The sequence below is a fragment of the Salminus brasiliensis genome, chromosome 14 (genome assembly GCF_030463535.1).
Source record: "Salminus brasiliensis chromosome 14, fSalBra1.hap2, whole genome shotgun sequence".
Taxonomy (NCBI): domain Eukaryota; kingdom Metazoa; phylum Chordata; class Actinopteri; order Characiformes; family Bryconidae; genus Salminus; species Salminus brasiliensis.
The window spans coordinates 21,693,922-21,766,010 of record NC_132891.1 but is presented as its reverse complement, the minus strand read 5'-3'; positions in this window follow the sequence as shown (position 1 = coordinate 21,766,010).

The window sequence follows — 72,089 nt, the reverse complement described above, 5'->3', positions numbered from 1 at the left end:
TAGTGAGCATGTTCATGTCAGGTCCGCGTCGCCGCACCCATCCCGAGGGCGGTCCCGAGCCGCAGACCACAGGCTTCATGTTCAAGGACTTTTACGTTGACACCCGATTCCTGTTATCATGTTCTGATTTAGGTCACCTGAGAGCTGGGGTACAAAAGGGGAGCAAACGCTAAGGTCTGGGCCGAGAATTACTCTTGCGACGCCAAGCATTATGTTGGCCTCACGTTCATGAGACTTCTAGGAGAGTCTACGGGTTTCGGTAGTGTATGCTCTATCGGAGCTGTTTCACGTTCAGAGGGAGTTCGCTGTCTGGTTCACTGGTTGGTCGCCAGTGAGATTCGGCGTCCGGTTCCTTTGCACTCTAGTCACGTAAGTTTATCAGCGCCTGACGAGCGCGGTTTGGGTTCCTGTATTTGGCTTCCTCCCTCCGTTAGGGTGGCCCAGCCTCGCTTTGCTCCCTGGCTGCCTACCAGCCTCAGGTGGCCTTCAGGTTTTGCCCGCATTAGTTTGTCACGTTTGTCTTGTTTATCCCTCTGTTATTGTTGCACTCTTGTGTTTTCCCCTTGTTAATTTGAATAAAACGTTATCATGCATCGCACCGTCCCTGCGAGTGTTCACCCGTCCATGTCTAGCTTATCCAGCATGACAGTTCAATAAAAGAACCCCATTGTTTCTGCACGTTTTCCATTTGATCAGTTCCACTGACCATATAGGTCTTGTTGTACAGTTACATACTGTAATCCATCTTTTTCCCTGTGTACTTTGCCAGCACACCTTTACCTTTTTCTTTAGTATTCAGGACCTCCACAAGACTATCATTTCCAGATGTTGTAGTGAAGAAACTAGCATGAGCAAGTCCGATTTGTAATGTAAGCCAAGAGTGATAGTTGGTCACAGGAGGCTGTTGACTGGATATTTGTGATTGGTGGACTATTCTCAGTGACACTGAGCTGTTTAAAAACTCCAGCAGCACTGCTGTGTGTCTGACTCACTCGCACTGGTGCAACACACACTAACACGCCACCACCCTGTCAGTGTTACTGCAGTGCTGAGAATAATCCGCCACCCAGATAGTACCAGTTTATTGCACTGGTGTGACTGAATCAGACACAGAAGTGCTGTTGGAGTTTTCACTGTTCACTCTATAGACAAACCGAGCTTGTCATTCTGCTTTGGAGACGTTTGCTTGTAATTGTACACACCTACCAACTTGGTAGGAGTGTCTAATCGAGTAGACAGTGAGTGGACACAACGTTTAAAAACTCTAGCAGCACTGCTGTTTCTGATGTATGCTTCGATTACTTTTGTATTCGCTGACGTTATGACTTGGGATTCTGGTACGTTAATTTTGACATGAACCATTTTCGTGACTCTTCATTTAAACTCATTAAACTCAGACTTTCAAAGGAAAGAGGTCTATGTGCTTTTCATTTGTTTCAGACCATAGAAATGTGGAAATTCTGACCATGAAGACCATTAATAGAACTTAATGTTAATACTTATTATTTATTAAGTGATCATTTCTTATCTGATTCAGCAGTTTAGAATATTTGTTTGAATATGATTTGATGTTTTTTTTTTTAATTATTATTTGTTATTTCAGACTGTGAGCAATGCTGAATGTCAAGTTGTACTGTGAAGTACTACTGGATTACAATACAGTTTAATAAGAAGAAATTATGTTCCCTCGTCTTTAGTCCTGTGTCCTTACCGATGCACCATCCTGTTTACTGTGAAACCCAATACGAGCTAGCCCTACCTATATCCTCTGAAACACTTAGACATGAAGAAGAACGTTTTTGACAAGGTGATGCAGCTGGAGAGACTTATCGAGGAAGAGGCTCTACTGGTGGAAGAAATGAGACAACAGTGGAACCATCTTACAAGAACCTGCAGGGCTTTGAGGGACCAGGCTGGTGTACTAGCAGATGGCCTGGCCACATAGAGTGAGAACCTAAGTGAAATGAAAATACCCCCAAAAAAGCAGATCAGAATCATTTTCAGTTAGAATTAGTTTCAAACAAATGTAGGTGATTAAAATCATACAGTGATTATAAATCCAGCATGAAGATGAAATTCCAGACTCTTATGAAAGAACCATGAAACTACAGGGGCCGATTTCCTGCACAGGGATTAAGTTTAGTCTTGGACTATATTTGGGTGTTCATCTGTGGGACAAGTTGGAATGGGAAGTGAACATGGACAAGCTGTACAAGAAGGGCCAAAGCCAGCGCTACTTTTTGAAGGCTGAAGTTCTTTGGTGTGACAACCTAGCTGCTATGAACTTTCTACAAATCTGGTGCCAAGTATCATTTTTCTAATGGACACAGTGGAGATGGTGCTGGAGAGGGTAATGGGATGTTGGCAAAGGTGTCCGTGATCATGAAGAACCCAGTCCACAAAACACTACAGGGACAGAGAGCACACAATGGGCAGCAGACCTCGCTGCAGGAAAAACACTTTGACAGGTCATTTCTTTCTACAGCCATCAGATTGTACAAATCTACACTCCAATCCATCAAATTAATCTGTTACTCAGCATCATTGTACATCTGTATATCACCTGCACTGCATTCCCATCACTGCCTGTTCTGCTCTAGTCATCTTTTGCACAATACTGTGTGTTACAGCAGTTCTGCATTAAGTACTATGCAGTAATACTGCAACTGTAAACGACCTCATCCGTGGATTACTGTTACTATCACACAGTAACATTAACTGTGACAGTAACTGTGGCTAGGACAGTGGCAATAACTGTAACTTCAATACCTATATATGAGGGTTAGGGTCCTCTATAACAGAAATATGCTACAAAGCCATTCAGGGAAACTGAATATCTCTGTACCAGTCCTTGGTTTGGTAACATCAGACAAAGCTGTAGAACACTAGAATAACCAGCTGTACTGAGTACTCCTCCTCTTCCCTGCCCACTTCTCCAACTAAAGTATAAAACATAGCCAAAGTCAAAGCATATAGTTGTGCAGTTGTGAGGACAACCCACTTGGAGGCCAGTAGACTCGACTTTTTTACTCAAACTCAATCCCCTTACACCACTTCACACTAAACCTGCACAGTTCAACAACATTAGAGACTGAGTGCATGTGCGCATAATGGAGATATCTGTCAGGGAGTCCAGCAATGTGTGGGTATCTCATGTAAAATGCATTTTGCAGCATGTAATGTCTGGATAAATGAGTGTAATTAGTTCTATTAAAACATTAACAGCCCCCATCATCTAGCTCGCCTCTTCTGTTTTACATTTATTATAGTCCTATTTTATTCGATTTATTACAATGGTCAGTGGCTTGTCTAGGCTGAGGTCTAAGCTAGACATAGGTTTTAATTTAAACTAATAAGATTATTTTTAATCTCTTCTGTCACATACGTGTTATTTGTGTAAAGATGACTGACATGAGCACTACGAAGGACTTTCAATTCATGGATGCAAACGTATGGATGCAGTTACTGCACAGAACCTGGCCCCAGTTTGAACATAAGACAGCTCTCACTTGAACTAAATTTGTCCTCATTTCTGTGTAATAGAAGGGCAGGATGTCATGCTTTGTATGTTTTTTACAGACACTGATATGACCCCTACCGAGTGAAGCATTTCAGTGGTATTTATTTCATGGCATTATTTCCATTATTACATTCATGTCATGACATTTTCTATCTCTGTATTCTCTCCATCGTCTCGTGCCAGGTTTATTAGCATTACAATGGTTGTGAGCAGCCAGGCCTTCCATGTCTGCAGAAAAAGGCATATGCCTTGAGCTTAGGACCAGTCCCCCCCCTGCCCATTGTTATGGAGAGAATTGCAGAGAAGTGAAATTACACCTTATCCTCAAAATGGAGTTATGTAATAACTGAAAGTTTGGGAGAAGCACCATGCTCAAACTCTTCCCCTCCATTACTTCGCGCTATAAAACGCTCCTCTCCCTTTTCGTTCTTGTGACGAAACTTGCATCCCACCACCACCCCTGCTCCTCCTGATCCAATTTTACTCAACCTCTACCTGGCAAGGGGGGGTCTGGCTTTGAATTCCATCTGCTCGAAGCCCCCCAGAACTCCAGCCCAAATTTCTCCAGTTGCCTCCTTGCCTCAGCTAGCTTGGTCCGCACTCGCAAACTGATTTATACTTAAATCATCATAGCAGCCACATACATTAATGTATAAATGTCAACAGGTACAGCGGCTGAGATGAATGAACTGAAAGACTCATGAATGGATGAGTGGGAACACTGACTGACAGTTCAGTTGCCAGCAGGCCTGGCAAAAGCAGATGAACCAAAAAATATAATAGTACCAGCAGGAATGACCTCCTGTATCACTCCTTTACACGCCAGAGATGAAGATGTCTGTTTCATCTAAACGGATTCCTTCTCTCTATATAGGAGTGCACTTTTCTAGAGGCTGAATATTAAAGACATTGTATTAGACTCTTGAGTACAGAAAACGTGAACTCCATAGAGAGGGAGAGTGTCCTTTTTTTCACATTACTTTATGAATTGGTAGGTAAACAAAGTCCACTGAAATAAATTTCTAATTTCTATTGGATAGAAATGAGAAATAGGTGCTGGGCATTTCTCACCACCTATTGCAGGGCCTCCATCTGCCACACACCAACAGCATCAAGGGAATACTTACATAATTTAGTGTAATATTAGATACACACTGATGCACCTCCCCTTGACCCTGTTCACCTCTGAGAGCAGCACTGAATTTAAGAGTCTTCTGTAGGTCTGCTGGTGGAAATGAAAGTGGTGTGCTTACACTTTTGTTGAGCATCTCCTGAAGATCACCTAGGAGTCCTTTAGAGGAAAACTCCAAGCACTGTTTCAGCTGAAGCGGTGACAATGTACACCATCACAGGATGGATGGCATTAACCTCAAAATACACATAAGCTTCATTATGATGTTGCAAAAAAGTGTAGTGATGAAGGCAGTAGTGGAGAGTAAAGAACCTAGAACAGTCCTAAATATCTTATAATAGACTATAAAAGACACAACTATTCATATGAAGTTGGTTCATCACATCACATTTGATGGCTCTGCTGTTTATCCCCATTATATTATTCCACTTACCCCCAAGAATCTTCCAAGAGCTTTTTAATAGTCATTCCCTCAGCTAGTTCTCCATGCTGCCAATGCAAAGGCTTTCATAAGGTCCTTCACGATCAACAAATCAGGTTTTTCAGGCAACACCTTATTGTGGGCCTCAGACATAGTATCCTCTCCAACAACACATGATTCCCTCTTCAAAGACACAAAATATCAGTCCCAACGATAAAAAGAGAATTACTTAAATCTCTCCACCAATATTACACCAACTACACTTCTGTGATCAACCATAATAAAATCGTTCTTAAACAAACTTACATAACTGTTCTCCTCAACATCCCTCAGGAAAGAGCTCTTCACCATTAAAGCTTTGGTAACTTGGACATACTCTGCATTGGTGGGATAGCTGCACATCAAGAGCAACAAAATGAATCAAATGTATCCAGTAATTCTGTTCATCTAATGGGGGGCATTTCACAAAGCAGGATTCCTCCGATTAGCGAGAAAATTTAAGCCCAGAGTCAAGCCTATCCAATATGTAAAGAGCTAAGGCACATTTTGTAAGGAGGTTCAGTTCCTAATCAACATCTGGCTCTAGGAAGTGGCCACTGCATCATCTGAAAATGCCATCCACTGCCACGTACCATATTACGAATGGCACCTGCCAATGAAAGACAGATGCGCTACGTTAAAAAAGGCACTTTAGCAGAGTTGCTTACTTTTTTTTTAGTTTTTACTTTTGGGGTTCTATTGAGCTGTTCTCCAGAAAGAAGCTGGAGTCTTGCCTCAGCACTGTGAATGACACTTTGGGTCTGTTTACTCCTGCCATAAAGAGCTGTAAATCCCAGAAACATCAAACAAGTTACAGCAGCTTCAAGAAAAATGACATTCACTGGCCTGATGGTGGCGTTACAGGAAAGCATTAAGCGTTTTTATTCAATAGCATCTGGTCTGTAGCATCTGTGTCCTACACACAAAATTCTTTTTTTTTTGGTAATTTCTTGATCCTTCCTACTTCAAGAATTTTTTTGACCAATCCTCACATATCTGGTAGCAAAATACCTGCAATATTTATAATTAATAATAATTAGAATGAATAATGTCAACTTGTACCTTTTGAACACTTAAGCCCATTTTAATAAAATCTTTTCAGCACATTATTTTGAGGGGGTATGTCAAGTTTGGTGGACATTTGTCACAAGAAAGCGAGGTCAATAGTACATAACTCTTAGAAACCATTCATCCAGTCAACCTACAATTTTACATGCTGCATCTTTAGCCTATTCTATAATAGTCTGACCAGAGGACTTGATATGTCAATTATTGTGGTTGGTATTAGCCAATCACATTCAAGCATACATTTGACATGCTAAACATTCACCAATCAGGGTGCAACTTATGGGGATTTATCAATGTAGGCATATTCTGTAAACCAGTGAAGTTGCCAGAAATGCCTTACAATAATGCTGTCATATGCTGTTTCCTATATGTTACATTTACAGATACACCAACCTTTTTCAGTTCCGATACCAATACATAAATGTATTGATCGATACACAGTACCGATCCGATACCATTGTTAAATAAATAAACCGTATACCTCACCATGTGGGAGAGATTTAAAGCATCAGGATTGATGTAAACATTATCTCACTAACTTAATAACTAAAATAGTTATAAATGTATTAAATTGCTATTTATTTGTCACTAAAATAAGAAACAATTGTGCAGGACCTAGGCACAGCATTCACCTTACAATGTGTTCATTTATTTATAAGTATTTATAGGAGACAGTCACACATGTCAGATTTAGTTCTTTTCAAAGGATACAAAAGTCTTCATATGAGATATGACTATTAACAGAATGTTTTTTTTAGTTAATAATTACAATAATTTTGATGATTGGTTATGTGTATTGATTTGTAACTATCATTATCATTGGGCCTGTTGTGCTGGTTCTTTAGGTCTCATTGGGCCTGTCGTGGTTGGAACTTTAAGCCACTTGCCTATTGTCTATTTTATATATTGGCATAAAGAAAATCCTAAAACTTAGGCCTACTTGAAGCCATAGCTGACACTCCTGTGACTCCAGTGTTGTGACTGTTTTTTTTCATGGTAATTCCTACTCCATCCACTATGTGGCAGTATATTGGAAGTAGACCAGGTTACAAGCCAAAAGGGAGGGAACTATGAAGCAGCAAGGTGGTTTAGATGTGGCTCACTTCAGGCCTCACTGTAATGAAGATCCTCCTGGTGGAACTACAGGTTCTAACACTCACTGTAAGTTTGCTATCATTTAATCCTTTCTATATTAAGTCAAGCTTTTTGTATGTTTTATTCATGAGGTTTTGTGCTGTTCTGCTTTTGCAGAAAGCTTCACTTTTGTCTTGTTTTCTATTTGTTTGTTTCTCTATTTGCAGTTCTTAAAACTAACTTGCTCTTCTTATGGACATTGGGATAAACTTTACACACAGAAGACAAATGTATCACTCCTGAATTGACTCTCAGCAACTCAAACCAGGGATTTCCATGGTTCAGATTTTCTTTTCACAAGGAAACATCCAGGATTATAAACTGTTATCAGAGAGAAAGATGTCTGAAATGCAAACCAATTTGGGAGAGCCTGGCACAGCATTCACCTTACAATTTATTCATTTATTTATAAGTATTTATAGGAGACAGTCACACATGCCAGATTTAGTTCTTTTCAAATTATACAAAAGTCTTCATATGAGATATGACTGTCAACAGAATGTTTTTTTTTTAGTTGAAAATGCAATAATTTTGATGATTGGTTATGTGTATTGATTTGTAACTATCATTATCATTGGGCCTGTTGTGCTGGTTCTTTAGGTCTCATTGGGCCTGTTGTGGTTGGAACTTTAAGCCACTTGCCTATTGTCTATTTTCTATATTTGCATAAAAAATCCTAAAACTTAGGCCTACTTGAAGCCATAGCTGACACTCGTGTGACTCCAGTGTTGTGACTGTTTTTTTTTTCATGGTAATTCCTACTCCATCCACTATGTGGCAGTATATTGGAAGTATGCCAGGTTACAAGCCAAAAGGGAGGGAACTGAAGCAGCAAGGTGGTTTAGATGTGGCTCCCTTCAGGTCTCACTGTAATGAAGATCCTTACTGGTGGAACTATAGGTTCTAACACTCACTGCAAGTTTGCTATCATTTAATTCTTTCTATATTCAGTCAAGCTTTGTGTATGTTTTTATTCATGAGGTTTTGTGCTGTTCTGCTTTTGCAGAAAGCTTCACTTTTGTCTTCTTTTCTGTTTGTTTGTTTCTCTATTTGCAGTCCTTACAACTAACTTGCTCTTCTTATGGACATTGGGATAAACTTTACACACAGAAGACAAATGTATCACTCCTGAATTGACTCTCAGCAACTCAAACCAGGGATTTCCATGGTTCAGACATTCCTTTCACAAGGAAACATCCAGGATTATAAACTGTTATCAGAAAGAAGGATGTCTGAAATACAAACCACTTTGTGAGAGCTTTCCAACTCCTATGTTTTGGATTGGTTCTATGGACTTCAAGTAAGTACCGTTAATAAGATGGTGAGTACAGACAAAATTTCACCCACCTTCAAGCACTAGTGAGCAGTCCACAAGAAATCTGCAGGCTCTCTTAAGTACTTTTTTTGTAAATTGTGATCTGGCTATTCTAAGGGTAGTAGTATATTTCAGATGTGTCTCTACACTACAGCTGATTTTGGATTTATATGCTTTATGGATGTTTAACTGGAACAATATTACATTAAAAATGGTTAAAATAGGCATATTGTACGACAGTGTCACAGTAGTGATTTATTCATTATGAAAATGCACTACATGCATGTTTAGAAGTGTTAAAGTGATTTTCATTTCTTCTCTGTTCTTTAGTAGGTTTGTTTGTCTTTATAAGTAACACCAGCAGCTCTTTATCTCTGAGAGTTTTTGGTTTCTGCACATTTATTTTTGTCTTTTACCATCAACAGCACCTGTTGCAGGAATTCTGGCTATTCTGATTAAATATCCTTGTCAAAATGGAAAGACTGGAAATGTTGAGGAAATCTAGTGAGTGTAGTTTCTCTGTTCTCCATCGTGGTTTTTTGTTGTTTTTTTTAAGTCATGTTTGAAGTTTTAGGACATTGTTTGTGAGTGAGAGGAGGGGCAAAGTGAATATCTAATGATCCAATATCAAACTAAGTTGACTGAGCTTTCCAAACTCAAGGTTCTCAAACTCAAATGTGCTTGGATGTACAAACAAGTGACTGTGTGTTTTTTTTTTAGTTCATTAGTAAGACAGCCCGATTCATTTCTGTGAAGTTTAATTTACTAGTGTTTGCAAATGTAGCTTCTCTTAGTCTGAGAAATATGTGGAAATAGTACCACCAGTTAAAGTATTGAAATTGGGTATGACGTCCGGTCCTCTATCACAGAGAAAGGCTTCACCTCTGCTGCCTGGAATCTGTTGTGCTCTCCGGAAACATCAAGAAGGTGCTACACCAAGACCTTACCCAGTCACACCAGTCAGGTAAGTGATGATTTACTTTATTCAAATCTTTATACAGTCAAACAATTTTTAGTTGCTGGACCAGGAATAATGGAAAAATCAGCTGATCTAACATTAAGTCTAAATAAAAATAGTTTATTTCTAGTGTCTTTTGGACCTAAAAGGAGAACTTCTGTTTTGTTACTGTTAAGAAGAAAGAAGTTATGTGACATCCAGAGTTTTATATCCTTTACACAGTCCTCCATTTTCTTTAATCTAAAGTTATCAACATGTTGAGCTGATATATAGTGGGGAGAACAAGTATTTGATACACTGCTGATTTTTCAGGTTTTCCCACTTGCAAAGCATGTAGAAGACTGTAATTTTTATCATAGGTACTCTTCAACTGTGAGTGATGGAATCTAAAACAAAAATCCAGAAAAATACATTGTATGATTTTTAAATAATTAATTTCCATTTTATTGTGGGAAATAAGTATTTGATACACCAGAAAAAGAAACTTAATGTTTGGTACAGAAACCTTTGTTTGCAATTACAGAGATGAGACGTTTCCTGTAGTTCTTGACAAGGTTTGCACACACTGCAGCAGGGATTTTGGCCCACTCCTCCATACAGATCTCCTCCAGAGCCTTCAGGTTTCGTGGCTGTCGCTGGGCCACACGGACTTTAAGCTCCCTCCAAAGATTTTCTATTGGATTCAGGTCTGGAGACTGGCTAGGCCACTCCAGGACCTTAAGATGTTTCCTACGGAGCCACTCTTTAGTTGCCCTGGCTGTGTGTTTTGGGTCGTTATCATGCTGGAAGACCCAGCCACGACCCATCTTCAGTGCTCTTACTGAGGGAAGGAGGTTGTTGGCCAAAATCTCACGATACATGGCCCCATCCATCCTTCCCACAATACGGTGCAGTCGTCCTGTCCCCTTTGCAGAAAAGCATCCCCAAAGAATGATGTTTCCACCGCCATGCTTCACGGTTGGGATGGTGTTCTTGGGGTTGTACTCATCATTCTTCTTCCTCCAAACATGACGAGTGGAGTTTAAACCAAAAAGTTCTATTTTTGTCTCATCAGACCACATGACCTTCTCCCATTCCTCCTCTGGATCATTCAGATGGTCATTTGCAAACTTCAGACGGGCTTTGACATGCGTTGGCTTGAGGAAGGGCACCTTGCGTGCACTGCAGGATTTTAATCCTTGACGGCGTAGAGTGTTACTGATTGTTTTCTTTGAGACTGTGGTCCCAGCTCTATTCAGGTCATTGACCAGGTCCTGCCGTGTAATTCTGGGCTCATTCCTCACCTTCCTCAAGATCATTGATGCTCCACGAGGTGAGATCTTGCATGGCGCCCCAGACCGAGGGAGATTATCCGTTATTTTGCATTTCTTCCATTTTCTAATAATTGCACCAACAGTTGTTGCCTTCTCACCAAGCTGCTTGCCTATTGTCCTGTAGCCCATCCCAGCCTTGTGCAGGTCTACAATTTTATCCCTGATGTCCTTACAAAGCTCTCTGGTCTTGGGCATTGTGGAGATGCTGGAGTCTGACTGATTGAGTGTGTGGACAGGTGTCTTTTATACAGGTAACGAGTTCAAACAGGTGCAGTTAATACAGGTAATGAGTGGAGAACAGGAGGGCTTCTTAAAGAAGAAGTAACATGTCTGTGAGAGCCAAAATTCTTACTGGTTGATAGATGATCAAATACTTATTTCCCACAATAAAATGGAAATTAATTATTTAAAAATCATACAATGTATTTTTCTGGATTTTTGTTTTAGATTCCATCACTCACAGTTGAAGAGTACCTATGATAAAAATTACAGTCTTCTACATGCTTTGCAAGTGGGAAAACCTGAAAAATCAGCAGTGTATCAAATACTTGTTCTCCCCACTGTATAGAGCTGTGTGTCATCTGCAATGGCAATGGAAATTATAACTGCCCAGTGGTAACATGTATAATGTAAATAATAGCAGTCCTAAAATAGAGTATTGTGGAACTCCATATCTTACTTGTGTAATTTGATGATAAATCTTTTATCTTTATAAACTGATAGTGTTCAGTTAGATATGATTTGAACCACGGTGGGGCTGTTCCTGTGATTCCAACCATTTTCTCTAATCTTTCTAGTAGAATAGTGTGAACTATTGTATCAAAGGCTGCACTGCGGTCTAGTAGGGCTTTCTAATTATGCAATGTCTAATTTTTAAATATTTCCAGAAATCACCTTTTTCGCTCTAGCATTTACTGTTGAACAAGTTTACAAAATTACATAAATGTCCCCTCTTTATAGAGATCATTCACAGTGTGTATACCCTTGTCTACACCCTTTCCAAAAAACTTTCTGCTTCCCAATCTTCACCTCTGGGTTGAACCAGAATGATGCATAATGTTGTTTGTAGTGGGAAATCCTGTGCAATTTATGAACCTTTGCCCAGACCTCTTGAGAGTGCGTAGTGACTGGGTTTACTCCTTTGATGGCAGGATTCGCTCTTATGGCCACCGCTAGGGGTTCCAGCGCAATTATAAATAAGAGCAGTGGCATACAGCAACCCTAAAGCATCAGTTTTGACAAATATTATTTTTTTCCCTTTAGCAAAACCAGAACCAAAACCAAACCTCAACAGGTCCGAGTGTAAGGAGTCCCACTCGACCCTGTCGAAGGCCTTCTGAGCATCAAGCGATACAGTGGCCACTGGCATTTCGCATTGACTAGGAGGCATTTAACCACATTAGGTGCATGAGCCTTCTCAAATTATCAGTGGAAGACCTACCCTTTATAAAGCCTACTTGGTCTGAATGTATAATGTGTGGTAAGATTGTTTCCAATCTGAAGGTCAGTACCTTACTATATACAATGATGAGGCTGATTGGTCTAAAGTTAGCCGGATCCATATGATCTGTTCCTTTATTAAGTATCAGAGTGTTTTTTAAGAGATGTTGGAAGTGAAAATATTCTTTATAGTACTCCACCGGAAACCCATTCGTTCCTGATGATTTCCCTGTTTTCATGCCAGTTTTAACCTCTTCTTGGGTTTTTGGTGCATCAAGAATAGATGCTTGATCTAAACAGGTTCTCATAGAATTCTTTAAAGACATCATTATTACCTTTAGAAATGATGTGGACAGAGCATTGTTCTTTTAACTGTCTGGCCAAAAGTCTACCAGTTTTTTCTCCTGACTCATAAAATTTTGTCTGAACGTTTTTTTTTGTTTTTTTTTATTGAAAATGTCCTAAATTCGAAACTTACATTTACAAATGTTTTTAAATAAGCTTTCAGAGTAATGTCTGGCCAACTCTTTTTCCATGCTATTTAGTTCTGCTGTCAATGTTTTAATTCTCTAATTGAGCTATTTTTCCCTTTTCTGTGCAATCCTTTTACCCAAATGTACGCTTCAGATGCCTCCAAAACCATTGCTACGCTGTCTGTGCTACCCAAATTAAAACAATGATGGGTCCTCTGTAAGCTCTTTCGAAAATAACTCATCCTGTAGTAGAGATGTGTTCATTCTCCATCTACCTCTTCTAAGCCTGTCTGAATGTATATTCACACAAAGCTCAACAGGTGCATTCTAGGTGCATAATTCTAAATAGAACCAACATAGCCAAACAGGCCAACAAGAATCTTTTCTCCACAGCAGAGGAGAGAACATGAACAGAAAAATGTCTCCAGTAGCCAGTTGAGGATTCTCTTCTTGTTAAATTCATGTCCACAAAACTAACAACAAAGAGAAAAAAGGAAGAAAAAAAAGAAGAGAACTTCACTTAGGTCAGTGGAATGTCTGAGACGTCTACTAGGTTATAGCCTAAACAGCTCCACAAAGCTATCCAGATCAATCATACTTCTCAGTCTCCTTGTGCTAGTGGATGTTTTATAGTTTATTCTCCATCAGTAACTTGCTTCTCGATGAACTTGACAGCTTCTGTTGTGACGTCAAACTTTGTTTCTCCTCTTCCACGCAAACTGGAGCGCTGCAGGAAAGACTAAAGGAAACCTCACTTTTTTTATGTCATGCAGCAGCTGTTTCACCAATCAGAAAGTTTTCCTCCTCTCAAACAGCTTCTTTGACATGTAAGGAAACAAGGAAATGTTGCTTCCACTCCACACTACACCTCCTTTCTCTCTCGCAGCTTTTAAGACATTATCTCTCGCGGTTGAACGCAGAGAGGATCAATCTCTGAGGCTGTCTTCATGTGGACGAGATCAGGGAGAGCAGTGTGCTCTTTTAATTTCGAATTTGTTGTTAATGTGCATGTGCAGGCCCTCTGACAGTATCTTTTCAATGCATACAATCAAGTTCTCCCCTTCAATGCCCTCTTTTAAGCCCAACGATCTGACATTATTGTGGCGGCTCCTATTTTCCAGATCTTCCACACGGCTCTCCAGAGTATCTATGCGCTTGCCATGCAGCTCATGGCCATTCACCATTTGTTGAGTGGCGTCTTCCAAGCTGGAGATTGCCCTTCCTCCTCTGCTAGTCGCCCCTGCATGCCGTTTTTCAGTTCTTCTGTAGTCTCCTTAATCATTGACACATCATAAGCAACTGTTTGCAGCGTCAAGCTCATTCCATTCACTTCGGCAAGGATGTGTTCCAAATTAGCATTCTGTCCCGTTTCGGGCTAGCATCACCTGGTTTGGTAGCAGCTGCCCCTTCCCTCATGAAGGCTTAAAATATTTTGAAGATGAAGACATGTTCTTATGGATGAACGGTTTCGAACGGTAGAAAGTTTGATAATGAAATACGTAACAGACAAATAGCTGAAAAGGAGAAATATGCAGATTAGTTGGGATTTAAGTTAATGGGGCTTAGGACAACGTCTAACTCCCTCCTAGTCATTTCTTTTATATTCTTTAATATTAGCTTTGGCTTGTTTATCATAGTTTTAATCCTTGTGCTGTCTGCTATGTGTCTTACTTTACATTAATTTGCTTTAGTAACTAACTTCTGTGTTTACTTTTGAGGAATATGGTGGCCATGGAGAGGCACTGGGAGCATCAGCGTGACCAGGGCCAGCCCAAGACTTTATGGGGCCCTAAGCAGATTTTCATTTGGAGCCCCCATACCACTACCTTAGCACCAGATGCTTCATCATTCCGTATGCTGCACTGTGTGTGTATCGTACCCATTAGCATTATTTGTAATTAGCTTACATCGTACACAAAAATGTTCTAAATAATTTTCACTTTAAATACAGAGTGATGTATACATGTTCAGTAACATTAGCAGACAAGTCACTGCATTTACAGTAAACAAGTTAATGAGATTTTTCTTAATTTTTTCTTCAACAGATGTAGAAAAGTGTGAGAAAGGCACCTATTATTGACAGGTCCCCTAACTCTGACCATCTCTGCATATTGCGCAATTCCCTTTCTCCCTGGGCCAGAAAAAAGAAAAACAAAAAGAAAGTTGAAGGCCTAAGGTGGGAGCTGATGTTTATTTATTTTTTCCTTTGAGCGATTTGCTGAGAGAGATATTGTTCAATGCTGAAGCAACTGGGTCTTTATCAACTTTGTCTATGGCTCTGCATGCTCCAGCAGAGAGGGCAACTACTCCAGATGGTGTTTCTCATTGTTGGAGATTTTATTGTAAGACCCTATTAAATATCGGGCTCAAAGAGTAATGCTGTGGTACCTGTGGCCTGGAAGACCTCTAGTACACTAAATTCCAGACACCGTTTGGAAGAAAACAGACGCCAGGATCGAGGAAGCAAGTCATTCAGCTGACTCTTCGCGCTCCACTGCTGACTGCAGGTTTGACGTTCTGTCCTCTACCACCGAGAAAGGCTACACCTGTGCTGCCTGAGATCTGTCAGGTAAGTGATGATTTACTATATTCAAACCATTTGTTCTTCCCTTTCTCTGCTTGTATTAAAAAAGTAATATTAGTATCACTTGCTTACATTTCAAACAAACCTTGCAGTATCGAGCATATACTGAGAACAGAAAATTGGTTTTAACAATCTTAGGGAAAAAAAAGGAAACCTACGTATCAATTCTTACCAGTACTAGTAACTTCCACAAATAAATTTAAATTTAGACTGTTAAATATACAACCTAAGTCAGGTATGCCGGGCAGATTCTCAACCCCAGATCCCTACTACCTTAACCAGTAATATTTTTATAATAAAATTTTAATAATAAAATAAAAAAAACATTTGACAACAAATCCAACACTCCTTATTAAAGCAAACAATGCTGTCACCTGGTGTAGCTGATTTAGAACATGAGTTAAAATATTAGTTGTAGAACAAAGGCTGGAAGTCTTCTACTCACTTCCACAGCCAGAACTAACAAAAAACTATTTCCTCAGTAAATGTTACAACCTGTACACTCGACCCGATTCCCTTTCAAATACTGACAGAATTACTCCCAATTATAATCAGACCTCTTTTAACAATAGTAAATTCATCCCTTACCTAAGGCCATGTACCCAAATGTACCTTTATTTTGCAGTTATAAAACCTTTAATTAAGAAACTAAATGAATCATCATTAGCCCCCACCATTACTTACATGGTCTACGTGCTGCAGACACAGCTGGACCCCTTAACATCTCTTTTACGTTATGTTTGTTCAGTTCATGTACAGTTTCTCACATTCCTCACATTCCCACTCTCCTTTCCAAGTCTACCCCATGGGCCTCACTATATTCAGTTTCTATACATGTATTGACTTTCTTTTTTGTGTTACAGGATCTCAGGAACCCCATCAACCCAACAATTGTATTTTCATCGGCAACTGTGTGGCTCAATGTCTGAACTGTGTGTTCTGCAACTCTGTAACATGTAAGTGATCCTTCAGTTTCCATAGATGTATTGACTTTCTTTGTCTTACAGGCTTTCTGGAGCCCATGACCCCACCCCCCTCCTCCATCCTAATGGTGGATCCAGCCAAGAAGGGTCTATGCATCTGCAACTGTGTGTGACTCGCTATCTCTCTGCAACTCTGTAACAGGTAAGTGATCATTCAGTTTCTATACATGTATTGACTTTTTGTTATCTTACAGGCTTTCAGGACCAATGGCTCCCCCCTTTATGATGGTGCATACAGCCAACAAGGGTCTGTCCATTGCAACTGTGTGTGTGGCTTGCTATCTGTCTGTCTGCAAGTGTGTAACAGGTTGGTGATCATTCAGTTTCTTTACATGTATTGACTTTCTTTTTTTTTTTTGTCTTACAGGTTTTTCGGACCGCATGAACCAAGGGTCTTTCCATTGCAACTATGTGTGTGGCCAGCTATCTTTCTGTCTGCAAGTGTGTAACAGGTTGGTCATCATTCAGTTTCTATACATGTATTGACTTTCTTTTTTGTGTTACAGATTCTCAAGAAGTCCATCAACCTCTTCTTCTCCCTGAAGGTGTATCCTTCTAACAAATATTTTCATCTGTAACTGTGTGTGGTTCGCTGTCCATCATTCTGCAACTCTGTAACAGGTAAGTCATCATTCATTTTTTATACATGTATTGACTTTTTGTTGTCTCGCAGGCTTTCAGGACTAATGGCTCCCCCCTTCCTGATGGTGCATACCGCCAACATGGGTCTGTGCATCTGCAACTGTGTGTGACGTGCTATCTATCTGTCTGCAAGTGTGTAACAGGTAGGTGATCATTCAGTTTCTCTACATGTATTGACTTTCTTTTTTTTGTCTTACAGGTTTTTCAAGCCGCATTAACCAAGGGTCTGTGCATCTGCAACTGTGTGTGGCTCGCTATTAATCTGTCTGCAAGTGTGTAACAGGTTGGTGATCATTCAGTGTCTATACATGTATTGCCTTTTTGTTGTCTTAGAGGCTGTCAGGACCAATGGCTCCCCCCTTCCTGATGGTGCATACAGTCAAAAAGTGTCTGTCCATTGCAACTGTATGTGGTTCGCTATTAATCTGTCTGCAAGTGTGTAACAGGTAGGTCATCATCCAGTTTCTATACATGTATTGACTTTTTTTTTTGTGTTACAGATTCTCAAGAAGTTCATCAACGTCTTCTCCCTGAAGGTGTGTCCTTCTAACAAATGTTTTCATCTGTAACTGTGTGTCGTTCGCCGTCCAATATTCTGCAACTCTGTAACAGGTAAGTGATCATTCAGTGTCTATACATGTATTGCCTTTTTGTTGTCTTACAGGCTTTCAGGACCAATGGCTCCCCCCTTCCTGATGGTTCATACAGTCAACAAGGGTCTGTCCATTGCAACTGTGTGTGGCTCGCTATTAATCTGTATGCAAGTGTGTAACAGGTAGGTCATCATCCAGTTTCTATACATGTATTGACTTTCTTTGTTTGTCTTACAGGTTTTTCTGACCGCATGACCGCCTCCCTCCCTTCCTGATGGAGGATCTTTCCTTCAAGGGTCTGTGCATCTGCAACTGTGTGTGGCTCGCTATTAATCTGTCTGCAAGTGTGTAACAGGTAGGTCATCATTCAGTTTCTATACATGTATTGACTTTCTTTGTTTGTCTTACAGGTTTTTCGGACAGCATGACCGCCTCCCTCCCTTCCTGATGGTGGATCTCTCCTTCAGGGGTCTGTGTATCTGCAACTGTGTGTGGCTTGCTATTAATCTGTCTGCAAGTGTGTAACAGGTTGGTGATCATTCAGTTTCTATACATGTATTGACTTTCTTTTTTGTGTTACAGATTCTTAAGAAGTTCATCAACCTCTTCTTCTCCCTGAAGGTGTATCCTTCTAACAAATATTTTCATCTGTAACTTTGTGTTGCTCGCTGTCCATCATTCTGCAACTCTGTAACAGGTAAGTGATCATTCAGTGTCTATACATGTATTGCCTTTTTGTTGTCTTACAGGCTTTTAGGACCAATGGCTCCCCCTTCCTGATGTTGCACACAGCCAACAAGGGTCTGTCCATTGCACCTGTGTGTGACTCGCTACTATCTGTCTACAAGTGTGTAACAGGTAGGGGATCATTCAGTTTCTAAACATGTATTGACTTTCTTTTTTGTGTTACAGATTCTCAAGAAGTTCATCTTCTCCCTGAAGGTGTATCCTTCTAACAAATATTTTCATCTGTAACTTTGTGTTGCTCGCTGTCCATCATTCTGCAACTCTGTAACAGGTAAGTGATAATTCAGTGTCTATACATGTATTGCCTTTTTGTTGTCTTACAGGCTTTCAAGACCAATGGCTCCCCCCTTCCTGATGTTCTATTGCAACTGTGTGTGACTCGCTATCAATCTGTCTGCAAGTGTGTAAAAGGTTGGTGATCATTCAGTTTCTATACATGTATTGACTTTCTTTGTTTGTCTTACAGGTTTTTCGGACAGCATGACTGCCTCCCTCCCTTCCTGATGGTGGATCTGTCCTTCAAGGGTCTGTGCATCTGCACCTGTGTGTGAGTCGCTACTATCTGTCTGCAAGTGTGTAACAGGTTGTTGATCATTCAGTTTCTGTACATGTATTGCCTTTTTATTGTCCTAAAGACTTTCAGGACCAGTGGCCCTCCCCTTGCTGATGGTCGATACAGTCAACAAGGGCTGTCCATTGCAACTGTGTGTGGCTCGCTATTGATCTGTCTGCAAGTGTGTAACAGGTAGGTCATCATTCAGTTTCTATACATGTATTGACTTTCTTTGTTTGTCTTACAGGTTTTTCGGACAGCATGACCGCCTCCCTCCCTTCCTGATGGTGGATCTGTCCTTCAAGGGTCTGTGCATCTGCAACTGTGTGTGAGTTGCTACTATCTGTCTGCAAGTATGTAACAGGTAGGTCATCATTCAGTTTCTATACATGTATTGACTTTCTTTTTTGTGTTACAGGTTCTCAAGAAGTTCATCAACCTCTTGTTCTCCCTGAAGGTGTATACTTCTAACAAATATTTTCATCTGTAATTGTGTGTGGTTCGCTGTCCATCATTCTGCAACTCTGTAACACATAAGTGATCATTCAGTGTCTATACATGTATTGCCTTTTTGTTGTCTTACAAGCTTTCAGGACCAATGGCTCCCCCCTTCCTGATGGTCTATACAGTCAACAAGGTTCTGTCCATTGCAACTGTGTGTGGCTCGCTATTAATTTGTCTGCAAGTGTGTAACAGGTAGGTCATCATTCAGTTTCTATACATTTATTGACTTTCTTTGTTTGTCTTACAGGTTTTTCGGAAAGCATGACCGCCTCCCTCCCTTCCTGATGGAGGATCTGTCCTACAAGAGTCTGTGCATCTGCAACTGTGTGTGAGTTGCTACTATCTGTCTGCAAGTGTGTAACAGGTTGGTGATCATTCAGTTTCTATACATGTATTGACTCTCTTTTTTCTGTTACAGGTTCTCAAGAAGTCCATCAACCTCTTCTTCTCCCTGAAGGTGTATCCTTCTAACAAATATTCTCATCTGTAACTGTCTGTGGTTCGCTAACCATCATTCTGCAACTCTGTAACAGGTAAGTGATCATTCAGTGTCTATACATGTATTGCCTTTTTGTTGTCTTACAGGCTTTCAGAACCATCGGCTCCCACCTTCCTCATGTTGCACACAGACAACAACGGTCTGTCCATTGCAACTGTTTGTGGCTTGCTATTAATCTGTCTGCAAGTGTGTAACAGGTAGGTCATCATTCAGTTTCTATACATGTATTGACTTTCTTTGTTTGTCTTACAGGTTTTACGGACAGCATGACCGCCTCCCTCCCTTCCTGATGGAGGATCTGTCCTTCAAGGGTCTGTGCATCTGCAACTGTGTGTGGCTCGCTATTAATCTGTCTGCAAGTGTGTGACAGGTAGGTCATCATTCAGTTTCTATACATGTATTGACTTTCTTTTTTGTGTTACAGATTCTCAAGAAGTCCATCAACCTCTTCTTCTCCCTGAAGGTGTATCCTCCAAATATTTTAATCTGTAACTGTGTGAGGTTTGATGTTCATCATTCTGCAACTCTGTAACAGGTAAGTGATTGTTCAGTGTCTATACATGTATTGCCTTTTTGTTGTCTTACAGACTTTCAGGACCAGTGGCCCTCCCCTTCCTGATGGTCCATACAGTCAACAAGGGTCTGCCCATTGCAACTGTGTGTGGCTCGCTATTAATCTGTCTGCAAGTGTGTAACAGGTAGGTCATCATTCAGTTTCTATACATGTATTGACTTTCTTTGTTTGTCTTACAGGTTTTTCAGACAGCCTGACCACCTCCCTCCCTTCCTGATGGTGGATCTGTCCTTCTAGGGTCTGTGCATCTGCAACTGTGTGTGAGTTGCTACTATCTGTCTGCAAGTGTGTAACAGGTTGGTGATCATTCAGTTTCTATACATGTATTGACTTTCTTTTTTCTGTTACAGGTTCTCACGAAGTCCATCAACCTCTTCTTCTCCCTGAAGGTGTATCCTTCTAACAAATATTCTCATCTGTAACTGTCTGTGGTTCGCTAACCATCATTCTGCAACTCTGTAACAGGTAAGTGATTGTTCAGTGTCTATACATATATTGCCTTTTTGATGTCTTACAGGCTTTCAGGACCAATGGCTCCCCCCTTCCTGATGGTCCATACAGTCAACAAGGTTCTGTCCTTTGCAACTGTGTGTGGCTCGCTATTAATCTGTCTGCAAGTGTGTTACAGGTAGGTCATCATTCAGTTTCTATACATTTATTGACTTTCTTTATTTGTCTTACAGGTTTTTCGGAAAGCATGACCGCCTCCCTCCCTTCCTGATGGAGGATCTGTCCTTCAAGGGTCTGTGCATCTGCAACTGTGTGTGGCTCGCTATTAATCTGTCTGCAAGTGTGTAACAGGTAGGTCATCATTCAGTTTCTATACATGCATTGACTTTCTTTTTTGTGTTACAGATTCTCAAGAAGTCCATTAACCTCTTCTTCTCCCTGAAGGTGTATCCTTCTAACAAATATTTTCATCTGCAACTGTGTGTGGTTCGCTGTCCATCATTCTGCAACTCTGTAACAGGTAAGTGATCATTTAGTGTCTATACATGTATTGCCTTTTTGTTGTCTTACAGACTTTCAGGACCAGTGGCCCTCCCCTTCCTGATGGTCTATACAGTCAACAAGGGTTTGTCCATTGCAACTGTGTGTGGCTCGCTATTAATCTGTCTGCAAGTGTGTAACAGGTAGGTCATCATTCAGTTTCTATACATGTATTGACTTTCTTTGTTTGCTTTACAGGTTTTTCAGACAGCCTGACCACCTCCCTCCCTTCCTGATGGTGGATCTGTCCTCCTAGGGTCTGTGCATCTGCAACTGTGTGTGAGTTGCTACTATCTGTCTGCAAGTGTGTAACAGGTTGGTGATCATTCAGTTTCTATACATGTATTGACTTTCTTTTTTCTGTTACAGGTTCTCAAGAAGTCCATCAACCTCTTCTTCTCCCTGAAGGTGTATCCTTCTAACAAATATTCTCATCTGTAACTGTCTGTGGTTCGCTAACCATCATTCTGCAACTCTGTAACAGGTAAGTGATTGTTCAGTGTCTATACATATATTGCCTTTTTGATGTCTTACAGGCTTTCAGGACCAATGGCTCCCCCCTTCCTGATGGTCCATACAGTCAACAAGGTTCTGTCCTTTGCAACTGTGTGTGGCTCGCTATTAATCTGTCTGCAAGTGTGTAACAGGTAGGTCATCATTCAGTTTCTATACATGTATTGACTTTCTTTGTTTGTCTTACAGGTTTTACGGACAGCATGACCGCCTCCCTCCTCTCCTGATGGAGGATCTGTCCTTCAAGGGTCTGTGCATCTGCAACTGTGTGTGGCTCGCTATTAATCTGTCTGCAAGTGTGTAACAGGTAGGTCATCATTCAGTTTCTATACATGTATTGACTTTCTTTTTTGTGTTACAGATTCTCAAGAAGTTCATTAACCTCTTCTTCTCCCTGAAGGTGTATCCTCCAAATATTTTAATCTGTAACTGTGTGAGGTTTGATGTTCATCATTCTGCAACTCTGTAAGTGATTGTTCAGTGTCTATACATGTATTGCCTTTTTGTTGTCTTACAGACTTTCAGGACCAGTGGCCCTCCCCTTCCTGATGGTCCATACAGTCAACAAGGGTCTGCCCATTGCAACTGTGTGTGGCTCGCTATTAATCTGTCTGCAAGTGTGTAACAGGTAGGTCATCATTCAATTTCTATACATGTATTGACTTTCTTTGTTTGTCTTATAGGTTTTTCAGACAGCATGACCGCCTCCCTCCCTTCCTGATGGTGGATCTGTCCTTCTAGGGTCTGTGCATCTGCAACTGTGTGTGAGTTGCTACTTTCTGTCTGCAAGTGTGTAAAAGGTTGTTGATCATTCAGTTTCTATACATGTATTGACTTTCTTTTTTCTGTTACAGGTTCTCAAGAAGTCCATCAACCTCTTCTTGTCCCTGAAGGTGTATCCTTCTAACAAATATTCTCATCTGTAACTGTCTGTGGTTCGCTAACCATCATTCTGCAACTCTGTAACAGGTAAGTGATCTTTCAGTGTCTATACATGTATTGCCTTTTTGTTGTCTTACAGGCTTTCAGGACCAATGGCTCCCCACTTCCTGATGTTGCATACAGCCAACAAGGGATTGTCCATTGCAACTGTGTGTGACTCGCTACTATCTGTCTGCAAGTGTGTAACAGATAAGTCATCATTCAGTTTCTATACATTTATTGACTTTCTTTGCTTGTCTTACAGGTTTTTCAGACAGCATGACTGCCTCCCTCCCTTCCTGATGGTGGATCTGTCCTTCTAGGGTCTGTGCATCTGCAACTGTGTGTGAGTTGCTACTATCTGTCTGCAAGTGTGTAACAGGTTGGTGATCATTCAGTTTCTATACATGTATTGACTTTCTTTTTTCTGTTACAGGTTCTCAAGAAGTCCATCAACCTCTTCTTCTCCCTGAAGGTGTATCCTTCTAACAAATATTCTCATCTGTAACTGTCTGTGGTTCGCTAACCATCATTCTGCAACTCTGTAACAGGTAAGTGATTATTCAGTGTCTATACATGTATTGCCTTTTTGTTGTCTTACAGGCTTTCAGAACCAACGGCTCCCACCTTCCTCATGTTGCACACAGACAACAACGGTCTGTCCATTGCAACTGTCTGTGGCTTGCTATTAATCTGTCTGCAAGTGTGTAACAGGTAGGTCATCATTCAGTTTCTATACATGTTTTGACTTTCTTTGTTTGTCTTACAGGTTTTACGGACAGCATGACCGCCTCCCTCCCTTCCTGATGGAGGATCTGTCCTTCAAGGGTCTGTGCATCTGCAACTGTGTGTGGCTCGCTATTAATCTGTCTGCAAGTGTGTAACAGGTAGGTCATCATTCAGTTTCTATACATGTATTGACTTTCTTTTTTGTGTTACAGATTCTCAAGAAGTTCATTAACCTCTTCTTCTCCCTGAAGGTGTATCCTCCAAATATTTTAATCTGTAACTGTGTGAGGTTTGATGTTCATCATTCTACAACTCTGTAACAGGTAAGTGATTGTTCAGTGTCTATACATGTATTGCCTTTTTGTTGTCTTACAGACTTTCAGGACCAGTGGCCCTCCCCTTCCTGATGGTCCATACAGTCAACAAGGGTCTGCCCATTGCAACTGTGTGTGGCTCGCTATTAATCTGTCTGCAAGTGTGTAACAGGTAGGTCATCATTCAATTTCTATACATGTATTGACTTTCTTTGTTTGTCTTATAGGTTTTTCAGACAGCATGACCGCCTCCCTCCCTTCCTGATGGTGGATCTGCCCTTCTAGGGTCTGTGCATCTGCAACTGTGTGTGAGTTGCTACTATCTGTCTGCAAGTGTGTAAAAGGTTGTTGATCATTCAGTTTCTATACATGTATTGACTTTCTTTTTTCTGTTACAGGTTCTCAAGAAGTCCATCAACCTCTTCTTCTCCCTGAAGGTGTATCCTTCTAACAAATATTCTCATCTCTAACTGTCTGTGGTTCGCTAACCATCATTCTGCAACTCTGTAACAGGTGAGTGATCTTTCAGTGTCTATACATGTATTGCCTTTTTGTTGTCTTACAGGCTTTCAGGACCAATGGCTCCCCACTTCCTGATGTTGCATACAGCCAACAAGGGATTGTCCATTGCAACTGTGTGTGACTCGCTACTATCTGTCTGCAAGTGTGTAACAGATAAGTCATCATTCAGTTTCTGTACATGTATTGACATTCTTTGTTTGTCTTACAGGTTTTTCAGACAGCATGACTGCCTCCCTCCGTTCCTGATGTTGGATCTGTCCTTCAAGGGTCTGTGCATCTTCAACTATGTGTGAGTCGCTACTATCTGTATGCAAGTGTGTAACAGGTTGGTGAGCATTCAGTTTCTATACATGTATTGACTTTCTTTTTTGTGTTACAGGTTCTCAAGAAGTCCATTAACCTCTTCTTCTCCCTGAAGGTGTATCCTTCTAACAAATATTCTCATCTCTAACTGTCTGTGGTTCGCTAACCATCATTCTGCAACTCTGTAAAGGGTAAGTGATTATGCAGTGTCTATACATGTATTGCCTTTTTGTTGTCTTACAGGCTTTCAGAACCAACGGCTCCCACCTTCCTCATGTTGCACACAGAAGACAACAGTCTGTCCATTGCAACTGTTTGTGGCTTGCTATTAATCTGTCTGCAAGTGTATAACAGGTAGGTCATCATTCAGTTTCTGTACATGTATTGACATTCTTTGTTTGTCTTACAGGTTTTTCAGACAGCATGACTGCCTCCCTCCGTTCCTGATGTTGGATCTGTCCTTCAAGGGTCTGTGCATCTTCAACTATGTGTGAGTCGCTACTATCTGTCTGCAAGTGTGTAACAGGTTGGTGAGCATTCAGTTTCTATACATGTATTGACTTTCTTTTTTGTGTTACAGGTTCTCAAGAAGTCCATTAACCTCTTCTTCTCCCTGAAGGTGTATCCTTCTAACAAATATTTTCATCTACAACTGTGTGTGGTTCGCTGTCCATCATTCTGCAACTCTGTAACAGGTAAGTGATCATTCAGTGTCTATACATGTATTGCCTTTTTGTTGTCTTACAGACTTTCAGGACCAGTGGCCCTCCCCTTCCTGATGGTCCATACAGTCAACAAGGGTCTGTCCATTGCAACTGTGTGTGGCTCGCTATTAATCTGTCTGCAAGTGTGTAACAGGTAGGTCATCATTCAGTTTCTATACATGTATTGACTTTCTTTGTTTGTCTTACAGGTTTTTCAGACAGCCTGACCACCTCCCTCCCTTCCTGATGGTGGATCTGTCCTTCTAGGGTCTGTGCATCTGCAACTGTGTGTGACTTGCTACTATCTGTCTGCAAGTGTGTAACAGGTTGGTGATCATTCAGTTTCTATACATGTATTGACTTTCTTTTTTCTGTTACAGGTTCTCAAGAAGTCCATCAACCTCTTCTTCTCCCTGAAGGTGTATCCTTCTAACAAATATTCTCATCTGTAACTGTCTGTGGTTCGCTAAACATCATTCTGCAACTCTGTAACAGGTAAGTGATCATTCAGTGTCTATACATGTATTGCCTTTTTGTTGTCTTACAGGCTTTCAGAACCAACGGCTCCCACCTTCCTCATGTTGCACACAGACAACAACGGTCTGTCCATTGCAACTGTTTGTGGCTTGCTATTAATCTGTCTGCAAGTGTGTAACAGGTAGGTCATCATTCAGTTTCTATACATGTATTGACTTTCTTTGTTTGTCTTACACGTTTACGGACAGCATGACCGCCTCCCTCCCTTCCTGATGGAGGATTTGTCCTTCAAGGGTCTGTGCATCTGCAACTGTGTGTTGCTCGCTATTAATCTGTCTGCAACTGTGTAACAGGTAGGTCATCATTCAGTTTCTATACATGTATTGACTTTCTTTGTTTGTCTTACAGGTTTTACGGACAGCATGACCGCCTCCCTCCCTTCCTGATGGAGAATCTGTCCTTCGAGGGTCTATGCATCTGCAACTGTTTGTGGTTCGCTATTAATCTGTCTGCAAATGTGTAACAGGTAGGTCATCATTCAGTTTCTATACATGTATTGACTTTCTTTGTTTGTCTTACAGGTTTTACGGACAGCATGACCGCCTCCCTCCCTTCCTGATGGAGGATCTGTCCTTCAAGGGTCTGTGCATCTGCAACTGTGTGTGGCTCGCTATTAATCTGTCTGCAAGTGTGTAACAGGTAGGTCATCATTCAGTTTCTATACATGTATTGACTTTCTTTTTTCTGTTTCAGATTCTCAAGAAGTTCATTAACCTCTTCTTCTCCCTGAAGGTGTATCCTCCAAATATTTTAATCTGTAACTGTGTGAGGTTTGATGTTCATCATTCTGCAACTCTGTAACAGTTAAGTGATTGTTCAGTGTCTATACATGTATTGCCTTTTTGTTGTCTTACAGACTTTCAGGACCAGTGGCCCTCCCCTTCCTGATGGTCCATACAGTCAACAAGGGTCTGCCCATTGCAACTGTGTGTGGCTCGCTATTAATCTGTCTGCAAGTGTGTAACAGGTAGGTCATCATTCAATTTCTATACATGTATTGACTTTCTTTGTTTGTCTTACAGGTTTTTCAGACAGCCTGACCACCTCCCTCCCTTCCTGATGGTGGATCTGTCCTTCTAGGGTCTGTGCATCTGCAACTGTGTGTGAGTTGCTACTATCTGTCTGCAAGTGTGTAACAGGTTGGTGATCATTCAGTTTCTATACATGTATTGACTTTCTTTTTTCTGTTACAGGTTCTCAAGAAGTCCATCAACCTCTTCTTCTCCCTGAAGGTGTATCCTTCTAACAAATATTCTCATCTGTAACTGTCTGTGGTTCGCTAACCATCATTCTGCAACTCTGTAACAGGTAAGTGATTATTCAGTGTCTATACATGTATTGCCTTTTTGTTGTCTTACAGGCTTTCAGAACCAACGGCTCCCACCTTCCTCATGTTGCACACAGACAACAACGGTCTGTCCATTGCAACTGTCTGTGGCTTGCTATTAATCTGTCTGCAAGTGTGTAACAGGTAGGTCATCATTCAGTTTCTATACATGTTTTGACTTTCTTTGTTTGTCTTACAGGTTTTACGGACAGCATGACCGCCTCCCTCCCTTCCTGATGGAGGATCTGTCCTTCAAGGGTCTGTGCATCTGCAACTGTGTGTGGCTCGCTATTAATCTGTCTGCAAGTGTGTAACAGGTAGGTCATCATTCAGTTTCTATACATGTATTGACTTTCTTTTTTGTGTTACAGATTCTCAAGAAGTTCATTAACCTCTTCTTCTCCCTGAAGGTGTATCCTCCAAATATTTTAATCTGTAACTGTGTGAGGTTTGATGTTCATCATTCTACAACTCTGTAACAGGTAAGTGATTGTTCAGTGTCTATACATGTATTGCCTTTTTGTTGTCTTACAGACTTTCAGGACCAGTGGCCCTCCCCTTCCTGATGGTCCATACAGTCAACAAGGGTCTGCCCATTGCAACTGTGTGTGGCTCGCTATTAATCTGTCTGCAAGTGTGTAACAGGTAGGTCATCATTCAATTTCTATACATGTATTGACTTTCTTTGTTTGTCTTATAGGTTTTTCAGACAGCATGACCGCCTCCCTCCCTTCCTGATTGTGGATCTGTCCTTCTAGGGTCTGTGCATCTGCAACTGTGTGTGAGTTGCTACTATCTGTCTGCAAGTGTGTAAAAGGTTGTTGATCATTCAGTTTCTATACATGTTTTGACTTTCTTTTTTCTGTTACAGGTTCTCAAGAAGTCCATCAACCTCTTCTTCTCCCTGAAGGTGTATCCTTCTAACAAATATTCTCATCTCTAACTGTCTGTGGTTCGCTAACCATCATTCTGCAACTCTGTAACAGGTAAGTGATTGTTCAGTGTCTATACATATATTGCCTTTTTGATGTCTTACAGGCTTTCAGGACCAATGGCTCCCCCCTTCCTGATGGTCCATACAGTCAACAAGGTTCTGTCCTTTGCAACTGTGTGTGGCTCGCTATTAATCTGTCTGCAAGTGTGTTACAGGTAGGTCATCATTCAGTTTCTATACATTTATTGACTTTCTTTATTTGTCTTACAGGTTTTTCGGAAAGCATGACCGCCTCCCTCCCTTCCTGATGGAGGATCTGTCCTTCAAGAGTCTGTGCATCTGCAACTGTGTGTGAGTTGCTACTATCTGTCTGCAAGTGTGTAACAGGTTGGTGATCATTCAGTTTCTATACATGTATTGACTTTCTTTTTTCTGTTACAGGTTCTCAAGAAGTCCATCAACCTCTTCTTCTCCCTGAAGGTGTATCCTTCTAACAAATATTCTCATCTGTAACTGTCTGTGGTTCGCTAACCATCATTCTGCAACTCTGTAAAGGGTAAGTGATCATTCAGTGTCTATACATGTATTGCCTTTTTGTTGTCTTACAGGCTTTCAGAACCAACGGCTCCCACCTTCCTCATGTTGCACACAGAAGACAACAGTCTGTCCATTGCAACTGTTTGTGGCTTGCTATTAATCTGTCTGCAAGTGTATAACAGGTAGGTCATCATTCAGTTTCTGTACATGTATTGACATTCTTTGTTTGTCTTACAGGTTTTTCAGACAGCATGACTGCCTCCCTCCGTTCCTGATGTTGGATCTGTTCTTCAAGGGTCTGTGCATCTTCAACTATGTGTGAGTCGCTACTATCTGTCTGCAAGTGTGTAACAGGTTGGTGAGCATTCAGTTTCTATACATGTATTGACTTTCTTTTTTGTGTTACAGGTTCTCAAGAAGTCCATTAACCTCTTCTTCTCCCTGAAGGTGTATCCTTCTAACAAATATTTTCATCTACAACTGTGTGTGGTTCGCTGTCCATCATTCTACAACTCTGTAACAGGTAAGTGATTGTTCAGTGTCTATACATGTATTGCCTTTTTGTTGTCTTACAGACTTTCAGGACCAGTGGCCCTCCCCTTCCTGATGGTCCATACAGTCAACAAGGGTCTGCCCATTGCAACTGTGTGTGGCTCGCTATTAATCTGTCTGCAAGTGTGTAAGAGGTAGGTCATCATTCAATTTCTATACATGTATTGACTTTCTTTGTTTGTCTTATAGGTTTTTCAGACAGCATGACCGCCTCCCTCCCTTCCTGATGGTGGATCTTTCCTTCTAGGGTCTGTGCATCTGCAACTGTGTGTGAGTTGCTACTATCTGTCTGCAAGTGTGTAAAAGGTTGTTGATCATTCAGTTTCTATACATGTATTGACTTTCTTTTTTCTGTTACAGGTTCTCAAGAAGTCCATCAACCTCTTCTTCTCCCTGAAGGTGTATCCTTCTAACAAATATTCTCATCTCTAACTGTCTGTGGTTCGCTAACCATCATTCTGCAACTCTGTAACAGGTAAGTGATCTTTCAGTGTCTATACATGTATTGCCTTTTTGTTGTCTTACAGGCTTTCAGAACCAACGGCTCCCACCTTCCTCATGTTGCACACAGACAACAACGGTCTGTTCATTGCAACTGTCTGTGGCTTGCTATTAATCTGTCTGCAAGTGTGTAACAGGTAGGTCATCATTCAGTTTCTATACATGTATTGACTTTCTTTGTTTGTCTTACAGGTTTTACGGACAGCATGACCGCCTCCCTCCCTTCCTGATGGAGGATCTGTCCTTCAAGGGTCTGTGCATCTGCAACTGTGTGTGACTCGCTATTAATCTGTCTGCAAGTGTGTAACAGGTAGGTCATCACTCAGTTTCTATACATGTATTGACTTTCTTTGTTTGTCTTACAGGTTTTACGGACAGCATGACCGCCTCCCTCCCTTCCTGATGGAGGATCTGTCCTTCAAGGGTCTGTGCATCTGCAACTGTGTGTGGCTCGCTATTAATCTGTCTGCAAGTGTGTAACAGGTAGGTCATCATTCAGTTTCTATACATGTATTGACTATTTTTTTTTGTGTTACACGTTCTCAAGAAGTTCATCAACCTCTTGTTCTCCCTGAAGTTGTATCCTTCTAACAAATATTTTCATCTGTAACTGTGTGTGGTTCGCTGTCCATCATTCTGCAACTCTGTAACAGGTAAGTGATTGTTCAGTGTCTATACATGTATTGCCTTTTTGTTGTCTTACAGACTTTCAGGACCAGTGGCCCTCCCCTTCCTGATGGTCCATACAGTCAACAAGGGTCTGTCCATTGCAACTGTGTGTGGCTCGCTATTAATCTGTCTGCAAGTGTGTAACAGGTAGGTCATCATTCAGTTTCTATACATGTATTGACTTTCTTTGTTTGTCTTACAGGTTTTTCAGACCACCTCCCTCCCTTCCTGATGGTGGATCTGTCCTTCTAGGGTCTGTGCATCTGCAACTGTGTGTGAGTTGCTACTATCTGTCTGCAAGTGTGTAACAGGTTGGTGATCATTCAGTTTCTATACATGTATTGACTTTCTTTTTTCTGTTACAGGTTCTCAAGAAGTCCATCAACCTCTTCTTCTCCCTGAAGGTGTATCCTTCTAACAAATATTCTCATCTGTAACTGTCTATGGTTCGCTAACCATCATTCTGCAACTCTGTAACAGGTAAGTGATCATTCAGTGTCTATACACATATTGCCTTTTTGATGTCTTACAGGCTTTCAGGACCAATGGCTCCCCCCTTCCTGATGGTCCATACAGTCAACAAGGTTCTGTCCATTGCAACTGTGTGTGGCTCGCTATTAATCTGTCTGCAAGTGTGTAACAGGTAGGTCATCATTCAGTTTCTATACATGTATTGACTTTCTTTGTTTGTCTTACAGGTTTTACGGACAGCATGACCGCCTCCCTCCCTTCCTGATGGAGGATCTGTCCTTCAAGGGTCTGTGCATCTGCAACTGTGTGTGGCTCGCTATTAATCTGTCTGCAAGTGTGTAACAGGTAGGTCATCATTCAGTTTCTATACATGTATTGACTTTCTTTGTTTGTCTTACAGGTTTTACGGACAGCATGACCGCCTCCCTCCCTTCCTGATGGAGGATCTGTCCTTCAAGGGTCTGTGCATCTGCAACTGTGTGTGGCTCGCTATTAATCTGTCTGCAAGTGTGTAACAGGCAAGTCATCATTCAGTTTCTATACATGTATTGACTTTCTTTGTTTGTCTTACAGGTTTTACGGACAGCATGATCGCCTCCCTCCCTTCCTGATGGAGGATCTGTCCTTCAAGGGTCTGTGCATCTGCAACTGTGTGTGGCTCGCTATTAATCTGTCTGCAAGTGTGTAACAGGTTGGTGATCATTAAGTTTCTATACATGTCTTGACTTTCTTTTTTGTGTCACAGATTCTCAAGAAGTTCATCAACCTCTTCTTCTCCCTGAAGGTGTATCCTCCAAATATTTTAATCTGTATCTGTGTGAGGTTTGATGTTCATCATTCTGCAACTCTGTAACAGGTAAGTGATCGTTCAGTGTCTATACATGTATTGCCTTTTTGTTGTCTTACAGGCTTTCAGAACCAACGGCTCCCACCTTCCTGATGTTGCACACAGACAACAACGGTCTGTCCATTGCAACTGTTTGTGGCTTGCTATTAATCTGTCTGCAAGTGTGTAACAGGTAGGTCATCATTCAGTTTCTATACATGTATTGACTTTCTTTGTTTGTCTTACAGGTTTTTCAGACCACCTCCCTCCCTTCCTGATGGTGGATCTGTCCTTCTAGGGTCTGTGCATCTGCAACTGTGTGTGAGTTGCTACTATCTGTCTGCAAGTGTGTAACAGGTTGGTGATCATTCAGTTTCTATACATGTATTGACTTTCTTTTTTCTGTTACAGGTTCTCAAGAAGTCCATCAACCTCTTCTTCTCCCTGAAGGTGTATCCTTCTAACAAATATTCTCATCTGTAACTGTCTATGGTTCGCTAACCATCATTCTGCAACTCTGTAACAGGTAAGTGATCATTCAGTGTCTATACACATATTGCCTTTTTGATGTCTTACAGGCTTTCAGGACCAATGGCTCCCCCCTTCCTGATGGTCCATACAGTCAACAAGGTTCTGTCCATTGCAACTGTGTGTGGCTCGCTATTAATCTGTCTGCAAGTGTGTAACAGGTAGGTCATCATTCAGTTTCTATACATGTATTGACTTTCTTTGTTTGTCTTACAGGTTTTACGGACAGCATGACCGCCTCCCTCCCTTCCTGATGGAGGATCTGTCCTTCAAGGGTCTGTGCATCTGCAACTGTGTGTGGCTCGCTATTAATCTGTCTGCAAGTGTGTAACAGGTAGGTCATCATTCAGTTTCTATACATGTATTGACTTTCTTTGTTTGTCTTACAGGTTTTACGGACAGCATGACCGCCTCCCTCCCTTCCTGATGGAGGATCTGTCCTTCAAGGGTCTGTGCATCTGCAACTGTGTGTGGCTCGCTATTAATCTGTCTGCAAGTGTGTAACAGGCAAGTCATCATTCAGTTTCTATACATGTATTGACTTTCTTTGTTTGTCTTACAGGTTTTACGGACAGCATGATCGCCTCCCTCCCTTCCTGATGGAGGATCTGTCCTTCAAGGGTCTGTGCATCTGCAACTGTGTGTGGCTCGCTATTAATCTGTCTGCAAGTGTGTAACAGGTTGGTGATCATTAAGTTTCTATACATGTCTTGACTTTCTTTTTTGTGTCACAGATTCTCAAGAAGTTCATCAACCTCTTCTTCTCCCTGAAGGTGTATCCTCCAAATATTTTAATCTGTATCTGTGTGAGGTTTGATGTTCATCATTCTGCAACTCTGTAACAGGTAAGTGATCGTTCAGTGTCTATACATGTATTGCCTTTTTGTTGTCTTACAGGCTTTCAGAACCAACGGCTCCCACCTTCCTGATGTTGCACACAGACAACAACGGTCTGTCCATTGCAACTGTTTGTGGCTTGCTATTAATCTGTCTGCAAGTGTGTAACAGGTAGGTCATCATTCAGTTTCTATACATGTATTGACTTTCTTTGTTTGTCTTACAGGTTTTTCGGACAGCATGACCGCCTCCCTCCCTTCCTGATGGAGGATCTGTCCTTCGAGGGTCTGTGCATCTGCAACTGTTTGGGGTTCGCTATTAATCTGTCTGCAAGTGTGTAACAGGTAGGTCATCATTCAGTTTCTATACATGTATTGACTTTCTTTGTTTGTCTTACAGGTTTTACGGACAGCATGCCCGCCTCCCTCCCTTCCTGATGGAGGATCTGTCCTTCAAGGGTCTGTGCAGCTGCAACTGTGTGTGGCTCGCTATTAATCTGTCTGCAAGTGTGTAACAGGTAGGTCATCATTCAGTTTCTATACATGTATTGACTTTCTTATTTATGTTATACATTCTCAAAAAGTTCATCAACCTCTTGTTTTCCCTGAAGTTGTGTCCTGCTTAGTGATATTTTCATCTGTAACTGTGTGTGGTTCGCTGTCCATCATTCTGCAACTCTAACAGGTAAGTGATCTTTCAGTGTCTATACATGTATTGCCTTTTTTTTGTCTTACAGGCTTTCAGGACCAATGGCTCCCCACTTCCTGATGTTGCATACAGCCAACAAGGGACTGTCCATTGCAACTGTGTGTGACTCGCTACTATCTGTCTGCAAGTGTGTAACAGATAAGTCATCATTCAGTTTCTGTACATGTATTGACATTCTTTGTTTGTCTTACAGGTTTTTCAGACAGCATGACTGCCTCCCTCCGTTCCTGATGTTGGATCTGTCCTTCAAGGGTCTGTGCATCTTCAACTATGTGTGAGTCGCTACTATCTGTCTGCAAGTGTGTAACAGGTAGGGGATCATTAAGTTTCTAAACATGTATTGACTTTCTTTTTTGTGTTAGAGATTCTCAAGAAGTTCATCAACCTCTTGTTCTCCCTGAAGTTGTGTCCTTCTTGCAGATATTTTCATCTGTAACTGTGTGTGGTTCGCTGTCCATCATTCTGCATCTCTGTAACAGGTAAGTGATCATTTAGTGTCTATACATGTATTGCCTTTTTGTTGTCTTACAGGCTTTCAGGACCAATGGCTCCCCACTTCCTGATGTTGCATACAGCCAACAAGGGACTGTCCATTGCAACTGTGTGTGACTCGCTACTATCTGTCTGCAAGTGTGTAACAGATAAGTCATCATTCAGTTTCTGTACATGTATTGACATTCTTTGTTTGTCTTACAGGTTTTTCAGACAGCATGACTGCCTCCCTCCGTTCCTGATGTTGGATCTGTCCTTCAAGGTTCTGTGCATCTTCATCTATGTGTGAGTCGCTACTATCTGTCTGCAAGTGTGTAACAGATTGGTGAGCATTCAGTTTCTATACATGTATTGACTTTCTTTTTTGTGTCACAGGTTCTCAAGAAGTCCATTAACCTCTTCTTCTCCCTGAAGGTGTATCCTTCTAACAAATATTTTCATCTGCAACTGTGTGTGGTTCGCTGTCCATCATTCTGCAACTCTGTAACAGGTAAGTGATCATTCAGTGTCTATACATATATTGCCTTTTTGATGTCTTACAGGCTTTCAGGACCAATGGCTCCCCCCTTCCTGATGGTCCATACAGTCAACAAGGTTCTGTCCATTGCAACTGTTTGTGGCTTGCTATTAATCTGTCTGCAAGTGTGTAACAGGTAGGTCATCATTCAGTTTCTATACATGTATTGACTTTCTTTGTTTGTCTTACAGGTTTTACGGACAGCATGACCGCCTCCCTCCCTTCCTGGTGGAGGATCTGTCCTTCGAGGGTCTGTGCATCTGCAACTGTTTGTGGTTCACTATTAATCTGTCTGCAAGTGTGTAACAGGTAAGTCATCATTCAGTTTCTATACATGTATTGACTTTCTTTGTTTGTCTTACAGGTTTTATGGACAGCATGACCGCCTCCCTCCCTTCCTGATGGAGGATCTGTCCTTCAAGGGTCTGTGCATCTGCAATTGTGTGTGGCTCGCTATTAATCTGTCTGCAAGTGTGTAACAGGTAGGGGATCATTAAGTTTCTAAACATGTATTGACTTTCTTTTTTGTGTTACAGATTCTCTAGAAGTTCATTAACCTCTTCTTCTCCCTGAAGGTGTATCCTCCAAATATTTTAATCTGTAACTGTGAGAGGTTTGATGTTCATCATTCTGCAACTCTGTAACAGGTAAGTGATTGTTCAGTGTCTATACATGTATTGCCTTTTTGTTGTCTTACAGACTTTCAGGACCAGTGGCCCTCCCCTTCCTGATGGTCCATACAGTCAATAAGGGTCTGTCAATTGCAACTGTGTGTGGCTCGCTATTAATCTGTCTGCAAGTGTGTAACAGGTAGGTCATCATTCAGTTTCTATACATGTATTGACTTTCTTTGTTTGTCTTGCAGGTTTTTCGGACAGCATGACCGCCTCCCTCCCTTCCTGATGGTGGATCTGTCCTTCTAGGTTCTGTGCATCTGCAACTGTGTGTGAGTTGCTACTATCTGTCTGCAAGTGTGTAACAGGTTCGTGATCATTCAGATTCTATACATGTATTGACTTTCTTTTTTCTGTTACAGGTTCTCAAGAAGTCCATCAACCACTGCTTCTCCCTGAAGGTGTATCCTTCTAACAAATATTCTCATCTGTAACTGTCTGTGGTTCGCTAACCATCATTCTGCAACTCTGTAACAGGTAAGTGATCATTCAGTGTCTATACATTTATTGCCTTTTTGTTGTCTTGCAGGCTTTCAGAACCAACGGCTCCCACCTTCCTGATGTTGCACACAGACAACACCGGTCTGTCCATTGCAACTGTTTGTGGCTTGCTATTAATCTGTCTGCAAGTGTGTAACAGGTAGGTCATCATTCAGTTTCTATACATGTATTGACTTTCTTTGTTTGTCTTACAGGTTTTACGGACAGCATGACCGCCTCCCTCCCTTCCTGATGGAGGATTTGTCCTTCAAGGGTCTGTGCATCTGCAACTGTGTGTGGCTCGTTATTAATCTGTCTGCAAGTGTGTAACACGTAGGTCATCATTCAGTTTCTATACATGTATTGACTTTCTTTGTTTGTCTTACAGGTTTTTTGGACAGCATGACCGCCTCCCTCCCTTCCTGATGGAGGATCTGTCTTTTAAGGGTCTGTGCATCTGCAACTGTGTGTGAGTTGCTACTATCTGTCTGCAAGTGTGTAACAGGTTGGTGATCATTAAGTTTCTATACATGTATTGACTTTCTTTTTTGTGTTACAGATTCTCAAGAAGTTCATTAACCTCTTCTTCTCCATGAAGGTGTATCCTCCAAATATTTTAATCTGTAACTGTGTGAGGTTTGATGTTCATCATTCTGCAACTCTGTAACAGGTAAGTGATCGTTCAGTTTCTATACATGTATTGCCTTTTTGTTGTCTTACAGACTTTCAAGACCAGTGGCCCTCCCCTTCCTGATGGTCCATACAGTCAATAAGGGACTGTCCATTGCAACTGTGTGTGACTCGCTACTATCTGTCTGCAAGTGTGTAACAGATAAGTCATCATTCAGTTTCTGTACATGTATTGACATTCTTTGTTTGTCTTACAGGTTTTTCAGACAGCATGACTGCCTCCCTCTGTTCCTGATGTTGGATCTGTCCTTCAAGGGTCTGTGCATCTTCAACTATGTGTGAGTCGCTATTAATCTGTCTGCAAGTGTGTAACAGGTAAGTCATCATTCAGTTTCTATACATGTATTGACTTTCTTTGTTTGTCTTACAGGTTTTACGGACAGCATGATCGCCTCCCTCCCTTCCTGATGGAGGATCTGTCCTTCAAGGGTCTGTGCATCTGCAACTGTTTGTGGCTCGCTATTAATCTGTCTGCAAGTGTGTAACAGGTTGTTGATCATTCAGTTTCTATACATATATTGACTTTCTTTTTTGTGTCACAGATTCTCAAGAAGTTCATTAACCTCTTCTTCTCCCTGAAGGTGTATCCTCCAAATATTTTAATCTGTAACTGTGAGAGGTTTGATGTTCATCATTCTGCAACTCTGTAACAGGTAAGTGATCGTTCAGTGTCTATACATGTATTGACCTTTTGTTGTCTTACAGAGTTTCAGGACCAGTGGCCCTCCCCTTCCTGATGGTCCATACAGTCGACAAGGGTCTGTCCATTGCAACTGTGTGTGGCTCGCTATTAATCTGTCTGCAAGTGTGTAACAGGTAGGTCATTATTCAGTTTCTATACATGTATTGACTTTCTTTGTTTGTCTTACAGGTTTTTCAGACAGCATGACCGCCTCCCTTCCTTCCTGATGGTGGATCTGTCCTTCTAGGGTCTGTGCATCTGCAATTGTGTGTGAGTCGCTATTATCTGTCTGCAAGTGTGTAACTGGTAGGGGATCATTAAGTTTCTAAACATGTATTGACTTTCTTTTTTGTGTTACAGATTCTCAAGAAGTTCATCAACCTCTTGTTCTCCCTGAAGTTGTGTCCTTCTTGCAGATATTTTCATCTGTAACTGTGTGTGGTTCGCTGTCCATCATTCTGCATCTCTGTAACAGGTAAGTGATCATTCAGTGTCTATACATGTATTGCCTTTTTGTTGTCTTACAGGCTTTCAGGACCAATGGCTCCCCACTTCCTGATGTTGCATACAGCCAACAAGGGACTGTCCATTGCAACTGTGTGTGACTCGCTACTATCTGTCTGCAAGTGTGTAACAGATAAGTCATCATTCAGTTTCTGTACATGTATTGACATTCTTTGTTTGTCTTACAGGTTTTTCAGACAGCATGACTGCCTCCCTCCGTTCCTGATGTTGGATCTGTCCTTCAAGGTTCTGTGCATCTTCATCTATGTGTGAGTCGCTACTATCTGTCTGCAATTGTGTAACAGGTTCGTGATCATTCAGATTCTATACATGTATTGACTTTCTTTTTTCTGTTACAGGTTCTCAAGAAGTCCATCAACCTTCTTCTCCCTGAAGGTGTATCCTTCTAACAAATATTCTCATCTGTAACTGTCTGTGGTTCGCTAACCATCATTCTGCAACTCTGTAACAGGTAAGTGATCATTCAGTGTCTATACATGTATTGCCTTTTTGTTGTCTTACAGGCTTTCAGAACCAACGGCTCCCACCTTCCTCATGTTGCACACAGACAACAACGGTCTGTCCATTGCAACTGTTTGTGGCTTGCTATTAATCTGTCTGCAAGTGTGTAACAGGTAGGTCATCATTCAGTTTCTATACATGTATTGACTTTCTTTGTTTGTCTTACAGGTTTTATGGACAGCATGACCGCCTCCCTCCCTTCCTGATTGAGGATTTGTCCTTCAAGGGTCTGTCCATTGCAACTGTTTTTGGCTTGCTATTAATCTGTCTGCAAGTGTGTAACAGGTAGGTCATCGTTCAGTTTCTATACATGTATTGACTTTCTTTGTTTGTCTTACAGGTTTTTCAGACAGCATGACTGCCTCCCTCCGTTCCTGATGTTGGATCTGTCCTTCAAGGGTCTGTGCATCTTCAACTATGTGTGAGTCGCTACTATCTGTCTGCAAGTGTGTAACAGGTTGGTGAGCATTCAGTTTCTATACATGTATTGACTTTCTTTTTTGTGTTACAGGTTCTCAAGAAGTCCATTAACCTCTTCTTCTCCCTGAAGGTGTATCCTTCTAACAAATATTTTCATCTGCAACTGTGTGTGGTTCGCTGTCCATCATTCTGCAACTCTGTAACAGGTAAGTGATCATTCAGTGTCTATACATATATTGCCTTTTTGATGTCTTACATGCTTTCAGGACCAATGGCTCCCCCCTTCCTGATGGTCCATACAGTCAACAAGGTTCTGTCCATTGCAACTGTTTTTGGTTCGCTATTAATCTGTCTGCAAGTGTGTAACAGGTAAGTCATCATTCAGTTTCTATACATGTATTGACTTTCTTTGTTTGTCTTACAGGTTTTACGGACAGCATGACCGCCTCCCTCCCTTCCTGATGGAGGATCTGTCCTTCAAGGGTCTGTGCATCTGCAACTGTGTGTGGCTCGCTATTAATCTGTCTGCAAGTGTGTAACAGCTAAGTGATCATTCAGTTTCTATACATATATTGCCTTTTTAATGTCTTACAGGCTTTCAGGACCAATGGCTCCCCCCTTCCTGATGGTCCATACAGTCAACAAGGTTCTGTCCATTGCAACTGTTTGTGGCTTGCTATTAATCTGTCTGCAAGTGTGTAACAGGTAGGTCATCATTCAGTTTCTATACATGTATTGACTTTCTTTGTTTGTCTTACAGGTTTTACGGACAGCATGACCGCCTCCCTCCCTTCCTGATGGAGGATCTGTCCTTCGAGGGTCTGTGCATCTGCAACTGTTTGTGGTTCACTATTAATCTGTCTGCAAGTGTGTAACAGGTAAGTCATCATTCAGTTTCTATACATGTATTGACTTTCTTTGTTTGTCTTACAGGTTTTATGGACAGCATGACCGCCTCCCTCCCTTCCTGATGGAGGATCTGTCCTTCGAGGGTCTGTGCATCTGCAACTGTGTGTGGCTCGCTATTAATCTGTCTGCAAGTGTGTAACAGGTAGGGGATCATTAAGTTTCTAAACATGTATTGACTTTCTTTTTTGTGTTACAGATTCTCAAGAAGTTCATTAACCTCTTCTTCTCCCTGAAGGTGTATCCTCCAAATATTTTAATCTGTAACTGTGAGAGGTTTGATGTTCATTTTGCAACTCTGTAACAGGTAAGTGATCGTTCAGTGTCTATACATGTATTGACTTTCTTTTTTCTTTTACAGGTTCTCAAGAAGTCCATCAACCTTCTTCTCCCTGAAGGTGTATCCTTCTAACAAATATTCTCATCTGTAACTGTCTGTGGTTCGCTAACCATCATTCTGAAACTCTGTAACAGGTAAGTGATCATTCAGTGTCTATACATGTATTGCCTTTTTGTTGTCTTACAGGCTTTCAGAACCAACGGCTCCCACCTTCCTCATGTTGCACACAGAAGACAACAGTCTGTCCATTGCAACTGTTTGTGGCTTGCTATTAATCTGTCTGCAAGTGTGTAACAGGTAGGTCATCATTCAATTTCTATACATGTATTGACTTTCTTTGTTTGTCTTACAGGTTTTACGGACAGCATGACCGCCTCCCTCCCTTCCTGATGGAGGATTTGTCCTTCAAGGGTCTGTGCATCTGCAACTGTGTGTTGCTCGCTATTAATCTGTCTGCAAGTGTGTAACAGGTAGGTCATCATTCAGTTTCTATACATGTATTGACTTTCTTTTTTGTGTTACAGGTTCTCAAGAAGTCCATTAACCTCTTCTTCTCCCTGAAGGTGTATCCTTCTAACAAATATTTTCATCTGCAACTGTGTGTGGTTCGCTGTCCATCATTCTGCAACTCTGTAACAGGTAAGTGATCATTCAGTGTCTATACATGTATTGCCTTTTTGTTGTCTTACAGACTTTCAGGACCAGTGGCCCTCCCCTTCCTGATGGTCCATACAGTCAACAAGGGTCTGTCCATTGCAACTGTGTGTGGCTCGCTATTAATCTGTCTGCAAGTGTGTAACAGGTAGGTCATCATTCAGTTTCTATACATGTATTGACTTTCTTTGTTTGTCTTACAGGTTTTTCAGACAGCCTGACCACCTCCCTCCCTTCCTGATGGTGGATCTGTCCTTCTAGGGTCTGTGCATCTGCAACTGTGTGTGAGTTGCTACTATCTGTCTGCAAGTGTGTAACAGGTTGGTGATCATTCAGTTTCTATACATGTATTGACTTTCTTTTTTCTGTTATAGGTTCTCAAGAAGTCCATCAACCTCTTCTTCTCCCTGAAGGTGTATCCTTCTAACAAATATTCTCATCTGTAACTGTCTGTGGTTCGCTAACCATCATTCTGCAACTCTGTAACAGGTAAGTGATCATTCAGTGTCTATACACATATTGCCTTTTTGATGTCTTACAGGCTTTCAGGACCAATGGCTCCCCCCTTCCTGATGGTCCATACAGTCAACAAGGTTCTGTCCATTGCAACTGTGTGTGGCTCGCTATTAATCTGTCTGCAAGTGTGTAACAGGTAGGTCATCATTCAGTTTCTATACATGTATTGACTTTCTTTGTTTGTCTTACAGGTTTTACGGACAGCATGACCGCCTCCCTCCCTTCCTGATGGAGGATCTGTCCTTCGAGGGTCTGTGCATCTGCAACTGTTTGTGGTTCGCTATTAATCTGTCTGCAAGTGTGTAACAGGTAGGTCATCATTCAGTTTCTATACATGTATTGACTTTCTTTGTTTGTCTTACAGGTTTTACGGACAGCATGACCGCCTCCCTCCCTTCCTGATGGAGGATCTGTCCTTCAAGGGTCTGTGCAGCTGCAACTGTGTGTGGCTCGCTATTAATCTGTCTGCAAGTGTGTAACAGGTAGGTCATCATTCAGTTTCTATACATGTATTGACTTTCTTTTTTATGTTACACATTCTCAAGAAGTTCATCAACCTCTTGTTCTCCCTGAAGTTGTGTCCTTCTTACAGATATTTTCATCTGTAACTGTGTGTGGTTCGCTGTCCATCATTCTGCAACTCTGTAACAGGTAAGTGATCATTCAGTGTTTATACATGTATTGCCTTTTTGTTGTCTTACAGGCTTTCAGGACCAATGGCTCCCCACTTCCTGATGTTGCATACAGCCAACAAGGGACTGTCCATTGCAACTGTGTGTGACTCGCTACTATCTGTCTGCAAGTGTGTAACAGATAAGTCATCATTCAGTTTCTGTACATGTATTGACATTCTTTGTTTGTCTTACAGGTTTTTCAGACAGCATGACTGCCTCCCTCCGTTCCTGATGTTGGATCTGTCCTTCAAGGGTCTGTGCATCTTCAACTATGTGTGAGTCGCTACTATCTGTCTGCAAGTGTGTAACAGGTTGCTGAGCATTTAGTTTCTATACATGTATTGACTTTCTTTTTTGTGTTACAGGTTCTCAAGAAGTCCATTAACCTCTTCTTCTCCCTGAAGGTGTATCCTTCTAACAAATATTTTCATCTGCAACTGTGTGTGGTTCGCTGTCCATCATTCTGCAACTCTTTAACAGGTAAGTGATTGTTCAGTGTCTATACATGTATTGCCTTTTTGTTGTCTTACAGGCTTTCAGGACCAATGGCTCCCCCCTTCCTGATGGTCCATACAGTCAACAAGGTTCTGTCCATTGCAACTGTTTGTGGTTCGCTATTAATCTGTCTGCAAGTGTGTAACAGGTAAGTCATCATTCAGTTTCTATACATGTATTGACTTTCTTTGTTTGTCTTACAGGTTTTACGGACAGCATGACCGCCTCCCTCCCTTCCTGATGGAGGATCTGTCCTTCAAGGGTCTGTGCATCTGCAACTGTGTGTGGCTCGCTATTAATCTGTCTGCAAGTGTGTAACAGGTAGGTCATCATTCAGTTTCTATACATATATTGACTTTCTTTTTTGTGTTACAGATTCTCAAGAATTTCATTAACCTCTTCTTCTCCCTGAAGGTGTATCCTACAAATATTTTAATCTGTAACTGTGTGAGGTTTGATGTTCTTCATTCTGCAACTCTGTAACAGGTAAGTGATTGTTCAGTGTCTATACATGTATTGCCTTTTTGTTGTCTTACAGACTTTCAGGACCAGTGGCCCTCCCCTTCCTGATGGTCCATACAGTCAACAAGGGTCTGTCCATTGCAACTGTGTGTGGCTCGCTATTAATCTGTCTGCAAGTGTGTAACAGGTAGGTCATTATTCAGTTTCTATACATGTATTGACTTTCTTTGTTTGTCTTACAGGTTTTTCAGAGAGCATGACCGCCTCCCTCCCTTCCTGATGGTGGATCTGTCCTTCTAGGGTCTGTGCATCTGCAATTGTGTGTGAGTCGCTACTATCTGTCTGCAAGTGTGTAACAGGTAGGGGATCATTAAGTTTCTAAACATGTATTGACTTTCTTTTTTGTGTTAGAGATTCTCAAGAAGTTCATCAACCTCTTGTTCTCCCTGAAGTTGTGTCCTTCTTGCAGATATTTTCATCTGTTACTGTGTGTGGTTCGCTGTCCATCATTCTGCATCTCTGTAACAGGTAAGTGATCATTCAGTGTCTATACATGTATTGCCTTTTTGTTGTCTTACAGGCTTTCAGGACCAATGGCTCCCCACTTCCTGATGTTGCATACAGCCAACAAGGGACTGTCCATTGCAACTGTGTGTGACTCGCTACTATCTGTCTGCAAGTGTGTAACAGATAAGTCATCATTCAGTTTCTGTACATGTATTGACATTTTTTGTTTGTCTTACAGGTTTTTCAGACAGCATGACTGCCTCCCTCCGTTCCTGATGTTGGATCTGTCTTTCAAGGTTCTGTGCATCTTCATCTATGTGAGTCGCTACTATCTGTCTGCAAGTGTGTAACAGATTGGTGAGCATTCAGTTTCTATACATGTATTGACTTTCTTTTTTGTGTTACAGGTTCTCAAGAAGTCCATTAACCTCTTCTTCTCCCTGAAGGTGTATCCTTCTAACAAATATTTTCATCTGCAACTGTGTGTGGTTCGCTGTCCATCATTCTGCAACTCTGTAACAGGTAAGTGATCATTCAGTTTCTATACATATATTGCCTTTTTAATGTCTTACAGGCTTTCAGGACCAATGGCTCCCCCCTTCCTGATGGTCCATACAGTCAACAAGGTTCTGTCCATTGCAACTGTGTGTGGCTTGCTATTAATCTGTCTGCAAGTGTGTAACAGGTAGGTCATCATTCAGTTTCTATACATGTATTGAATTTCTTTGTTTGTCTTACAGGTTTTACGGACAGCATGACCGCCTCCCTCCCTTCCTGATGGAGGATCTGTGCTTCGAGGGTCTGTGCATCTGCAACTGTTTGTGGTTCACTATTAATCTGTCTGCAAGTGTGTAACAGGTAAGTCATCATTCAGTTTCTATACATGTATTGACTTTCTTTGTTTGTCTTACAGGTTTTATGGACAGCATGACCGCCTCCCTCCCTTCCTGATGGAGGATCTGTCCTTCAAGGGTCTGTGCATCTGCAATTGTGTGTGGCTCGCTATTAATCTGTCTGCAAGTGTGTAACAGGTAGGGGATCATTAAGTTTCTAAACATGTATTGACTTTCTTTTTTGTGTTACAGATTCTCAAGAAGTTCATTAACCTCTTCTTCTCCCTGAAGGTGTATCCTCCAAATATTTTAATCTGTAACTGTGAGAGGTTTGATGTTCATCATTCTGCAACTCTGTAACAGGTAAGTGATTGTTCAGTGTCTATACATGTATTGCCTTTTTGTTGTCTTACAGACTTTCAGGACCAGTGGCCCTCCCCTTCCTGATGGTCCATACAGTCAATAAGGGTCTGTCCATTGCAACTGTGTGTGGCTCGCTATTAATCTGTCTGCAAGTGTGTAACAGGTAGGTCATCATTCAGTTTCTATACATGTATTGACTTTCTTTGTTTGTCTTGCAGGTTTTTCGGACAGCATGACCGCCTCCCTCCCTTCCTGATGGTGGATCTGTCCTTCTAGGTTCTGTGCATCTGCAACTGTGTGTGAGTTGCTACTATCTGTCTGCAAGTGTGTAACAGGTTCGTGATCATTCAGATTCTATACATGTATTGACTTTCTTTTTTCTGTTACAGGTTCTCAAGAAGTCCATCAACCACTTCTTCTCCCTGAAGGTGTATCCTTCTAACAAATATTCTCATCTGTAACTGTCTGTGGTTCGCTAACCATCATTCTGCAACTCTGTAACAGGTAGGTGATCATTCAGTGTCTATACATTTATTGCCTTTTTGTTGTCTTGCAGGCTTTCAGAACCAACGGCTCCCACCTTCCTGATGTTGCACACAGACAACAACGGTTTGTCCATTGCAACTGTTTGTGGCTTGCTATTAATCTGTCTGCAAGTGTGTAACAGGTAGGTCATCATTCAGTTTCTATACATGTATTGACTTTCTTTGTTTGTCTTACAGCTTTTACGGACAGCATGACCGCCTCCCTCCCTTCCTGATGGAGGATTTGTCCTTCAAGGGTCTGTGCATCTGCAACTGTGTGTTGCTCGTTATTAATCTGTCTGCAAGTGTGTAACAGGAAGGTCATCATTCAGTTTCTATACATGTATTGACTTTCTTTGTTTGTCTTACAGGTTTTACGGACAGCATGACCGCCTCCCTCCCTTCCTGATGGAGGATCTGTCCTTCGAGGGTCTGTGCATCTGCAACTGTTTGTGGTTCGCTATTAATCTGTCTGCAAGTGTGTAACACGTAGGTCATCATTCAGTTTCTATACATGTATTGACTTTCTTTGTTTGTCTTACAGGTTTTTTGGACAGCATGACCGCCTCCCTCCCTTCCTGATGGAGGATCTGTCCTTTAAGGGTCTGTGCATCTGCAACTGTGTGTGAGTTGCTACTATCTGTCTGCAAGTGTGTAACAGGTTGGTGATCATTAAGTTTCTATACATGTATTGACTTTCTTTTTTGTGTTACAGATTCTCAAGAAGTTCATTAACCTCTTCTTCTCCATGAAGGTGTATCCTCCAAATATTTTAATCTGTAACTGTGTGAGGTTTGATGTTCATCATTCTGCAACTCTGTAACAGGTAAGTGATCGTTCAGTTTCTATACATGTATTGCCTTTTTGTTGTCTTACAGACTTTCAAGACCAGTGGCCCTCCCCTTCCTGATGGTCCATACAGTCAATAAGGGACTGTCCATTGCAACTGTGTGTGACTCGCTACTATCTGTCTGCAAGTGTGTAACAGATAAGTCATCATTCAGTTTCTGTACATGTATTGACATTCTTTGTTTGTCTTACAGGTTTTTCAGACAGCATGACTGCCTCCCTCTGTTCCTGATGTTGGATCTGTCCTTCAAGGGTCTGTGCATCTTCAACTATGTGTGAGTCGCTACTATCTGTCTGCAAGTGTGTAACAGGTTGCTGAGCATTTAGTTTCTATACATGTATTGACTTTCTTTTTTGTGTTACAGGTTCTCAAGAAGTCCATTAACCTCTTCTTCTCCCTGAAGGTGTATCCTTCTAACAAATATTTTCATCTGCAACTGTGTGTGGTTCGCTGTCCATCATTCTGCAACTCTTTAACAGGTACGTGATTGTTCAGTGTCTATACATGTATTGCCTTTTTGTTGTCTTACAAGCTTTCAGGACCAATGGCTCCCCCCTTCCTGACGGTCCATACAGTCAACAAGGTTCTGTCCATTGCAACTGTTTGTGGTTCGCTATTAATCTGTCTGCAAGTGTGTAACAGGTAAGTCATCATTCAGTTTCTATACATGTATTGACTTTCTTTGTTTGTCTTACAGGTTTTACGGACAGCATGACCGCCTCCCTCCCTTCCTGATGGAGGATCTGTCCTTCAAGGGTCTGTGCATCTGCAACTGTGTGTGGCTCGCTATTAATCTGTCTGCAAGTGTGTAACAGGTAGGTCATCATTCAGTTTCTATACATGTATTGACTTTCTTTGTTTGTCTTACAGGTTTTACGGACAGCATGATCGCCTCCCTCCCTTCCTGATGGAGGATCTGTCCTTCAAGGGTCTGTGCATCTGCAACTGTGTGTGGCTCGCTATTAATCTGTCTGCAAGTGTGTAACAGGTTGTTGATCATTCAGTTTCTATACATATATTGACTTTCTTTTTTGTGTCACAGATTCTCAAGAAGTTCATTAACCTCTTCTTCTCCCTGAAGGTGTATCCTCCAAATATTTTAATCTGTAACTGTGAGAGGTTTGATGTTCATCATTCTGCAACTCTGTAACAGGTAAGTGATCGTTCAGTGTCTATACATGTATTGACCTTTTGTTGTCTTACAGAGTTTCAGGACCAGTGGCCCTCCCCTTCCTGATGGTCCATACAGTCAACAAGGGTCTGTCCATTGCAACTGTGTGTGGCTCGCTATTAATCTGTCTGCAAGTGTGTAACAGGTAGGTCATTATTCAGTTTCTATACATGTATTGACTTTCTTTGTTTGTCTTACAGGTTTTTCAGACAGCATGACCGCCTCCCTCCCTTCCTGATGGTGGATCTGTCCTTCTAGGGTCTGTGCATCTGCAATTGTGTGTGAGTCGCTACTATCTGTCTGCAAGTGTGTAACTGGTAGGGGATCATTAAGTTTCTAAACATGTATTGACTTTCTTTTTTGTGTTACAGATTCTCAAGAAGTTCATCAACCTCTTGTTCTCCCTGAAGTTGTGTCCTTCTTGCAGATATTTTCATCTGTAACTGTGTGTGGTTCGCTGTCCATCATTCTGCATCTCTGTAACAGGTAAGGGATCATTCAGTGTCTATACATGTATTGCCTTTTTGTTGTCTTACAGGCTTTCAGGACCAATGGCTCCCCACTTCCTGATGTTGCATACAGCCAACAAGGGACTGTCCATTGCAACTGTGTGTGACTCGCTACTATCTGTCTGCAAGTGTGTAACAGATAAGTCATCATTCAGTTTCTGTACATGTATTGACATTCTTTGTTTGTCTTACAGGTTTTTCAGACAGCATGACTGCCTCCCTCCGTTCCTGATGTTGGATCTGTCCTTCAAGGGTCTGTGCATCTTCAACTATGTGTGAGTCGCTACTATCTGTCTGCAAGTGTGTAACAGGTTGCTGAGCATTTAGTTTCTATACATGTATTGACTTTCTTTTTTGTGTTACAGGTTCTCAAGAAGTCCATTAACCTCTTCTTCTCCCTGAAGGTGTATCCTTCTAACAAATATTTTCATCTGCAACTGTGTGTGGTTCGCTGTCCATCATTCTGCAACTCTTTAACAGGTAAGTGATTGTTCAGTGTCTATACATGTATTGCCTTTTTGTTGTCTTACAAGCTTTCAGGACCAATGGCTCCCCCCTTCCTGACGGTCCATACAGTCAACAAGGTTCTGTCCATTGCAACTGTTTGTGGTTCGCTATTAATCTGTCTGCAAGTGTGTAACAGGTAAGTCATCATTCAGTTTCTATATATGTATTGACTTTCTTTGTTTGTCTTACAGGTTTTACGGACAGCATGACCGCCTCCCTCCCTTCCTGATGGAGGATCTGTCCTTCAAGGGTCTGTGCATCTGCAACTGTGTGTGGCTCGCTATTAATCTGTCTGCAAGTGTGTAACAGGTAGGTCATCATTCAGTTTCTATACATGTATTGACTTTCTTTGTTTGTCTTACAGGTTTTACGGACAGCATGATCGCCTCCCTCCCTTCCTGATGGAGGATCTGTCCTTCAAGGGTCTGTGCATCTGCAACTGTGTGTGGCTCGCTATTAATCTGTCTGCAAGTGTGTAACAGGTTGTTGATCATTCAGTTTCTATACATATATTGACTTTCTTTTTTGTGTCACAGATTCTCAAGAAGTTCATTAACCTCTTCTTCTCCCTGAAGGTGTATCCTCCAAATATTTTAATCTGTAACTGTGAGAGGTTTGATGTTCATCATTCTGCAACTCTGTAACAGGTAAGTGATCGTTCAGTGTCTATACATGTATTGACCTTTTGTTGTCTTACAGAGTTTCAGGACCAGTGGCCCTCCCCTTCCTGATGGTCCATACAGTCAACAAGGGTCTGTCCATTGCAACGGTGTGTGGCTCGCTATTAATCTGTCTGCAAGTGTGTAACAGGTAGGTCATTATTCAGTTTCTATACATGTATTGACTTTCTTTGTTTGTCTTACAGGTTTTTCAGACAGCATGACCGCCTCCCTCCCTTCCTGATGGTGGATCTGTCCTTCTAGGGTCTGTGCATCTGCAATTGTGTGTGAGTCGCTACTATCTGTCTGCAAGTGTGTAACTGGTAGGGGATCATTAAGTTTCTAAACATGTATTGACTTTCTTTTTTGTGTTACAGATTCTCAAGAAGTTCATCAACCTCTTGTTCTCCCTGAAGTTGTGTCCTTCTTGCAGATATTTTCATCTGTAACTGTGTGTGGTTCGCTGTCCATCATTCTGCATCTCTGTAACAGGTAAGGGATCATTCAGTGTCTATACATGTATTGCCTTTTTGTTGTCTTACAGGCTTTCAGGACCAATGGCTCCCCACTTCCTGATGTTGCATACAGCCAACAAGGGACTGTCCATTGCAACTGTGTGTGACTCGCTACTATCTGTCTGCAAGTGTGTAACAGATAAGTCATCATTCAGTTTCTGTACATGTATTGACATTCTTTGTTTGTCTTACAGGTTTTTCAGACAGCATGACTGCCTCCCTCCGTTCCTGATGTTGGATCTGTCCTTCAAGGGTCTGTGCATCTTCAACTATGTGTGAGTCGCTACTATCTGTCTGCAAGTGTGTAACAGGTTGCTGAGCATTTAGTTTCTATACATGTATTGACTTTCTTTTTTGTGTTACAGGTTCTCAAGAAGTCCATTAACCTCTTCTTCTCCCTGAAGGTGTATCCTTCTAACAAATATTTTCATCTGCAACTGTGTGTGGTTCGCTGTCCATCATTCTGCAACTCTTTAACAGGTAAGTGATTGTTCAGTGTCTATACATGTATTGCCTTTTTGTTGTCTTACAAGCTTTCAGGACCAATGGCTCCCCCCTTCCTGACGGTCCATACAGTCAACAAGGTTCTGTCCATTGCAACTGTTTGTGGTTCGCTATTAATCTGTCTGCAAGTGTGTAACAGGTAAGTCATCATTCAGTTTCTATACATGTATTGACTTTCTTTGTTTGTCTTACAGGTTTTACGGACAGCATGACCGCCTCCCTCCCTTCCTGATGGAGGATCTGTCCTTCAAGGGTCTGTGCATCTGCAACTGTGTGTGGCTCGCTATTAATCTGTCTGCAAGTGTGTAACAGGTAGGTCATCATTCAGTTTCTATACATGTATTGACTTTCTTTGTTTGTCTTACAGGTTTTACGGACAGCATGATCGCCTCCCTCCCTTCCTGATGGAGGATCTGTCCTTCAAGGGTCTGTGCATCTGCAACTGTGTGTGGCTCGCTATTAATCTGTCTGCAAGTGTGTAACAGGTTGTTGATCATTCAGTTTCTATACATATATTGACTTTCTTTTTTGTGTCACAGATTCTCAAGAAGTTCATTAACCTCTTCTTCTCCCTGAAGGTGTATCCTCCAAATATTTTAATCTGTAACTGTGAGAGGTTTGATGTTCATCATTCTGCAACTCTGTAACAGGTAAGTGATCGTTCAGTGTCTATACATGTATTGACCTTTTGTTGTCTTACAGAGTTTCAGGACCAGTGGCCCTCCCCTTCCTGATGGTCCATACAGTCAACAAGGGTCTGTCCATTGCAACTGTGTGTGGCTCGCTATTAATCTGTCTGCAAGTGTGTAACAGGTAGGTCATTATTCAGTTTCTATACATGTATTGACTTTCTTTGTTTGTCTTACAGGTTTTTCAGAGAGCATGACCGCCTCCCTCCCTTCCTGATGGTGGATCTGTCCTTCTAGGGTCTGTGCATCTGCAATTGTGTGTGAGTCGCTACTATCTGTCTGCAAGTGTGTAACTGGTAGGGGATCATTAAGTTTCTAAACATGTATTGACTTTCTTTTTTGTGTTAGAGATTCTCAAGAAGTTCATCAACCTCTTGTTCTCCCTGAAGTTGTGTCCTTCTTGCAGATATTTTCATCTGTTACTGTGTGTGGTTCGCTGTCCATCATTCTGCATCTCTGTAACAGGTAAGTGATCATTCAGTGTCTATACATGTATTGCCTTTTTGTTGTCTTACAGGCTTTCAGGACCAATGGCTCCCCACTTCCTGATGTTGCATACAGCCAACAAGGGACTGTCCATTGCAACTGTGTGTGACTCGCTACTATCTGTCTGCAAGTGTGTAACAGATAAGTCATCATTCAGTTTCTGTACATGTATTGACATTCTTTGTTTGTCTTACAGGTTTTTCAGACAGCATGACTGCCTCCCTCCGTTCCTGATGTTGGATCTGTCCTTCAAGGTTCTGTGCATCTTCATCTATGTGTGAGTCGCTACTATCTGTCTGCAAGTGTGTAACAGATTGGTGAGCATTCAGTTTCTATACATGTATTGACTTTCTTTTTTGTGTTACAGGTTCTCAAGAAGTCCATTAACCTCTTCTTCTCCCTGAAGGTGTATCCTTCTAACAAATATTTTCATCTGCAACTGTGTGTGGTTCGCTGTCCATCATTCTGCAACTCTTTAACAGGTACGTGATTGTTCAGTGTCTATACATGTATTGCCTTTTTGTTGTCTTACAAGCTTTCAGGACCAATGGCTCCCCCCTTCCTGACGGTCCATACAGTCAACAAGGTTCTGTCCATTGCAACTGTTTGTGGTTCGCTATTAATCTGTCTGCAAGTGTGTAACAGGTAAGTCATCATTCAGTTTCTATACATGTATTGACTTTCTTTGTTTGTCTTACAGGTTTTACGGACAGCATGACCGCCTCCCTCCCTTCCTGATGGAGGATCTGTCCTTCAAGGGTCTGTGCATCTGCAACTGTGTGTGGCTCGCTATTAATCTGTCTGCAAGTGTGTAACAGGTAGGTCATCATTCAGTTTCTATACATGTATTGACTTTCTTTGTTTGTCTTACAGGTTTTACGGACAGCATGATCGCCTCCCTCCCTTCCTGATGGAGGATCTGTCCTTCAAGGGTCTGTGCATCTGCAACTGTGTGTGGCTCGCTATTAATCTGTCTGCAAGTGTGTAACAGGTTGTTGATCATTCAGTTTCTATACATATATTGACTTTCTTTTTTGTGTCACAGATTCTCAAGAAGTTCATTAACCTCTTCTTCTCCCTGAAGGTGTATCCTCCAAATATTTTAATCTGTAACTGTGAGAGGTTTGATGTTCATCATTCTGCAACTCTGTAACAGGTAAGTGATTGTTCAGTGTCTATACATGTATTGACCTTTTGTTGTCTTACAGAGTTTCAGGACCAGTGGCCCTCCCCTTCCTGATGGTCCATACAGTCAACAAGGGTCTGTCCATTGCAACTGTGTGTGGCTCGCTATTAATCTGTCTGCAAGTGTGTAACAGGTAGGTCATTATTCAGTTTCTATACATGTATTGACTTTCTTTGTTTGTCTTACAGGTTTTTCAGACAGCATGACCGCCTCCCTCCCTTCCTGATGGTGGATCTGTCCTTCTAGGGTCTGTGCATCTGCAATTGTGTGTGAGTCGCTACTATCTGTCTGCAAGTGTGTAACTGGTAGGGGATCATTAAGTTTCTAAACATGTATTGACTTTCTTTTTTGTGTTACAGATTCTCAAGAAGTTCATCAACCTCTTGTTCTCCCTGAAGTTGTGTCCTTCTTGCAGATATTTTCATCTGTAACTGTGTGTGGTTCGCTGTCCATCATTCTGCATCTCTGTAACAGGTAAGGGATCATTCAGTGTCTATACATGTATTGCCTTTTTGTTGTCTTACAGGCTTTCAGGACCAATGGCTCCCCACTTCCTGATGTTGCATACAGCCAACAAGGGACTGTCCATTGCAACTGTGTGTGACTCGCTACTATCTGTCTGCAAGTGTGTAACAGATAAGTCATCATTCAGTTTCTATACATGTATTGACTTTCTTTGTTTGTCTTACAGGTTTTACGGACAGCATGACCGCCTCCCTCCCTTCCTGATGGAGGATCTGTCCTTCAAGGGTCTGTGCATCTGCAACTGTGTGTGGCTCGCTATTAATCTGTCTGCAAGTGTGTAACAGGTAGGTCATCATTCAGTTTCTATACATGTATTGACTTTCTTTGTTTGTCTTACAGGTTTTACGGACAGCATGATCGCCTCCCTCCCTTCCTGATGGAGGATCTGTCCTTCAAGGGTCTGTGCATCTGCAACTGTGTGTGGCTCGCTATTAATCTGTCTGCAAGTGTGTAACAGGTTGTTGATCATTCAGTTTCTATACATATATTGACTTTCTTTTTTGTGTTACAGATTCTTAAGAAGTTCATTAACCTCTTCTTCTCCCTGAAGGTGTATCCTACAAATATTTTAATCTGTATCTGTGTGAGGTTTGATGTTCATCATACTGCAACTCTGTAACAGGTAAGTGATTGTTCAGTGTCTATACATGTATTGCCTTTTTGTTGTCTTACAGACTTTCAGGACCAATGGCTCCCCCCTTCCTGATGGTCCATACAGCCAACAAGGGACTGTCCATTGCAACTGTGTGTGACTCGCTACTATCTGTCTGCAAGTGTGTAACAGATAAGTCATCATTCAGTTTCTGTACATGTATTGACATTCTTTGTTTGTCTTACAGGTTTTTCAGACAGCATGAATGCCTCCCTCCGTTCCTGATGTTGGATCTGTCCTTCAAGGTTCTGTGCATCTTCAACTATGTGTGAGTCGCTACTATCTGTCTGCAAGTGTGTAACAGGTTGGTGAGCATTCAGTTTCTATACATGTATTGACTTTCTTTTTTGTGTTACAGGTTCTCAAGAAGTCCATTAACCTCTTCTTCTCCCTGAAGGTGTATCCTTCTAACAAATATTTTCATCTGCAACTGTGTGTGGTTCGCTGTCCATCATTCTGCAACTCTGTAACAGGTAAGTGATCATTCAGTGTCTATACATGTATTGCCTTTTTGTTGTCTTACAGGCTTTCAGAACCAACGGCTCCCACCTTCCTGATGTTGCACACAGACATCAACGGTCTGTCCATTGCAACTGTTTGTGGCTTGCTATTAATCTGTCTGCAAGTGTGTAACAGGTAGGTCATCTCTCAGTTTCTATACATGTATTGACTTTCTTTGTTTGTCTTACAGGTTTTTCGGACAGCATGACCGCCTCCCTCCCTTCCTGATGGAGGATCTGTCCTTCGAGGGTCTGTGCATCTGCAACTGTTTGTGGTTCGCTATTAATCTGTCTGCAAGTGTGTAACAGGTAGGTCATCATTCAGGTTCTATACATGTATTGACTTTCTTTGTTTGTCTTACAGGTTTTACGGACAGCATGACCGCCTCCCTCCCTTCCTGATGGAGGATCTGTCCTTCAAGGGTCTGTGTATCTGCAACTGTGTGTGGCTCGCTATTAATCTGTCTGCAAGTGTGTAACAGGTAGGTCATCATTCAGTTTCTATACATGTATTGACTTTCTTTTTTGTGTTACACATTCTCAAGAAGTTCATCAACCTCTTGTTCTCCCTGAAGTTGTGTCCTTCTTACAGATATTTTCATCTGTAACTGTGTGTGGTTCGCTGTCCATCATTCTGCAACTCTGTAACAGGTAAGTGATCATTCAGTGTCTATACATGTATTGCCTTTTTTTTGTCTTACAGGCTTTCAGGACATATGGCTCCCCACTTTCTGATGTTGCATACAGCCAACAAGGGACTGTCCATTGCAACTGTGTGTGGCTCGCTATTAATCTGTCTGCAAGTGTGTAACAGGTAGGTCATCATTCAGTTTCTATACATTTATTGACTTTCTTTGTTTGTCTTACAGGTTTTTCGGAAAGCATGACCGCCTCCCTCCCTTCCCGATGGAGGATCTGTCCTTCAAGAGTCTGTGCATCTGCAACTGTGTGTGAGTTGCTACTATCTGTTTGCAAGTGTGTAACAGGTTGGTGATCATTCAGTTTCTATACATGTATTGACTTTCTTTTTTCTGGTATAGGTTCTCAAGAAGTCCATCAACCTCTTCTTCTCGCTGAAGGTGTATCCTTCTAACAAATATTCTCATCTGTAACTGTCTGTGGTTCGCTAACCATCATTCTGCAACTCTGTAACAGGTAAGTGATCATTCTTTTCTATACATGTATTGACTTTCTTTGTTTGTCTTACAGGTTTTACGGACAGCATGACCGCCTCCCTCCCTTCCTGATGGAGGATCTGTCCTTCAAGGGTCTGTGCATCTGCAACTGTGTGGCTCGCTATTAATCTGTCTGCAAGTGTGTAACAGGTAGGTCATCATTCAGTTTCTATACATGTATTGACTTTCTTTGTTTGTCTTACAGGTTTTACGGACAGCATGACTGCCTCCCTCCGTTCCTGATGTTGGATCTGTCCTTCAAGGTTCTGTGCATCTTCAACTATGTGTGAGTCGCTACTATCTGTCTGCAAGTGTGTAACAGGTTGGTGAGCATTCAGTTTCTATACATGTACTGACTTTCTTTTTTGTGTTACAGGTTCTCAATTAGTCCATTAACCTCTTCTTCTCCCTGAAGGTGTATCCTTCTAACAAATATTTTCATCTGCAACTGTGTGTGGTTTGATGTTCATAATTCTGCAACTCTGTCACAGGTAAGTGATCATTCAGTGTCTATACATGTATTGCCTTTTTGTTGTCTTACAGGCTTTCAGGACCAATGGCTCCCCCTTCCTGATGGTGCATACAGTCAACAAGGGTCTGTCCATTGCAACTGTGTGTGGCTCGCTATTAATCTGTCTGCAAGTGTGTAACAGGTAGGTCATCATTCAGTTTCTATACATGTATTGACTTTCTTTGTTTGTCTTACAGGTTTTTCGGACAGCATGACCGCCTCCCTCCCTTCCTGATGGTGGATCTGTCCTTCAAGGGTCTGAGCATCTGAAACTATGTGTGAGTCGCTACTACCTGTCTGCAAGTGTGTAACAGGTTGGTGATCATTCAGTTTCTATACATGTATTGACTTTCTTTTTTGAGTTACAGGTCCTCAAGAAGTCCATCAACCTCTTTTTCTCCCTGAAGGTGTATCCTTCTAACAAATATTTTCATCTGAAAATAAGTGATCATTCAGTTTCTATACATGTATTGCCTTTTTGTTGTCTTATAGGCTTTCAGGACCAATGGCTCCCTCTCTTCCTGATGGTGCATACATCAGGAAGAGATCTTAACTTCAAGTCAACTGTGTGTGGCTCGCTATCTATCTGTCTGCAAGTGTGTAAGAGGTAGGTGGTCATTCAGTTTCTATACATGTATTTTCTTTTTTTTGTCTTACATGTTCATGACCCCATGAGCCCCTCCCTCCCTGACCATGCATCCAGCCACCACAGTCTGTCCATCTGCAGCTGTCTTGCTCGCTGTCTATTGTTCTGCAACTGCGTTAGAGTTAAGTGATCTTTCAGTTTCAAAACCCATATTGACTTTATTTGTTGTCTTACAGGTTCTGAGGATGTCATTATCCCCTCCCTCCTTGATGGTGCATCTGTCCATCAAGGGTCCATCCATCTTCACCTGTGTATGGCTCACTGTCTATCTGTGTGCAACTGTCTAACAGGTAGGTGATCCCCATCCTGATGGTAGATGTGGCCAACAAGGGTCTGTCCTTCTGCAACTGTTTGTTTTTTGCTTTATATCGGTCTGCTTCTGTGTAACACATAGGTGATCATAACTTTTCTATATATGTATTTTCATTTTTTTTTGTGTTACAGGTTCATACCCCCCCCCACGTAATGGTGGATCCCGGCAACAAGGTTCAGACTGTTGTCAGTCCACCCACTGCTCCTGACTCAGTCCCAGTGATGAGCTCCATTGGTAGAGAGACCTCACTTCTGGTTCTGTGGTGGACCCTCTGCTCAGAACTCCATTAGGACATCTCCATTCCTACAGCCTGCAGCTAGGCCGAGAAATTAAGCAGCGCCTGTGCGAGGAGTGCAGCTGTCCCACTCGGAGTATGGAGGTCCAGATCGCAGAGGTCTTCAGCTCACCAACTGGGACAAGCTTCGCCCTCCACTTTGAACTGGACACAAGCAGAGAGCCACTGCCTAAGCAGCCCAAGAGGAAAAGAAGGAGGCGAAGACACTGAGATCAGGAAAAGCAGCAAACATGACTTTTAACTCCTTTTTACTATTTTAACTACTTTTCTTCTTCTTCTTTATCTTTTTATTATTATTATTATTATTATTATTATTATTATTGTTATTATTATTGTTATTATTATTGTTGTGTACTTTTTTCCCTCATAACTGATGTACTGTCATGAACTTTGGCACAGAAATGTGCAATTGTGAAATATAAGATTAATAATAGAACTGTAAATTTTACATTAGGGTTCACACCTTAATCTATAAACCTAGCTCTTTGTTACTTTTTTTAACTTTTTATTTATTCTATTTATTGTTTTGTGTATTTTTCTCTTTTAGTATAATACTTGTTAACGGTCTGTTTTTTTTTTTTGTTACATGTCATACTTGTGTTGCTCTCACCAAGTAAAATTGTAACATAGTTGGCGGAATAAAGAGATTCTGAGATTTGGGGTTTACTGTGTAAAGTGGTCTGTTTTCATCTATTTCCAGAGGTGAAAAGTAACATTCCAACTTCTTTTATTACAGTAGTTTTAATAATGTATGAGGACATCACATATTTGGGTCTAGGTCATCTTCATTCATCTTTAATCAATTTCAAATGCATTAATAAAAGTCGATTAATCATCAGCTGCCAACAATGCCTCCCAAAACCTGTTAAATCTCTACTTTTTCAAACTGAGGATTAAATCTAATTAAATCTAAACTGGTTTATGCTGGTCTGGTTTGCTAGTGTATGCTATTTTTTTCTAGAAGGGCAGTTTCTCAAAGGTTTATAGTCTTTGCGATGCTCTTATACTATAACACCTGCTGGTGCGAGGTGCGTTCCACTGATGTGTCTGTGTGCATTTTCACCAATTAAATAGTAAATAAGCCTGTAAAAGAATTGATTGTCCATAAAATACTCTTATGAATTATTCACACTGGATTATGAATTCTTTCTAGAAAACAAGCAGTACATTCTATTACACCAAATACAATAATAATTAATAAATACAATAAATGAAAGTCTAAATTAACTAAAATAATGACAATCACTTGTTAGTGTTACTTTTATGGTAATAGAAGGGAAGTGGTATTTTGAGGAAACAATATTTTGTAGACAACAGTAAACAATTATTTAATATTTAAATTTACTTTTGGTATTATATTATAAATGGATTATTCTATTATATATTTTCATTATGTAATATAACATTATAATATTGTTTTTATAAGCACAGTCTATACTTACCTGAAATATCGAGAGTCTCAACACCCAACTGAATGACATGTGGAAGAAGCGCCATGTAGCGATTATTATACAGTGAGTCCAAGAAGTATTTGATCCCTTGCTGATTTTCTTTGTTTGCCCACTAATAAAGACACTATCCTTCTGCACTTTTAATGGTAGATATATTCTAACATGGAGAGACAGAATATCAAGACAAAAATCCAGAATATAATTTTAAAGAATATATTTTAATTAATTTGTATTTCAATGAGGAAAATAAGTATTTGATCCCTCTTGCCAAACACACTCAATACTTAGTGGCAAAGCCTTTGTTTGCAAGCACAGCGGTGAGACGTTTGTTGTAGTTAACCACAAGTTTAGCACACACACCAGGGGGAATTTTGGCCCACTCTTCTTTGCAGATCCTCTCTAAATCATGAAGGTTGGTGGGCTGTCGCTTGGCAACTCTGACCTTCAGCTCCCTCCATAGATTTTCGATCGGATTGAGGTCTGGCGACTGGCTGGGCCACTCCATGACCTTAATGTGATTTTTCTTGAGCCAATCCTTTGTTGCCTTTGCTGTATGTTTAGGGTCGTTATCATGTTGGAAGACCCAACCACGGCCCATTTTCAGATCCCTGGCAGAGGGGAGGAGGTTGTCCCTCAGGATTGTGCGGTACATGGCTCCATCCATCTTCCCAGTGATGCGGTGAAGTAGCCCTGTACCCTTGGCAGAGAAACACCCCCAAAACATTATGCTTCCACCTCCATGCTTGACGGTGGGCACAGTGTTCTTGGGGTCATAGGCAGCATTTTTCTTCCTCCACACATGGCGGGTGGAGTTGAGGCCAAAAAGTTCAATTTTGGTCTCGTCTGACCACAAAACCTTCTCCCAATAACTTGGTTCATCTTTCAAATGATCATTGGCATACTTGAGGCGCGCCTCCACATGTGCTCTCTTCAGCAGGGGTACCTTTCGGGCACTGCAGGATGTGAATCCATTGTTGCGCAAAGTGTTGCCAATTGTTTCCTTGCAAACTGTGGTCCCAGCTGCCTTCAGGTCATTTGCTAACTCCTGCCGAGTGGTTGCAGGACGATTTCTGACTGTTCTCAGCATCATTGCCACCCCACGAGGCGAAATCTTCTTTGGAGCACCGGGCCGAGGTCTGTTGATTGTCATGTTATACTCTTTAAACTTTCTGATAATTGCACCAATAGTTGTTACTTTCACATCCAACACCTTACTAATCTTTTTGTAGCCCATTCCAGCTTTGTGAAGGTCAACAATTCTGACTCTGAGGTCCTGTGACAGCTCTTTGGTTTTACCCATGTTGGAGACTTGAAATCTGTGTGATCTGTCTGATTCTGTGGACAGGTGTTTTTCACACAAGTGATTAGTGAGAACAGGTGGCTTCAGGTCAGGTAACAAGTTGATTGGGAGTGTCTAACTGGTCTGTAAAAGCCAGAACTGCTAATGAATACTAAGGGATCAAATACTTATTTCACTCCATGAAATACAAATCAATTAATATATATTCCTTAGATTTATTTTCTGGATTTTCTTTTTAATATTCTGTCTCTCCATGTAAGAATACATCTACCATTAAAAGTATAGAATGATCATGTCTTTATTAGTGGGCCAACGAAGAAAATCAGCAAGGGATCAAATACTTCTTGGACTCACTGTATGTCAGTAACAGCTTCCTTGTATAAAGACTCAGCGCTTCTAGGTGTAAGTAGGTCAGACGGGCCGGTGCCGCGACACCTCTAATCCCCCCCCCCCCCCCCCGACTGTCCCATTGGTTAAAATATTGCACATGATAAATTGCCCATCTTCACACAGCTGTCATACTTATATGCCAGATTAAAATTTATGGAAAGATATTAATTGATCTTTACTGAGATGTTTTTATCTGAATAAAGTTTTGCTTTTATCATTTATAAATTATAATTTTGAACAGCTTCATATGGTCTATATCATCAACTTCATCATTTGTATACAGATAACAGCTCTCACTGGAACACAGAACAGAGGAAAACAACTCAACACATTTTTAATCAACAATTATAAGACTTCCGTGGTTAAAAATGTTTGAATGTTTTTTCTGGTCTTTCAGGCAGGAATCATCTTTAATATTTAATTACTAAAGCAGAAGAAATCCTTACATTAATTAATAAGAAAAAAATGTAATTGTAATTGTTTTGAACTCCAAAGCGTCTGAACAAAAGACATCTACAATACGAGAGGGTCTCTGGTAATTCTTGTTCCTCCAGCAGCAGCAGAGTCACTGGGTCAAACGAAACGAGCCTCGTCATTTCTTTTATGATTGATACAGTCAGTTACAGATTCTGGCCGCTAGACGGCGACAAAGCGCCAATTACACGGGTGTTACTCCAGTAAGGGCAGACATATGTTTGTCGTAGCATCTCTGTTTCTGGTAAACATGTTATTTATAACTATATATTCAGTGCCAGCATTTAATAATTCATCTGGCGCCCAGGTGGTGTCCAGCACTTTTCTGATACAATCAATGAAAAAATCACCAATTTAATTTAATTTAATTGAAAAACATCTGTTAAAAGCCATCACTGTTAATACATTTAAATTCATGTAAAATCATTGATTGAATAATTCAATATCAGTATAATTTAAAAATGTTAAAAATGATAAACGCTGTGAGGGGAAAATACAGCGCTGATGTAATGTGGTTAAGTGACCAGCAGATGGCAAATATACCGTTTAATATCAGACTGAGTTAAACCTGTGTTAAAAGACCAGCAGCTGGAAAGCTCCAGTAGAAATCCTGATTTAATGATCATATAAATGATCAGGACAGACGAAGAGGTTCATTAAGCAGGGTGACCAGACGCCCCCTTTTTTTTTTTACTGGATATGTTCTTTTTTTGGGATGTGAAAAATGTGTGCGCATTTATTTCACATCTGTGTCTCTTTCTACAGTCACTACTCAGTCTGTGTGCGGATTTATACACTGGAGTTTAATATTAGAGAACAACACACAATTTCCTAAATGTCAAGGTCACAATGTAGTCCTATGTGAATTTATCCTAACAGGAGTAAGCAGTATTTTAAACATATTTCATGAGTTGCATATAATGTAATGCACAGTATAAAAATGTAAATGAGGTATTTGAAAAAGAACACTGATCAAAATTAGAGCACACTCTCAGACACCTGCAAATTGTTGGTGTTGATCTGGCACGTGGTGCTAATTTCCTTAATTATCTGACAAACCCTATTTAACTGGTCTGGTTTGCTAGTGTATGCTATTTTTTTCTATAAGGGCAGTTTCTCAAAGGTTTATAGTCTTTGTGATGCTCTTATACTGTAACACCTGCTGGTGTGAGGTGTGTTCCACTGATGTGTCTCTGTGCATTTTCACCACTTAAATAGTAAATAAGCCTGTTAAAGAATTGATTGTCCATAAAATACTCTTATGAATTATTCACACAGGATTATGAATTCTTTCTAGAAAACAAGCAGTACATTTTGATCTGGCACGTGGTGCTAATTTCCTTAATTATCTGACAAACCCTATTTAACTGGCAGCATAACTTTCCTGTTTTCACTGACTTTGCAAGATGGAAAGCCGTTCCAAAGTGACTGAAACCCTCCGTCAGCAGGTTGTCAAGATGAAGGCCAAAAGGGTGACCCTATCAGCCATAGCAAGAGAAGCTGGTCGTTCCAAGTCTGTGATTTCTAGAATACTGCATCTTTACAACATCACAAACTCATTCAAGTCCCCCAAGAAGGCTGGTCGTCCACGAAAGACAAATGCAAGAGAGGACAGGATAATGCGGAGAATCTCCATGGGCAATCGCTTCAACACTGCAGCTGGAATTGCTCACCAGTTCAACTTTTATAAGCATTTGGACTGAAATCCCACTCTGCAGTGACCAAACCTCTCATTAGCAGAAAGAATCAAAAGGCTAGATTAACCTTTGCTGAGGAGCATGTTGTGTGGACAGAGGAAAAGTGTTCCAGAGTTCACTTTAGTGATGAAAGCAAGTTTCATTTATTTGGGTCTGATAGGAAACATTATGTTTGTTGACAAGCTGGGGAAAGACTGAACCCAAAGTGTGTAAAGAAGTCAGTGAATGGTGGAGGAGGAAATGTCATGGGTTGGGGAATGTTTTCAGCAGCAGGAGTTGGGCCTCTCATACAGCTACATGGCAGAGTGAATGCAAGTGTGTATCAGAACCTTCTTCAACAACACGTGGTTCCTTCCTTGCATTTGTCACTCAATCAGCCAGCAATTTTCATCTACATCTACATGTACTACATGTACAGGGGTCTACAGCAACCATTGGTCAAACATGCTTCTCACCACAGTAGATTGGCCACAGCCTAAAACACAAATGTAAATAAACACAAATGAGCTTGTCTGTATCTGAGTTTTTTATTTTATTTAGATATTTGTTTATATATTTTACATTGACATGAATCTGAGAAACTTAAGAAAACGGTGGTAAAAGTAAAACTTTGTTTTTAATTATTTTACTTGACACTCAAGTTGGACTGGAAGGAGATGATTTGGCCCTGTAAGCAGAGTAAGGCTATTTATTAATTTTTTTAAATGAGTAAATGTACGTGCTTTAATGTTCATAAACAAACTTGCTTAAGATATTAAACATTACATATTAATGTCCTTCTCTTACTAAAATGACAAGTTACATGTTTTTATAAAGCACATTTAAACACTGCTTAAGCGAATTACACAGATAATAAAAGTAACACACACTTACACACTCTATCACTGTCATTGTCCAGTTAAGCAAAAAAACAGCATGTGCCGTGTTATACCAGTTCACATAGTGTGAGTGCACCGTTACGTTTCCTCACTAACTGGGGTTATTGTAGTGACTGTGCTCCCACATTGGTGAGGATTTAAGCTGAACTTCTTTTCTGTGTCATTCATGTAAAATTTTTTGGAGTATATTTACTTCTTGATGTTAAATTTATTTTAAAGATTACGTCTCCGCTCTGGCTCGCTTCGTTCATCTCCCTCTTATTATTATTTATTTTTTCCAGAGTAGACAAAGCGCCGCAGGTAACGTAAGCAGATATGACCTGATATGACAAGGCGAGTAACACATACATCGTGCGACACAACGAATCCATAATGAAATTCGTTGCCAACACTTTTAATAATCGATTATTATCAATTTTATAGATTCGATGTAGCAGCTCTAATGCAGACATTTGCTCCAAGTCAGCCGTTTTGTAGGTACTAGTGTCCTTCTGAAGCCGTACTGGTCTGCAGAGGAATGATTCCTTGAATTCTGAAACTAAAATACGAATGTTTAATTATTATTATTAATTATTTTGCACAGTTTAAAATATTACTATTTTTTACATATAAATTTACCATTTCTGTGCAAGATGTTAAGGTTGTATAGAGGTCAAACCTTAATTCAACCTGCATTCAACCGATACTCACTTCATAATCAATGCTAAACGAGTCTGCTTTCACTAAAGCTTTCTCTTCTTTTAAGCATATCATGAGTTTTAACTCTTTAAACAGTTTAAGAACTAGAGCTCAAGCTGTATGCACCTCTCCTCAGCCGTGCCGCAGAAGACTGGTGTTCTGCCGATTTGTGCTACCCATCCAAATGTGATCTGCGCAAGCACGGACCCACAACCCACCAAAAAATGCTTTCATGTGTTTTTTATGATACATCTGTTTTTCTCACGTGCAAAATACAATCTCAGCAGACATGTAGAAAGTACTAGAGACCCAGACTTGAGTAAAAGTACAAGTGCTCTATCAAAAAAGTGACTTGAGTAGAAGTAGAAGTGTCTTCAAGCTCCAGACTTAAGTAACTACATGCAATACTTAAGTACTTCCACTTAAGTACTGAAAGTAAAAGTACAGTATTGTGTTCTGTAGTTCTTACAGAAAGCAGTCGAAAGTCTGAGTATCAGTGTTTCTATTATTTCAAATGCTCAGACTTAAGGACTGTCACAGTTCCTCTGGCTGTAGTAGAAAGACAGAACTGTAGAAGACGGAGTTCATGAACACGAGTCTTCAGTTAACTCTCTAAACAAACTCGCCCAAAAAAGAGAAAGCTGAACAGAACTGACTCAACCTGCCACATACAAGAGTTTCATCTGTAAAAGCAGTGAGGAGAGCAGCTTAAAACCCTGAGCTTCACTCTCTGTAAACTAGACTACAGCTAAAAGATCTCTGGCCATTCGGCCACATACGAGTATTTGAAGGTGGGGAAGGTGGAGTTTCTTCTAGTGGTTCTTCCATCTCGGAATAAACTACAGAGCTCTAGCGTTAGTGTCCTCACTGCAGCTGCAGCACATAAACATCTAACGGAGTAAAAGTATTAAACTCATCCAAAATATGTAGTGAAGTAAAAGTGGAAGTAGGAGATAAAATAATCCTCCAGTAGATACAGATACAGTATTTTAGTACTTAAGTACAGTACTGAAGTAGTTCTACTTCATTACTATATATATCTCTGAATCTGAGGATTTACTTGGATGTTAATATATATAAATATATAAAAATGATTTCTTATTACCTCTATTAGCTTATATTTACACTGACATGGTGATTTACACTCTCCTGCTGGGAGCGTTCTCTCATATAATGATTTTAGTCTATCATCATTTCCTACTTACTGGTGTATTTAGGCAGCTTTACCTGTAAATATACACTATGGTAACATTGACAGAAAACGTGATCCACGCACAAACCGTTCCTGGTTAGTGCGAGAAACATGAGTGATGACATCAACTAATGCAGAGGCTTCCTCCAAGTACTTCAGTGGTCTAGTAGGTACTAGTTTCCTCCTGAGGCCGTACTGACCTGCAGAGGAACGATTCCTCAAATCCTGAAACTAAAATATGTATATTTAATAATTATGTACAGTTAAAAATATTAGTCAAATTTATTAAAAATACACCTCAGAAGATAAATGTACCATCTCTATAGGAAATAAATCTTGCTGTTGTTAAAACAACCCTTGAGCAGATCTGTGATACTCATCACACAGGTTCCTACAACAGCTAGCACTGCTAATGACAGAAAGAACAGAAAAACCAGAGGAAGCTGAAAGTGTGGAAGGCGATGCCAAGGCCCCGCTCATTTGTGTGACTACTTTTTTTCAGATCCCCTGAGGTGGTGTACTGAAGCTAAATACCACACATTCAGTCACTGTCCAAATACTTATGACCCTGATTGTATTTAAATCAGCCCAACATTCTAAGCTCTAATGTTTATCTAATGTTGGTCTTGTCCATGGTTAGGTTTGGAGTCTGACTGTTTGAGGCTGTGGACAGGCGTCTTTTATACAGATAACAAGGTCAAACAGGTGGCATTAATACAGGTAACGAGTGGAGGACAGAAGAGCTTCCTAAAGAAGAAGTTACAGGCCTGTGAGAGCCAGAAATCTTGCTTGTTTGTGGGTGACCAAATACTTATTTTCCACCATAATTTACAAATAAATTCTTTCAAAATTCTACCATCTGATTTCCTGGATTCTTTTTTTCCTCATTTTGTCTCTCATAGTTGTAGTGTACTTATGATGAAAGATACACTCCTCTCTTATCTTTCTAAGTAGGACAACTTGCACAATCAGTGGCTGACTAAATACTTTTTTGCCTCACTGTAAATGATTATTAAATACAACAAATAAAAATCAAAATAAATAAACTAAAATAAAGAATGACGTTCACCTGTTAATGTTATTGTCATGGCGTGTACGGCCAGACCTGAAGGGATGAACACTTGCAGAGATGGAAATCGAAGCAAGATACTTTATTAACCAAATACAAAACAACGGGATCCGAAGAGCAAAGTGCAGCAACATGGGCAAAACCATGAACAGAAACAAAACACAACAAATCAGATGGCAAACAAAACAAACCTGGGACTGGGAGGAGCAGGGAGTTAAACGAGAGTGAAACGAGGGGGAGAACTAAAGGGGTATAAACACAAAGCCACAAGCCTCGCTTGGGCAGAGGGGGGAGATACAAAACTAAGGACAGAGCCGAGCTCTGTGTACAAACAAAGGTAGCTGGGGAACCAGCTGCCAGACCAGAAAGCAAGGCCGACCTAATCTGAACCTACTGCCTAGAACTTGGGTCACCATGGAACCTGAGCAGGAAGCGAACGTACCTGGCTTGCCTCCGAGTCGGACGGAGAATCTCTCCTAAACATGGGCCGCAAAACTAGAGCTGACCTGAACACGGCGGTAACGTGTGAGGAATCCCAGAGCGTCACAGGGCTTCCAGTAGAGTCAATTCACGGCAGTGAACAAGGGGAACTACGCTCCTTTAGTACTCCCAGTCCCAGGTGAAACACATGAACAATGAATCAACACAAATAAACAGAAACAAACAGGAACTCCTTATTATTATTATTATTATTACTATTATTATTTAATATATTTTAATTATAATAATATTATTTTTGAACATCCAGTGAACAGTTTAAACTCACCCGGCATATCGAGAGTCTCTACACCCAACTGAATAGCGTGTGGAAGAATCGCCATCTAGCGATCATTATATGTCAGTAACAGCTTCCTTGTATAAAGACTCGCTTCCCGGCGCTTCTCGCGACATTCAAGGTGAGATGGTAAATATTTGTTGTCATTCCTTGTGTAACATTTCCTATATTTAATATAACATAAAATACGTCTCATATGAGGGGTTAGGTTGGGTGGTGTGAGGAGTTTAATTGAACCCTACACCACTGTTTCCTTAAACTAGAAGCTGAGTCAATATTTACTGCTGGAAGGTCTAATTTACACTGAAGAGTGATATAATTTTCCTTTATGCTTTAAAAATGAAATTCTTTAGAAATGTTTATTCAGTCTTTATTACACACTGTGCTGTAATGGCTCCCGCGAGCTTAAGACTCTCCACAGGGGGCGCCATTAGCGCACAACTAGCTCTGTTCGAGCCGATTCTGCGCATGCGTGGACCAATCATTTTTACAGTTTTCATGTGTTTTTCATTATAATTCTGTTTTTCTCGTTGCTTCATGCAATCTCTGCAAATTTGCTAGAGTGTAAAAGTGTAAACTGTGATTAAAAAAAAAAGCGATTTCTTATCACCTCTGTTACCTCATTATTATTACTGTCATATAGTCACTAACACTATATCTCTCATATACTTCTGCTGGGAGCATTCTCTGATATGATGCTTTTAGCCTGTAGAAATATCCCACCTACTGGTTTATTTAGGCACATTTACCTTCATAAATAAACACAAGGCCGCACAACTCGACCGGACCGCCATTGTCTGCATACTGATTATTATACAGGCGTCTCTGCCATCAATGAAGATAGGGTACAAACTACATCCTCTCCTTATTAGAAGGACTTGAGCAGCTTTGGTGTAGAGATGGTCATTGAGAAGCTTTTCAGAGTATTAACACAGATCAGTGCTGTTGAAGCATTTGACTCCTGACTCCATGCTGCCACCTAGCGTCTAGTTTCATTTCCTACAATGACTGTTTCTGTCCTTTAATACAACGTAAATGGCAATTTGATATTTTCTAAATCAAATTAATATACCACTGAAATGATTCTCATTCTTATTAACAACCGATAAAAATAATAAAATTAACTTTATTTTACCTAAAAATGTCTCTCTCTTCTTTCTTTTTTACACACTTTGACACACTCTGGAAAGTGGGCATCAGAGTGACTGCATTCAACCCATATTCACTTCCTAATCAATGCTGGACGAGTCTGTGTGTGTCTGTTGGGATTGTTGGGCCCTCATCTGTTTAGAAGCATACTATCTTAATTGCTGCTGCCCTGACATTGCATTTAAACCACTCCCATTTGTTCAGAGGTGAAATTTCCAGTAGTGAAATATCTTAAATTAAGCAAAAGGTTACTATTAAATTTCCAAATTAAATTCAAAGGTGATTTACATTTGTTTCCCAGAGAGGAACAATGTAACTGAACAGTGATCAGTTAAAGGAGATGCTGAAATGTCACAGCTTAAAATACTATCCGTCACATTGTGAGGGATTAACCAGTAGTGTAGCCTTGAACACTGACTGTTATTAGAAGCATTAAACCAGGTGTACTGTCTGGCATTGGGGTTTCTTGTCCTCCAACAGTTTGTCAATATAGTATTGGAGACTAAGTTATTGAAAATATAATCAAAAAGATGATGCTGCCCTCTAGAGGAAAGACGGTCAACTGAGCCGTCTGGAACTACATTAAAGTCTTCTCCTATAACAACCTGATCTGTCGAGTATTTTACCTTCCATTACTTTATTACTTATCTTCCTACAAAGGTCTGCTTCAAATATTTGGTTAATCGCTGTACTGTTATTCCCATATACACAAACTAAAATGAATTTTGCTCCATCAGTATTCACAACTACCGTTGACCAATGACATCTGTGTCACATACATGGTTCAATAAATCTACACTATGGTAGCTTGCTTTGACAAGTAAGTGAAACTCACCAGAACATGTGATCCATGTAAGAACGGTCCTAGTTAGCACAAGAAATATGCGTGGTGATGTCAACAACTACTCGAGTATTAAATACTAATGAACTAATTGATCATCGATTTTTGTAGACTAAGTCGATTAATTGTCGCACCCCTACAGCAGATATTCTGTCTGGTTTGTTCTAAAGTGTAATGAAATAAAAACTGTAATATTAGTAATATTAGAATCTGAACAGTTGGTAATTATATGGAATATTATATGGAAATTATATAAACATTAGGGAAAATATGTAAAATTGGTATATTTGGAATTGTACAATAATATATGTTGTTTATATCCTGTAATATAGCCTTATTTGTTACTACAGACTCACTCACTATAAGAGCTTATATGTAAATATGTTTATTTGGAACAGATCATGGATAATAGTGTAAAATAGTGTATATGTTTATATATTCTGTATTTGAATGTGAATATTGTATACTTCATAATAAAAGTCACTATAAAAGATTTTAGTTGAGTTAGGGAAACACTCATTTGTCAGCCTGATAATGTCTCTGTCTGTCTGTCTCTCAATAAAGACTGAAGAGGCCATGGACCAGCACAGAGGTCTCTGCACCAGTGGAGCTCGTCTCGGACTGAGTCAGAAATAGTGGGTGGTCTAACGGAAGACTAAATCAAGTGTGATTCAGAACCTGATTTCTGAACATCTTCAGTTGAGTCATGTATGAATGTTGCTGATCTGTTTCTTAAACTGGTTGTTTTTGGAACTAAATCTACAGGAGGAGCTTTACTACCTCTGATCTGAAGGAGAAGTGTATTCAATGAGGGAGGAGTATAGTAATGAGGCCGCCCTGACCTGCAGACAAACGATTTCTCAAACCCTGAAACTAAAATATGAATATTTAATAATTATGTACATTTAACAATATTTATCTAAATTTCATAAAATACACCTCAGAACTGAAGGTCTGGACAGCGATGCCAAGGTTCCTATTTTCCTGTTATTTAAACAATTATTTTTTAAACCAGATATGAACCAATTATGGTTACCTGGTGGATTTGATTGCATTCTGCGACAACAGCTTTAGTGAGGTCAGTATATTGGTTGATCACCCCACCTAATCATCCACAACTCTCCAACCTATCTCTAAAGTTTTGGATGGAGCACCATCCATCATTTCAGAAAACACAGTTCCACTGCTCCACAGGTCAATCTAACCTACAGGGGCTAGACAAGCTGTGTGTGTGTGCATTTGCACATCTGTGTCAGCAATGGGTGCAACATAAAGTAGCTGAAAGCATTGTTTAGAAAGGTTGTCCACAAATATCTGGACTTATAGTGTAAGTTAAGTGAAACGCTTGGTAGGTTTAAAAGTAGGTTACTCTCAGACAACCCTGAAAAAAGTGCAGTGGTTGAATGTTCTTCTCCCATAGACACTGACCAGCCTAGGACCAGTGGACCGGAGAGTGATCCATACTGAGGCCATCGAACAGCAGGGAGTGCTTTTCACCAATGAAGCTTGTCTCTGGGACTGAATCAGGAGCAGTGGGTGTTCTGAAGGCAGTCTGAATCAAGAAGCACAGCAAGAAGATTCAGAACCTGATTTCTGAACATCTTCAGTTGAGTCATGTACAGGTGCTGGTCATAAAATTAGAATATTTTGAAAAAGTTGATTTATTTCAGTAATTCCATTCAAAAAGTGAAACTTGTATATTATATTCATTCATTACACACAGACTGATATATTTCAAGTGTTTATTTCTTTTAATTTTGATGGTTATAACTGACAACTAATGAAACCCCAAATTTAATATTTATATTATATCTATCAATATATATAATATTATTTTGATTTTAAACTACATATATTCTTAATTTATTATGTGTTGGTAACTTTGTCATAAGTCTAGACTAATGATTCCCAACTCCACTCAGGTCATTTGTGGCTCTTAGTAACGCTGTTTCAGTGCTGTGATACGGTCTAAATCCAGACTGAAAGACCTTGTAAATGCTACTGTTGTGCACAGCAGCAGAAACACTGCTTTTTCTAGGACCTTGGCTATGAAGGGGAGATTTGAGATTGGTGTATAATTATCAAGCTCATTGAGTTCAAGGTTAGGATTTTTGAGAACAGGCTTGATAATTGCTGAATTAAGGGATTTAGGTATGTAGTCAATGTTGAGGGAAGAGTTAACTATGGCCAGTACTGATTGTATAACCCTAGGCAGAACCTGTTTAAACAACTGTGTTGGAACAGGATCTAGTACACATGAGGATGACTTTAATAGGCTATTCAGAGTATTCAGAGTGTGCATTAAAGCTGGTGCACCATTCATCAACATTCACTGCAGTGGTCAGGGACTGATTGTGAATTTTTAGTCCAATGTTTTCAATTTTATCCTGCTAATGTCAGCACGAATGGCTGAGTTAGTTTGTCTGTGACTGCTGGTGAGTTTATTCACAGTATTAAAAAGGAATTTGGGGATATTTTTGTTATTGTCTATTAGAGATGTGATTTATGACGATTTGGCTTTAATTAAAGCTTTTTTTGTATTCCGCATGACTATGATGCCATTAGAGAGCCGTAGAGAGTACGCGTATGGTCATTACACCAAGCGCTAGCTTTCTCTCCCTAATTTGTTTGATCTTAATTGACGCAACATTGTCAAGATTAAAGCGGAGCACAGACAGCAGATCATCTGTTTCATGCTCAAGATCTATATGATGAGATGGGCTGGAGATGGTTAAATCTGGAAGGTTATTAATAAATACACTAGCTGTAGACATTGTTATGGTACGTTTGCTCATAAAGCGTGGCGTCAGGTGAACATCCTGGTTTAAGACTACAAACATGATTAGGTAATGGTCAGAAATGGAGTCAGGCTGAGAAATGCTTACTAAATGTTCTGTTTCAATACGCAGGGTCAGAACTAGGTCTAGTGTATGGTTGGACATATATCTATGAGTTGGACCTATAACATTTTGAATAAATCCCAAAGCATCTAAGATTGATTTAAACCCAGTTCTAAGGGGGTCCTGAGTCTTTTTAAAGTGAATACTGAAATCTCCAACAATCAAAGCCTTATCAGTAGAGACAGCTACTTCTGAAAAGAAGTCAGCAATTTCACTAAAAAAATCTGTATAAGGTCCAGGAGGACGACAGACTGTAATAAGCAGGAAAGAGAGCTGCTTTCTAGAAGCCGGAGAAAAGCCTGCCACTTTAAGACTATGCACTTTAAACAATTTAGCTTCATAACCTGAGTTTAGGATTATGCCTAGAACTGAATCATAGATTGTGGCTACGCCGCCGCCACGACCAGACCTGAGTGGATAACTGCAGTAGTT